This window comes from Lepidochelys kempii, chromosome 1 (genome assembly GCF_965140285.1).
Source record: "Lepidochelys kempii isolate rLepKem1 chromosome 1, rLepKem1.hap1, whole genome shotgun sequence".
Lineage (NCBI taxonomy): Eukaryota > Metazoa > Chordata > Testudines > Cheloniidae > Lepidochelys > Lepidochelys kempii.
Window position 1 is genome coordinate 210,966,560 of NC_136380.1, and position 71,361 is coordinate 211,037,920.

Genomic DNA, 71,361 nt, shown 5'->3' on the forward strand with positions numbered 1-71,361 from the left:
GGGGGGGGGGGGGCTGAAAGAGGGACCCATAGTACAGAGCAGTATCCAGCCCTGTTTGTATGGCAGGCAATTTCAGTAAAGACTATGCAAAGACTACCTCATATGTGTGACATGAGTCCTGAGCCACAGCCAGAGGTGTAGCCAGTTGTAACTAACTACATGAGGAATTAAACCTTCCTTAGCCTACAGGAGGGTGGACGTTTCCCAGTCCTGTTTAGGGGAAAAAACTTTCTCTCGGGATGTTCCTGCTCCCAGCTCACAAAGGTTAAATTTGCCTAATCCCTCAGAGGTTCCACAGTGCAGGGTTTTTGTTTTTTTTTTGGGGGGGGGGTATATTTACCAACCTAGACCATGTCAGTTTTCACAAATAGCCCACCCAGGGAGAGGTATTACCCCCCACCCCATTTCCAGGGCTGTCCCTTTACCTCAGTCTGGCGGAGGGAAGGCGGGGAGGAGAGCTGCCAGGGAAAGAGTTAAGAGAGCCAGAAAGCAGCAGCCTGAGCTGTGTGTGTTTGCTGTAGCCATGAGGGTTGCAGGACAGAAAAGAGGAATCTCTAGCCCGGAGGAGCCAGACAAGAGAAAGTCACCAAGAAAGGCAGCTGGGAGGTGAAGGAGGCCCAGACCCGCACCAGCTCTCTTTGTGTGCCACTCTTGGGAACTAGCACTGGGACTCGCCCCGGCTTCCCAAAGGGACTGGTGGCAGAAAAAGATGCCGGAGAACTGAATCACCACGTAACAGCAAATTGGTGCCACTGGGACTTCACTGCATAGAGGAGCCTATTAGTTACCAATAGGGTCTCACTCTGCTCCCCTGCTGGCTTCTGGGCAGCGTGATTTGCAGGGGAAAGAGGGCGAGAGTATAAAGCATTCATCCGAGGAGTGGACTTAAAGACTCTGCATGTGGAATTGTGGGTGCAGGGGCTGCTTGCTGTTCACGTTGGACTCCACCATGTGAGCCCCCTTTCTGGGAGAGCTGTCGTGGAGCCCCTGTCCCTGACCCTCCAGTTATGTCTCACAGTCCCTAGAGGACAGTGGTGCTGTAAATGCCCCTACAGTGCTAACCTGGGAGATTTCTTCGTCCCCCAGGGCTCCTGTGCTGACAGGCACCCTGAGACAGCTTGTGCTTGTTGTGGAGGGTGGGGGTACTTGCTCTCCACAGTGCTGGCCTGGGACTGCCCTGGGAGTGACTCTGTGGCACCAGGCGCTGGGGAGGAGGGAAAGGCGTTTGTGCAGCTAAGGCAGAGGGGCTGTGGCTAAGATCTCTCCAGGAAGAAGATGGAGATTGTCCAGCTGTATGTTGTGCTGATTTCAGTGCAGCACATCCTTGCTGTGACCTGGCTGTAAGTATGGTGTGGGCTGGAGTTTGCCTTACCTAACGGTCCCCTAGGGAGGGTGAAGGACCCTAATCCCCACAAAAGAGATGATAGGCAGATCTCACAGGAAAGGGGAGCTGTGGGAGACCTCAGCACCCCAAAGAGAGAGGCTGGGGGATCCCCTGGGGTGGATGGAAGTGTGATCACACGGGGAGAGGGAGTCTGAGAGTATCCTTATGGGCTCTTCTAAGAGTGAGGCTATGAAGGGGTATTTCTCCCTTTGAGCGATTAGTGTGTCCATAGCTCATCTCTGAGTGTGGCTAACTCCCTCTACCCCTCTCCGCAGGTACTTGGCAAAGCAGCCTTCCCTGCGAGGGACTCTGCAAGATTCCAGTGCCTGTGAGGGCTTGAAGGGCCTGGCGGAGGAGCAGGTGCGGATCTGCCAGCGGCAAGCGGAAGCCATGGACTCAGTGAAGCATGGAGCAGAGCTGGCCATAGAGGAGTGTCAGCACCAGTTTCACAACCGCCGATGGAATTGCTCCACTCTGCAGGGGCTACAGGTCTTTGGCAAGGTTGCCATACAAGGTCAGAGGTCAAGAGTTAGGCAGATCTGGGCAGTGCATGGAACATTTGCCATCAGTGCCCAACTTCTTGGCTCATGTCCAAACGCCACCCTAATGCTCACAGTAAACCTAACTTTTAAAACTTCACCCTAGCCCCAAACCAAACCCTAACCTTACCATGCTTATCTTAATTCTAAGAGTAAGTAGAACACTAAACTATATACACATGCTATAACTAACACTAGTATTCTGGCTAAACCTCTCCCTAAGTCTACCCCTAATGGTCAATCAGACACTGCTCCTAATGTTCACCTAGACTATGCATCCTAATGGTCATGCATACTATTAAACCTAATGCTCACCAAACCCAAGGGGAATGTGCTTGTGTTTGGAAAGTAGATTCAGGTCAACTGAAAGATATAGTGATTTTGTATTGATTTTGGTGAATTGTTTCAGCTGAAACAAAAAAGGAAAAGAAAATACTTCACTATTCTGGGCTAGCTTTACAAGGGGATTTAGGTACCCTTCACAAAACAGGAGGAGGAGGTGTTCCCTCTCCCCCCCAACCTTTTCACCCAGTGGTGAGGGTAGTCACCTGGAATGTAGAAGACCCAGGTTCAAAAGCCTGCTCAGGAGCAGGGACTTGACCCCAGCTGTCCTTACCACAAAAGTATCCTAATCACCAGGGTATTCTGATGTGGGGCTCGCTCAATCTTTCCTGTTGAAGGTGTTCTACTGTGGATAATTATAATAATTATTAAAATATAAATTATATAATTGCAAATAAAAAATTTATTAGCACAGGGACTGGAAGCAGATGTCCTACTTCTCAGGTTGGGGGGCCTAACCACTGGGTGAAAGAGTCATTCTCATTGTCTCTCACTGTGGCTCAATGAATATTTAAGTATTTTATACACAGTGGAACAGCTCTAGTAGGAGATCTCAGACAGCTCCACCCCAGAATAGTTTGAGCACGCACCTGGGAGCCTTCCTTTCTCCCTCCCACAGATAAGTGCCCCAACTGCTGAGCTAAAGGTTATCAGGGGGGGCACCGCCTACTCCTTGTTTGTGAACAGAGCCCTTCATTTTCTTTGCTTTTTTAAAAAGGTTTAAAATTTCCAAAAATGAAACAAAATGTTTTGTTTGACCCAAAATGATTTTTCCCTAATTTGATTCTCCAAAAATATGTTACTGTTTCAGTTTGACCCAAACCTTTTTATTTATTTTTTCTTCAGAACTGCCAGCAAACCAAAAAATTAGTTATCTGCCCTTCTTTAGTCCTGAGAAATGAGGCTTCAGGCCCTTCACTTGGAGGGATGACTCTCCAGGCTCACTGACCCCCTCAATCTCACTGCATGCTCTCTGGTTCTCCCCCCCCCAAAATTCCTTCTGAGACTTCCATCCCCTTTCCTCCCTGTTGGAGACATGAGATAGCTGCATGCATGCCATGTGGGATCTCCCTGGTGCGCTCCCAGGAGGGGCTATCCTCTCCCTGCTATGGGATCCAAGACCTCTGAGGATGTAGCAAAACTCCCCTTAATGATTTACCCAGCAGGATCTCTGTTTGAACAACTCCTTTCTGTGAGTGACACAGCATTATCACATAGCCCTTGCATGTCAGGCTGCCTCCCTGTGTCTAATGCAGATGAAACTGCAATGTTGCCTCTCTCCACAAATGAACTGAAGGAGAAATTCCTTAGACAAATCTTGAAGAAATTGTTTCTTCCAAAGGCTGCTTCTGTCTCTTCTGCAGGTACACGAGAGTCTGCTTTCATTCATGCCATCTCATCAGCGGGAGTGGCATTTGCTGTGACCCGGGCCTGCAGCCGTGGGGAGCTGGAGAAGTGTGGATGTGATCGCAAGATCCGTGGAGTCAGCCCAGAAGGTAACAGAAGGTGGTTAATGCTGGAGAAAGAAGCCCCCCATTGGCATGGGAAGAACTGGAAGGATGAACGGGAGCAGACAACAAAGCTAGCTACATATCCCTGGGTAGGGGACGGTGCAGAGGAGAACGGAGAAATAAATGGGGATGGAGAGTGCTGCCCCTGCATGCCCCTGGGATGAAAAGAGTATAGGGAGGGTGGGGCCAGGGAGAGATCAGCGGAGTGCTCTTCTTTTCTCTGCTTGGGAAGCCTGAACACCTCTGGATCTGCCCCCACACCTGCAGCAGCCTCTCTGCCTCATGGACTCTCTCTCTTCCCCAGGATTCCAGTGGTCAGGCTGCTCTGACAACCTGTCCTATGGTATTGCCTTTTCTCAAGCCTTTGTGGATAACCCTGAGCGGAGCCGTGGTATCTCCTCCAGCCGAGCACTCATGAACCTGCACAACAATGAGGCTGGTAGGAAGGTAAGGTTGGTACCATGTGCTGGGGAACATACCCAGATGTCTGGGCCCCTCATTGGGGGCCAGAGCCTGACCCATCCCCCACTCCCTTCGTGCAGATTAGAGTGGCACCCGCAAACTGATTACCTCTGAGGAGAGCCCTTCCCTTCTGATTGGATCCAATTCCCTGCCTTTCCTTCAGAGTCTATCATTGCTCGGCCTCAGAGCAGAGCCTGTTCCTTATATACCTTGGAGTAGATCCCAACTCCTCAGCTCCACTTCTCTCAGAGCAGCTTTCTTTCCCTGTTACAGTCTAGAAGTGGATTCCCCTTCCTCTGCCTCTTTCTTAAAGTGAATCCATTTCCCTCACTCTGCCTTCAGGGGATTCCCCATCCCTTCACCTCTTTTGAATGAATGGATCAGTTTCCCCAGCCACTGCCTCCTGAGTTGGTCCCTGACCCTCCCTCTGGCTCACAGTGGATCTTGTTCCTTTCCTTTGTGGTGGAGTAGATCTCTTCTCCTACTACCTCAGAGTGGATCCCTTTCTCATTTTTGAGAAGGCCTGCTCATATCCCTCTGCAAAGGGATCACTGTAGTTCTGGGCAGTTCTTTCCCCCCATAGTGGATCCCTTCAGTTGATGAGTGGATCAGTTACTTGTATTTCATATTCCAGTGAGCAGCCTTGGTTCATTCTCTGTTCCCTGTCACACACCTTAGAGAGATCCCTGTTCCCCAGACCTCCTTTTCCCTGACTCTCTGGGTCACGCTCCCCACATGCAGCACCCCTGGGTGGTAAGGAGAAGCTCCACTGCAGGCTTAGGTCTACTTCTCCCTGGCTCCCTCTGGTGGGCTGCGTGAGGCCCTCCATCTCCTGCTGACACACTTTCTGCTTGCCAGGCCATCCTGTCCCACATGACGGTAGAGTGCAAGTGTCATGGAGTGTCAGGTTCCTGCGAGGTCCGCACCTGCTGGAAGGTGATGCCCCCATTCCGCAAGGTGGGAAATGTCCTGAAAGAGAAATTTGAGGGGGCCACAGAGGTGCATCCCAAACGGGTTGGGTCCCGTAAGCTCCTGGTCCCCAAGAGCTCCCGCTTCAAACCCTACACAGCCCACGACCTGGTCTACTTAGTGGCCAGCCCAGACTTCTGTGACTGGGACCCCCACAGTGGGGTCTTTGGCACCTCTGGACGCCAGTGCAACCGGACGTCCCAGGCTGTGGATGGCTGCGAGCTGCTGTGCTGCGGGCGAGGCTTCCGCACGGCCCAGGCCGAGGTGGTGGAGAGATGCAGCTGCAAATTCCGCTGGTGCTGCTCAGTCAAGTGCAAGCAGTGCCGCCACTTTGTGGAGGTGCACACCTGCCGGTGACGGGGAGCTGAGCCGGGGGCAGGGAGCAAGTGGTGGGCACGTGTGCTAGCAGCCAGAGGCAGGGGAACCTTGGGGAAGACACGGGGAGGGGATGACTCTGAGAGAGGGACTGAGAGCTCCAGAGAGGAATATACAAAGCGTGTGTGGGGAAGGAACACCCTTTACCACCCTGATGAAGAAGGAGCTGATTGCTCCAGAGGAGGTATCTCTGGTGGGGCTGCACAGAGGTTGTTCCCCTGTTACAGAGCGGTTTGTCTGGGATGTGACTCAAGGGATTTGGGTTTACTTGCCTGTGATGGCATTCTCTGTATTTTTTGTGTGTGGGGAGAGGGGGGACATGGGGTTGAACACAGAGTCAAATAAACCCTTAAAATATTAGGAATAAAATTATTGTATTAGCAAAAGATGTGAGTGTTAGCTACTGTATGTGTGAAACCCTGGGCGCTGCACCCAGCGGCCCTTCAGGTGGGAACTTCTGTGCACTGGGGTGGGGGAGACTGCGCTCAGAGTCCATTCTGAAGGCTCCAGGCTCCAGTGCCCTTTGTATGCAGTTAAATGAGGGTCATTGGTGAATGTGTGAATGCGCAAGGGGAACCAGTGAGAGTGCAAGAGACACTGCTGACAAAGCTACTGTGGAGGAAGGAGTACTAGGGAAAGGATCCATGTGGTTCAGAAAAGAACAGCAGCTAAAAGAACAGAGAAAGTGAAGTGCGTGGGCTGAACAGGCTCTTTATAAAACAAAACATAATATATAGGAAACAACCCACTGGTGGTGCCCATGGCAGGAGGCCTGAGGGTAAAAGACATTGTGGGCTTTGGGCAAGGGCCATCAGACAGGAACCTGGAAACTGGCGGAGACTCCAAATGGATCACCCCAGGGCTGATGCTGCTTCTGTTGCTGGAGTCTCTTTTCCCAGCTGCTGAGCCTTGGAGGCACCTGGGGGACAGGTGAAACTGTACAGTGCCGGGGTTGGTGTCAAATGAAACGCCAAAGCCAGGGATTCCCCAGTGAATTCTGGGGTGCTGTCATTCACACTGCTGTATGGAGCAGAGAGGAGACTGTGGCTCTTGGATGAAAGCAGGGGTGGGCACCAGAGAGACAGACAGAGGTTGAGAAAAGTTGCTTCAGGTCCTATCAAGTTTCTCCTCATCTCTCTGCCTCCACAGGGTCCATTCAGTGCCCTATGCCCCCTTTTGCCTTCCTCCCTGGGGTCTCCCTCTGTCCTCTCTCCTCCACTCATCCCTCAGTCAAGCGGAAGAATTTCTGGCTCCAGAGCAGCACCTCCTCCTCGCCTTTCTCTTCACTCAGCACTTGATATGTCTCATTCCTGCGGCAACCGTGACGAAGCACCTGAGCAGACAGAGAGAGAGAGAGAGACAACCTTATCCCCAGAGACTGGTGCAGACCCCTCTCTCCCCCACTCTAGAGTCAAGGGACCCAAGCGCCAGCCAAAGGGAGTCCTGGGAGTGAAAGGCGCTGCCTCCCGGTAACATGAGCCCTGCAAGTATGAGAGCCTGTCCCTTGGCCAATGGAGGGCCTGGAAGAGAGGGTCCTGTCCCTAGGTCACTGCAAGGCGGAGATCCTGGTTGGGGAGAACCAGTCAAAGGTGGCCGAGGGGCGATGGAAGATGTGGCTGGGCTGCACTAGGTTGGTGACCTAGGAGTTATTTATTTTGCTCCCATTTTGTTCTCCATAATTTCAGATTTCATTAAAAATAACTTTTTGAAGGTTAAGGGCCTGAGATATACACGAGGTCAGACTAGATGGTCTAATGGTCCCTTCTGCCTTAAACTCTACAAATTTATGACAGAAGTTTCTAGTCCTGATGGTTGTGAAGAAAACCTTCAAAATATGAACTCATGACATCTGCCTGAATCTGCAGACAGCTTGAAACAAGGGCTCTGAGAGGCTTAACCTGCCATGTTTATTTCAGTGGGTGCTAACTCACATGTCCAATTATGCCGATTTAAAATGTCAGCACTGCTATCTGAGAGACAAGGTGGGTGAGGTAATATCTGTTAGCAATGTCAGTCCCAGGATATTAGTGTGACAAGGTATCTGTTTTACATCTAATTACAGCTGTGAAGAAGAAAGGAGGAGGATCAATTTATGGAATTTTGCATAATCTACTGTGCAAAATTTGACCTTTCAGTTTGTGCCCCTAGTGCACGGTGCTTGGAAGAGACCCAACTTTTCTGCCCCAAGTCTGTGAAGCCAAAGGTCTTAGAGAAGGAGTGGAGCCTGCGGGGGAGGGGCTAGTCAACTGTGGTGGTGGATATGGGGTGAGATAATAAAGTGGTGGGATAGCTCCCTTTGATGGACATCCAGCCAGCCTGTTAGCTGTAAAATCCCTCTTGGTAGCTGTTCTTTAATTGCTTTACCTATAAAGGGTTAAAAAGTCCTACAGGTAAAGAAAAAAAAAGTGGGCAAATGACCAAAAGAGCCCATGGGAAGGCTAGAACTTTTTAAAATGGGAAAAGAAACTTCCCCTTTGTCTGTTCTCTGGGCTGCAGGGACAGAGCAGCAATGCTGTGTAAATTTTTCATGCCTGGTTCAAAACTATCTTCCATACCTAGAAGGAATCATTTGGATAGGGAACGTTTAGATAAATTCGATCAGGTTTATTCTTTATTTTGGATTGTGGATCTCCTCTGTGCTAACCTCAGATGCTTTTGTTTACTCGTAACCTTTAAACTGAACCCCCAAGAAAGCTATTTTGGGTGCTTGATTTTTGGAATTGCTCTTTTAAAAGCGAGCAAAAGCCTAAGTTCCAGATGTATTTTCTTTCTTTTTGTTTTTAATAAAATTTACCTTTTTTAAGAACAGGATTGGATTTTTGGTGTCCTGAGAGGTTTGTGCACATGTTGTTTAATTAGCTGGTAACCACAGCTAATTTCCTTTGTTTTCTTTCTCAGCTCTTCCCCAGAGGGGAGTGGTAAAAGGGCTTGAGGGTACCCCACAGGGAGGAATTCCCAAATGCTCCTTCCTGGGTTCAAAGGGTTTTTTTTGCATTTGGGTGGTGGCAGCGTTTACCAAGCTAAGGTCAGAGAAAAGCTGTAACCGTGGGAGTTTAATACAAGCCTGGAGTGGCAAGTATTGATTTTTAGAATCCTTGCAGGCCCCCGCCTTCTGCACTCAGAGTGACAGAGTGGGGATTCAGCCTTGACATGGTGGTAGAGCAGTGGGATCATTCTGAACCAGAAGCACAGACCTCAGGATTTTAAAAGGACACATTTTTCCTTTTGGCTGTTTGAAAGCCAGGGAATCTCCTCCCGCCCCCTCTCCCCTCCGCTTCTTTTCTTTTCTTTGCTGCCTGAGGGGGAACAGGCACACCAAAGGAGCCAGGGAGTCCAACAAGCAGTTGTTTTTTTTCTTTTCTAGCTTTGTGGCAACAAAATAGTTAGGCTAGAGTAGGGCAGCCTGTGCATGAGGTTGAGGTCAGGCACTGAAACCCTAGAGAAACTAGTCTCCCCAAAGCGGCACGCCACGGAGAAGAAAGACCCAAATCAAGCCCAGACATCCAGCTCCATGACAGAAATGCAGGGAAAGGATGGGGGACCAGGAACTTCCCAGGAGGGAAGGGTCAGCCCTCCCCAACCCAAGATCCAGGTGCCAGGATGGAGGGATGCCTTTAACTCAGGCTGAGTTCTAACTGAGGCAGAAAGGAATTTCTTCCTAGAGATGAAGCGCTTGGAAGAGGAGGACAAGTGTTTGGAGGTGGAAGCGGAGGCAAAGTGCTTGGAAGTGGAGGAGAGGAGAGAGGAGAAGCGCTTGGAAATGAAGCACTCGGAGGCGGAAATGGAGCTGAAGCGCTGAGAGTTGGAAAAGACTAAGCTGGATCCACCAAGTAACCCTAACAGTCCTTCTCCAGGTGCTGCTCCCCATTCCAAAAAATTCCCCACACACAAGGTAGGCGATGATACAGAGGCCTTCTTAGAAAATTTCAAAAGGGCCTGCCTTGGATACAACACCCCTATAGACCAGTATATGGTGGAACTGAGGCCGCAGCTCAGTGGACCCTTAGCAGAGGTAGCAGCTAAAATGCCTAAAGAACACATGAACAAGTATGAACTTTTTAAACAAAAGGCCAGAATTAGGATGGGGCTAACACCCGAGTATGCCCATCGGCTGTTCAGAGCCCTAAGGTGGAAACCAGATGTGGCATTTTCCTGACCAAGCCAATTTTACTAAGCCAATATCAGAGAAAAGATGTAATCTTGGGAGATTAATACAAGCCTGGAGTGGCCAGTATTATTTTTTAGAATCCTTGCAGGTTCCCTCCTTCTGTACTTGGAGTGACAGAGTGGGGATTCAGTCTTGACATGGGGTCAGGTGGATTTCTCCTTGGCCTTAGTGGTTGGTGCACTTTCCTCTGCTGCTTTCTCCCCACTGGCACCATTGCATCGATTACACTCAGATTTTTCGTCAAAATCATAAAGACTAGAAAAACTTTTTGATAGACATTTAAATTTTAATTTTATCACATGAGTCCAAGGCACATGGTATGTGCCTGGTTCTAGGTATAACCAAATCCCATTGAGGAGTCAAGCCTGAAGAGTTCAGCAGAGGATGTCTGATCATGTTTTGAACATCTGCACTGTCTACTGCAAGTGGCATCTCCTTTTGGAAACCCAAGTGGGTAAAGCTTAGGAGAGTACCACCACACATACCCCCAATTCAAGTCCTGCAGGAGGGGAAAATCCTGGGGCAGGAAAGAGCCAGGAGATGGGGAAACTGGAGTTGGGAGGGCTGCCATTCTGGACAGTGAATGGTCAGTGTGGAGCGGGGCAGATCCCTGGGGAGTGGGGCTGGTCCTCACCTTCTGGCTGCTGAGGCTGCGCTGTAGGCATTGGTGGCTCTTGAATGCACAGTAATTAGGGTGCTGAACTCTGTCTGAGTCACAGATCTGGGGAGAGAGGAGTGAAACATTAGAGAGAAAATAGAGGTGAGGAGGAGGGATGAGGGGACAGTGGAGTTCAGCACTTACTTTGTTTGGGAAGTCTCCTCCTTGGAAGAAAGCATATTCCACTTGCAGCCAAAGGATCACACGGGGGTCATCACAGCCATGTGTGGCCAGGCGGCCACACCAATAATGTGCACGCAGCCCTCCGTACACCTCCATCCCATAATACCCCATTGCCTCCAGGGAACCAACCTGAAAACAGAGGGGAGGATTAGAGATAGGTGAGCTTCCCTACTGCAATGCCCCAGTTGTGCTTAATCCAAAAGCCTGCCGCAGAGCCAGGTCTGTACCTTATTGCCCACAGCTTGATACTGGGCAGAGATCTCAGGGTTGATGTAGGTAGTGAAGGTGCCAGCATCACAGTGAACACGTCTCAAATCTGACACCCCATGGCACTGCTCCCTCTTCAGTGAGCAGAAGGCACAGTCAGGGCACAGATCCATGTGGTGCCTTCCAAGACTATCACACACCTAGAGAGGAAGACAACTGCAAGGTGAAGGGGCTGTGGTGGACTGAGTGGGGCAGGGAGGGAGGGCATGGGGAGACAGAGAGCTGGTCTCAAGGGCATCCTATGCTCTTGGACCAGACTCTGTGTGTAGGTCCCAACTAATTTATAATCTAGCCACTCCAGCCCCAGCCTCTTCCACCAAGAGGGACTGTAGAGAGCAGAGCCAGAGCACTGTCTATTTGTGGAGTTCTCATATACTCCTGTACCAGATGCTACAGTCAGGAAGAACTGCCAAGAGGGATTAGGGAATGTTGCCACAGAGGCTAGATAGTGATTCTTACCGAATCCCCAAAACCAAGGGTCCTTGCCTCCATTCGCTTCCAAGCCTGGGTAATGGCTGATGATAGGCAGATGCCCTCCAGCATTGCATAGCAGAGAATCACCAGAGCCTCATCCCTTTCCAGAGCTAAGAGGCTATTGCAGAGAAAGAAACAGAGAAAGGAACAGCAAATCAATTTCTGGGATCTGTAGTTTCCTGCTGGTTCTTTAAGGGATAAGTGGAGAGTGCTGCACTGGCTCATAGTCCAGAAGTTCTGCGTGTTTGTACAAGTTGCAGGCATGTGTGCAGTGTTTGTATGTGTAATATGTATGTGGGGGTTTGTTTAGTGTATATTTATCAACATGTGAAGGGGAATTTCTACAATGAAGAGCATTATCAGGTGGCACTACTGCAGTTCTTGCTAGTTTTGTTTATTTGAAGATACAGGAATTAGATCTTGGAGAACTGCTTATTGTCAGCTGTGGTGACACACAACACAGCACACAGTCAACCTGTGGAACTCCTTGCCAGAGGATGTTGTAAAGGCCAAGACTATAACAGGGTTCAAAAAAGAACTAGATAAATTCATGGAGGATAGGTCCAGCAATGGCAATTAGCCAGGATGGGCAGGGATGGTGTCCCTAGCCTCTGTTTGCCAGAAGCTGGGAATGGGCGACAGGGGATAGATCACTTGTTGATTTTCTGTTCCATTCCCTCTCAGTCACCTGGCACTGGCCACTGTTGGAAGACAAAATACTGGGCTAGATGGACCTTTGGTCTGACCCAGGATGGCTGTTCTTATGGAAGCTAAACATACCAGTGAAAAATCTATGGCCAGTAGGATTAAAGACAATGAAGAACATATATCACGAAGAAAAGAAATCCTAGCAATGGTATAGACCTATTACTAGAAAGGGGTGGTCTAAATGGTCAATGATGCAGAAAAAGCTGAAATGTTCAATAAATACTTCTGTTTTTGGAAAGAAGCTGGATGACATTCATAGCTTGCAGTGATAACAAAATACTTTATATTCTGACAGTAAGTATGAGGAAAGCAGCAGATAAATATAAATAATTTTAACTGCAGGACTTGATAATTTTCACCCAAGAGTTTTAAAAGAATTTTGAAGTATTGAGGTGTTCATTCTGCCATTGATAATGGTATTTAACAAATCTAGAATATTAGGGAAGTGTCAGAGGACAGGAAAAATGTGAAGTATCAATAAAGGGTAAATGAGATGACTGAGGTAACAAGAGGCTGGTTAGCTTGACCTTGTGTGATGAAGTGGGAATCTTCTTAATGTTTTCTCTGAATACTCAGTTTCCCCTATGCATTTCTTAAGTATTTAGGTGGTTGGATAAGGGTGTGTGATTGTTGCAGAGCCCTAGAGGGCAGGGATGTGCAGGGGTCTGCATGGAGAATGGCCGACACCTTGTCTCCTGGCAACTGATGGTCTGGGCCCCTCCCCTGCAAGGTGCCAACTGAAGGTGTTGGAGAACAAAGACATCAGGTGGTCTCCTTGCCCGGGGCGGGGGAGAGACAAAGGCCAGAGTCAGGGCTGGAGGGGGTTGCAGTTTGGAGCTGGTTGGGGAAACGGAGGGAGGCCCAACACTGGGTTCTGGGCTCTCTACTCCCCAAGATGGATCTGACTGAGGGGTCCTGTCTTCTGTACCTATAAGCTCTGTTTTAGACTGTGTTCCTGTCGTCTAATAAACCTTCTGTTTTATTGGCTGGTTGAGAGTCACAGTGAATCGCAGGAAGTGGGGGGTGCAGGGCCCTGACTCCCCCACACTCTGTGACAACTGGTGGTAGCAGTGGGACGTACTGCACCCCGTGGATGGCGCTTCCTGCAGTAAATGACTGGGGAGCAGTAAAACGAAGGGAGATTAATGAGGAACTGGTGTGCTGAAGACTCAGAGAGGAGCGGTTTCGGGGGGTGGAGGAGCTATGCTTAACCCCTAGGAGTGTGTGACCAGTGAGAAGGACTGTTGCAGTAACAGAGTCCCCCTGGGGACTGCAGTGAGTGGTCCCAGGGGCGGAGGAGTCTGCGGCTTAACTCTGGGAGAGAAGTGGTGACTTGGAGAAGGGCTGGCACGGTAGGGGTTCTTCCTGGAAACCGTGGGGAGCTGAGAGCATGCAGGCCTGTGAGTCCACAACAAATTGGGAACAGCGAAGTGATGGCCTATCACCATCTCCTTAAGAAGGACATTGTAAACCTGTGCAAAAAGAGAGGGTTACGCTTTGGAAAGTTCACCAAAGCACAGTTAATTGTGCAGCTGGAGGACAATGACCACTCTAAGGAGCAGATTCCTAACCCAAATGGGGCTACAAGAGGATATGGGAGCAGCTGGAGTGGTAGCCAGGCATCCCAAGACTCCTGTCCCCAACCCGATGGGGATCTTCACGATGGGATTGGAGCTGAGTCTGAGAGAGCTGGAGGACAGTGAGAAGGAGCGAGAGGACCATGAGAGACAACGAGAGCCCAAGAGAGAGCTGCAAGGGAAGCAGCAGCAACATGAACTGGTGATGGTGGAGTGAAGAGACATAGGAGACTTCTTGGGGTGAGTGGGGATATACCCTGGGGTGCCAGTTCTGCAGGGAACTTTGATACTAAATTGCTGCCCCTGGTTAATAAGGTGAGGGATGTGGATGCCCACCTCACTGCCTTTGAGCAGGCTGGCGATTTGAACAAAGGGGACCCTGCAGAAAAGCCTGGTATCTAGCTCCCTTGGCTGGGTCCCAAGGCCATAAATGCCATCAGCCAGATGGGTGGGGTGGTGGACAGGCTTCCACCACCCCATCCAGCCTTATATGTCTGCATGGACTCTCCTGGGCTCAGGCCCCTCGGACCCACAGTGGGAGCGGAAGGTGATGGGCAATGGGGAGACATTCCTGGGGTGGCAAGATTCTGTGACAGAGAGAACCCTTGTCAGGCCTCAGGTGGTGCAGCCCCACCAGATGCTGCAGGGCTGTGTGACCTGGGTGAAGGTCCCAGGTATGCAGCCTTTTGCCCTGCCTATGGCCCAGATCCCTGTGCAGACACAGGAGGAGTCAGGCTGGCTGGTAGTTGGGGTTCTCCAAGATATCGGCTGTGAGGTCCTGTTAGGGAATGACTGTGTCTATTTGGGACAGGATCCAGGCCCTGCTCCTGTAATGGCCAAGGATTTGAATTTGAATCCAGGGAACCAATCAGGGGAGACTGAAATTGTCAGTGGAAATGCAAATGACCTGGCTGGCAGTGGGGAGGAGCTTCTAGGCTCAGGATACCTGCCTGCCTGTAACCAGACCCCTTGGGCTGAGTGGGAGGGAGAGATGCTCCCTGCCCCCCTGCACACCAGAGAGGGGGCTCATGCTGGCTCTGATGCTGTGACTAAAGCAGTGAGCTCGCTGCCTGCCCCCACTGGGACAGCAAGGGCAGCGCTGAGCATGGTGGGAGCTGAGACCCCAGCTGAGTGAGGGGGGACACAGGCAGGGCAGGTCAGCTGCCAACCAGGTTTGCCTTGTCCAGACGTGCTGCTGGGAAGTGATCCCACAGCAGGGAGGGAGCTACCAGGGACAGGGCTCAGCGGGGCTGTGACCCCAGGCCCAGCCAGCGAGAGGGAACAGGTCCCACTCCCTTCCCCAGAAGCTGAATTCCAGACCGAGCTGCAGAAGGATCCCTCCTTGGAGTAGCTGAGGGAACTTGCTGGTCACAGCGCTGCAGACAGCCTTGGGAAAGGCTGCAGGGAAAGATTCCTGTGGGAGAAGGGATTCCTGGACTGGGAATGGGCTCCCCAAGGGGAAGTAGAACTGTGGGGAATCAGGAGGCAGCTGGTGGTGCCCCAGAAGTATCGCCGCAGGCTGTCGTCCCTGGCCCACGATGTCCCTCTCTCGGGACACCAGGGGATCCAGCGCCCCTGGCAGCAGCTGCTGCAGAGCTTTTACTGGCCCAGAGTCTGCGACCCCTGCCAGAGGGTGGGGAAGGCCCGGGATAAGGGTGAAGCTCCCTTGAGACCCCTGCCTATCATAAAGGAAACTTTCCAGAAGGTGGCTATGGACAAGTGCCCCTCAGCAAGGCGACCCGGTCGGGGAAGAAATACATCCTGGTGGTGATGGATTTCACCACCTGCTACCCAGAGGTGGCAGCTCTGTCCTCTGCCGAGGCAGACACCATGGCAGATGCGCTGCTGACCATCTTCAGCAGAGTGGGGGTCCCCAGCAAGGTCCTTACAGACGAGGAGTCCAGTTTCATGTCAGCCCTGCTCTGGGGCTTGTGGGAGAAATGTGGGGTCTGGCCCACCTGGGCCTCTGCAGATCACCCTCAGTCCAACAGGCTGGTGGAGAGATTTTATGGGACCCTGAGGATGATGCGGAGGACTTTTATGAATCAGCATCCGCAGGACTGGGACAAGTACCTGCCCCACCTGCGGTACAGGGAAGTGCCCCAGGAATCCACAGTGTTCTTCCTTTTCAAGCTGCTGTTTGGGAAGAGAGTCCCTGGACCTGGTAAGGGATGGCTGGGAGGAGAAGGGGAAGACCCCTTGGTGGATCTCTTCCCTGAGATGGGAGCGAATCCTCCCATCAGGTGTCCCCAATCAGAGTCACTGGGAAAACTGCTCAGAATCTGGAGAAAGAGGTCAAGGACATGCTGGCTTTAGAGGTGATCCAGCCGTTCAACAGCCCATGGGCCTCACCAATAGTACAGATTTTTAAGCACCATCTACTGGCACATTTTTATTAACTATTTCCAGATATACAGACATATAGCACACTTGTAACATCTCTCTTCCCATAAAAGAAACACTCATTTAAATTAGTCTTTGAATTTATTCGGCAACTTTATTGTTCTTCCATTCTAAGTGATGATATTTTGAGTCTCTTTCCCTCTCTTTCTGTTTGCTTGCAGGAAAATTCTGTGCTGTTAGATTTTCTGGCATCACCATAATGACAAATCATGAGGGTTGCTTGTAGCTGCGTCCATGTGGACTCACTTAAGTCATTCCAAGAGATCAGCTGCTCCTTGGCTGATCTCAGGAAACAACAGCTGCAATGGTGGAATTGTTTTTATACTATCATCATGTATGATGTTTGCTACTCTTTGCATACATGTCCCAGTCCTCCACCTCTTGTCTCTCTGATTAGGAACTCATTATACTCTGACTAGCTGTTGTATATGGAGCTCAGGGAGCTCTTTGTCTTTTAGCTATAGTAGTATTTGGCTTGTTGTCACTGCTCTTTAACTTGGTCTGTCACCTTTTCCACCACTACTGGCTTCAAAAGCTTATTTGCTGTGAGCAGTGGAGTCCGGGGTCTGCAGGATATGAGATGCTATAATGGGCTGCTGTCCATGCACCCATGCTTTCTGTTGCTGTATTTCTCCAGCCCAGTAGAGTTGTCCATGGATCTTCACTATCCCAGTTTGTCTTTTCTAGTAGTTTCTTGGAAATCTTGACAGATGCTTCTGCTTTGCCATTAGACTGGCTGTCATAGGGAGAGGATGGGAAATGTTCAAATTCCCAACATGCAAACTGAGGTCCATTATCTATTACAAGAGCCCTGAAATTCCATGCCAGGCAAACTGAGCTTTGCAGCATTCAATGACAGAGGCTGCTGTTGTATATAAGGGAATTTATTTCCCAGTAATCCAAATACTCATCAACCGTCAAAAGGTAGGCTTGATTTCCCACTATACAAATGCTCCAGGCTGATCATCTTATCATAAAATTGCTTCCAATGCTCACTCGCTAGCATCACATAGAATAGTTACAAGTTCCTTCACAATTTTACATAATATTTTAGGTAAACTGGGTGCCCTTTCAAACAAAACAGTGTGTTCAGACACGTAGGAATAATGAATGCAGGCCATACCTACGGAATGAGGGACTGTAGCCTGGACAGTAGCAACAAAGAACTCAGACAAGCTCCCATTGTGATGCTGTGGTAGAAAAGGCTAATGCAATCCTTGGACGTATATGATTTGACCTCCATATACAGCATTGGTGAGACCGATTCTGGAACAGTGCATCCAGTTCTGATGCCAAAATTTTAAAAAGGTTGTTGAAAAACTGGAGGGTGTGCAGAGAAGAGCCACAAAACTGACTCAAGGGCTTAAGAAAATGCCTTAGAGTGAGAAATTTAAAGAGCTTAATCTGTTTAGTTGAGCCAAAAGAAGATTAAGAGAGGACTTGATTACAGTGTATAAGTCCAGTACCTTTATGGGAAGAAAATACCTGGTACTGTAGAGCTCTTAAATCTAGCAGAGAAAAGCAGGACAAGAACCAATGGCTGGCAATTGAAGCCACAATTTCAAATGAGAAATAAGGCACCGTTTTTTAACAGTGAGGTTGATTAACCACTGGAACAAACTATCAAGAGCAATGGTGGATTCTCCATCTCTTATTGTTTTCAGATCAGGGCTGGATGCTTTTCTGGAAGATAGACTTTAATCAAATACAAGTTATAGGGCTCAATAAAGGGGTTACTGGGTGAAATTTTCTGACCTGTGACACATTAACACCTGTCAGGAGTGATCTAGGTGTACCTAATCCTGCTTTGGTTGGGGGAGGGGAGAATTGGAGGGACTAGATGGTCTCTTTGGGGCCCTTCCAATCCCGCATTTCTATGACTTTTGTGACAGAATGTCAGACTGGATGAACTAATGGTCCCTTTTGACCTTAAACTCTCTATGCATTTATGAATTAACAAATCCTACAAATTGCTGTATGTCTTGCACATTTGTGGAGAAGGAATGCCCCACATGGCTTGGACCTTCTCAGGGCTTGAGCTTAATCCCTGTGCTGTTAGAAGGTGTCTGATATACAACATAGCTGACAGGTATGATCTTATTTTTTTCCTCACTCAGTCTGAGATTCACTGACATATGTGGCAGAGCTCTGTCCTTGTCCCCGTGGGTCCCGTGCTTCTAGGCAGTTTATGCTAGCCTCAGAGGCTCACTGTGACCCTCCACGTAGCCCTTCTCTCTCTAGGGCCAGGATTACAGTCTACTGAGCACTTTTCATCATAAGCCAGCGAGGAGGTTGGTGAGAGAATTCCCACAGTCTCTGTTGTCCCTATGGGCTTATTCCCGAACAGTTTAGCCTCCAGTCACGCAGGGGCCTGTCTTCCCCTCCCAGGAGGTGTCCCTGTTGGGGGGAACCCAGGCCCGCCCTCTACTCCGGGTTCCGGCCCAGGGACCCTAATAAGGGCTCCCTTACAATGACTTGAGGGTGTCTTCATTAACCAGCCCTTCAGCCGCACTTCCTCTCCTCTGGCTCCCGAGCTCTCTTCTGCCTGACTGGAGTGAGCCCTTTTATAGAATCATAGAATCATAGAATATCAGGGTTGGAAGGGACCCCAGAAGGTCATCTAGTCCAACCCCCTGCTCGAAGCAGGACCAATTCCCAGTTAAATCATCCCAGCCAGGGCTTTGTCAAGCCTGACCTTAAAAACCTCTAAGGAAGGAGATTCTACCACCTCCCTAGGTAACGCATTCCAGTGTTTCACCACCCTCTTAGTGAAAAAGTTTTTCCTAATATCCAGTCTAAACCTCCCCCACTGCAACTTGAGACCATTACTCCTCGTTCTGTCATCTGCTACCATTGAGAACAGTCTAGAGCCATCCTCTTTGGAACCCCCTTTCAGGTAGTTGAAAGCAGCCATCAAATCCCCCCTCATTCTTCTCTTCTGCAGGCTAAACAATCCCAGCTCCCTCAGCCTCTCCTCATAACTCATGTGTTCCAGTCCCCTAATCATTTTTGTTGCCCTTCGCTGGACTCTCTCCAATTTATCCACATCCTTCTTGAAGTGTGGGGCCCAAAACTGGACACAGTACTCCAGATGAGGCCTCACCAATGTCGAATAGAGGGGAACGATCACGTCCCTCGATCTGCTCGCTATGCCCCTACTTATACATCCCAAAATGCCATTGGCCTTTTTGGCAACAAGGGCACACTGCTGACTTATATCCAGCTTCTCGTCCACTGTCACCCCTAGGTCCTTTTCCGCAGAACTGCTGCCTAGCCATTCGGTCCCTAGTCTGTAGCTGTGCATTGGGTTCTTCCGTCCTAAGTGCAGGACCCTGCACTTATCCTTATTGAACCTCATCAGATTTCTTTTGGCCCAATCCTCCAATTTGTCTAGGTCCTTCTGTATCCTATCCCTCCCCTCCAGCATATCTACCACTCCTCCCAGTTTAGTATCATCCGCAAATTTGCTGAGAGTGCAATCCACACCATCCTCCAGATCATTTATGAAGATATTGAACAAAACCGGCCCCAGGACCGACCCTTGGGGCACTCCACTTGATACCGGCTGCCAACTAGACATGGAGCCATTGATCACTACCCGTTGAGCCCGACAATCTAGCCAGCTTTCTACCCACCTTATAGTGCATTCATCCAGCCCATACTTCCTTAACTTGCTGACAAGAATACTGTGGGAGACTGTGTCAAAAGCTTTGCTAAAGTCAAGAAACAATACATCCACTTCTTTCCCTTCATCCACAGAACCAGTAATCTCATCATAAAAGGCGATTAGATTAGTCAGGCATGACCTACCCTTGGTGAATCCATGCTGGCTGTTCCTGATCACTTTCCTCTCATGCAAGTGCTTCAGGATTGATTCTTTGAGGACCTGCTCCATGATTTTTCCAGGGACTGAGGTGAGGCTGACTGGCCTGTAGTTCCCAGGATCCTCCTTCTTCCCTTTTTTAAAGATAGGCACTACATTAGCCTTTTTCCAGTCATCCGGGACTTCCCCCGTTCGCCACGAGTTTTCAAAGATAATGGCCAATGGCTCTGCAATCACAGCCGCCAATTCCTTCAGCACTCTCGGATGCAACTCGTCCGGCCCCATGGACTTGTGCACGTCCAGCTTTTCTAAATAGTCCCTAACCACCTCTATCTCCACAGAGGGCTGGCCCTCTCTTCCCCATTTATAGTATCAGAGGGGCCTTAATTAAAGTCAGGTGGTCACATTAGCTTAATGGCCTCACCTGACTCTTTGCAGATTAATTGGAGTCAGGTGTTCTCATTAGCGTGGAGCAGCCCCTGCTCTGGTCAGTCAGGGGACAGAAAACTGTTAATCCAGTGGCCAATATATCTGCCTTCTGCTGCGCCAGGCTGCAGCCCTTATTCTGGCTCCTCACGAATATTTTGTTAAGATTTTGGTTGCACTTTTCCCCTCACTTCCTTATCTATGCACTCCCTGTCCATGGCCCCACTAAGTCGCAGGACCTCCTGGTCAACCTCCTCCTGGCCCTGGCTAAAGTGGCCATCTATAAAACCAGGGTGAGGAGGTTGGCTGATGGAGTCTCCTGTGACTGTGGGGCCTATTTCTGATCCTCCATCCGTTCACGCCTCCGGGCAGAGTTCCTCTGGGCGGCGTCCACTGACTCCCTTGACGCCTTTGAGGAGCGGTGGGCGCTGTCTGGGGTCCTCTGCTCGGTGTCCCTGTCCGGTTCCCTTCGTTTGACCATTTGACCACATTCCTGTCCCTGTTGTTCATTAGTTGTCCCCCCGTAATTATTTGGTTTTCCAGGTCCTGTGACACCCCCCCACCCTTAGGCTGGGGGGGATCCTTTAGCAGTGGGCGGGTGAATCCACTTCCTGGATCCCAATAAGGCTACTCTGCTGTACCCAACTGGCCTGGGTCTATCACACATACTATAAAGCAGTACATGATCATCATTAATCTCTTCAAGGGAGTCTCCACAACCAAACACTAAGGTGTCATCTGCAATTACATGAACCCCCTCGAGTCTCTCTAGCACTTTATGTAGACGTCTCTGGTATGCTTCTAGCACCAGAGAAAAGTCACATGGCATTCACAGCCATCTAGATCTGACCAGAAGGGTCCAGAAAGACATCAAATGGGGGCTTTCTTCATCAGGTGTTAGCACCAGAAACCATCTTTGGCAAAGAAAAAACCTTTGCCTTTGGCAGGATCCCTTCAATTGTTGATAAATGATAACAGGAGCAGAGTTTGCTTGTTTTTTATAGAGGTACCATATCTGTTAGATACATCACTCTTTTTCAGACTCCCATCTCCATGAGATTGTCAGTCTGTTTTTTAAAGTATCTTCTTCAATGGAACTGCTGTTCTGTGTCATGCTCATTGTTGCAGTTTCCCCCCTGGGTTGATTTCCAAGGGCCATTCTCCAGGAAGGCATCCAAGGTCTGTAAAATCATCCCAATGATAGGGACTCTTTAATGCAATGCTTATCTGTCATTGGCAAAAAACAGCTGGTTCTGCTGAGGCACCTGTGGAATTTCAATTACAACAGAACCCCATTTATCGCATCTATTTGGGACCGGAGCCAGATCGGAAATCAAAAATTATTTGGGATAATCTGAAGAATGGGAAAGTGAGAGTCTGCAGCACCATCTAGTGGCTACAGGAGAGATCACCTGCTTCTGCACCAGTGTCAGCTGGTGGTTTGGTTAATATCGAGAGCCAGATAATGGAGATTTCAGAGTAGCAGCCGTGTTAGTCTGTATCCGCAAAAAGAACAGGAGTACTTGTGCACCTTAGAGACTAACCAATTTATTAGCGCATAAGCTTTTGTGGGCTACAGCTCACTTCATCAGATGCATAGAATGGAACATATAGTAAGATATATATATATATACATACAGATAAATTGGAAGTTACCATACAAACTGTGAGAGGCTAATTAGTTAAGATGAGCTATTATCAGCAGGAGAAAAAAACTTTTGTAGTGATAATCAAGATGGCCCATTTAGACAGTTGATAAGAAGGTGTGAGGATACTTAACTTCAGGAAATAGATTCAATATGTGTAATGATAATGGAGAGTCAGATAACGGGGTTCTGCTGTATTTCAAATATGAATAATCTCAGGTGTTAAAATTAATGTGCCATTGGAGAGATTTAGCCTGGAGTTGTTCGTTTTCCAGTAATGTGAGTGATTTATCTTGTGAAATGTTACAGTAATCTTTGCCTTGCCATGGGAATGTCAGAGCTGGGCCATTCCTGAAGTTTTAGTTTTGCAAACCACAGTTTTCCTTCATAGTTCATGGCCTCCGTGCAGTGGGTGGTGGTGAAGCAAGAGCTGTACTTTAGACTCCTTTTCGACTCTCTTGAATTCAACCTTCAGATGGCAGGCCTGCCTTCCTTCACCTCTCTCTGTGGAAACTGGCAGTTCAACCACTCTGGGGTGCAGCCCCCTGTTTATTACTTGTGTTAATACAACAGGCCCAACCTGCTTTGGCACCCCTCAGTCCTTTTTCTCCGGGCACCTGTGAGAACAGGTAATTAAAGTAGCATTTAACTACCAAAGGGAATACAGCATTTAGGAGAATGGGCTAACAGCAAAGACTCCTATGCACATATTTCTTTACCTAGGCATAACCATTGCTCAGATAGGTCCAGCTTATTCCCCTCTCTGGGCTGGGAGAGTCAGCCTGCTTGCTGCAGTGCCTGTATCTTTCTATTAGTCTGGGTGCCAGCCTCAGTCTGCTGACAACTCACTCAGTCCCCTCCTTACCAAAGCCAGCAGGTTTAAGGTTTAGGATCCCTTCTGATCCTAGGCTGTCTGCCTTGGGAAGAATAAACCATGCCTGCCTAAATGGTATCAGGTAGGTACCTACTTCCCAATCCATGGACCAGCCATTGAACTCCTTTGAAGTTGTTTCCTCTAGGTGTCTTATCTTTGCCATTGTTTCATTTCCTGTTGGTTTCTCTCTTAACAGACTGTTTTGCTTTAACTCTGTGCAGTCAGGCAGGACAACAATGCAGACAAGGCAGAAGTGTTCAATAAATATTTTTGTTCTGCATTTGGGAGACAGATGATTTCCATTGCACTAGTATCTCCTGAGGATGTTAAATAGCAGGCACTAAAGTTAGACGTTTTTAAATCAGCAAGTCTGGATAACTTGCATCCAGAATTTTAAAAGAGCTGGCTGCAGAGGCTTGCTGGACCACTAATGTTGATTTTCAGTAAGTCTTGGAACACTGAGAAAGTACCAGAATACTGGAAGAAAGCTAATGGGTAGGTGAGGTTCTCAAGAAGTCAGACTAGATGATCATGATGATCCCTTCTGACCTTAAAGTCTATGAGTAAAATGGTGCCAATATTTAAAAAGGATAAACGAGATGACCCAGGTAATTATAGACCTGTCAGTCTGACATTGATCCCCAGCAAGATAATGGAACAGCTGATATGGGACTCAATTAATACAGAATTAAAGGAGGATAATCTAATTAATGCAAATCAACATGCGTTTATGGAAAATAGATCCTGTCAGACTAACTTGATATCTTTGTTTGAGATTAGAAGTTAGGTTGATAAAGGTAACAAGGTTCATAGAATCATAGAATATCATGTTTGGAAGGGACCTCAGGAGGTCATCTAGTCCAACCCCCTGCTCAAAGCAGGACCAATCCCCACTAAATCATCCCAGCCAGGGCTTTGTCAAGCCTGACCTTAAAAACTTCAAAGGAAGAAGATTCCACCACCTCCCTAGGTAACCCATTCCAGTGCTTCGCCACCCTCCAAGTGAAAAAGCTTTTCCTAATATCCAACCTAAACCTCCCCCACTGCAACTTGAGACCATTGCTCCTTGTTCTGTCATCTGCTACTACTGAGAACAGTCTAGATCCATCCTCTTTGGAACCCCCTTCAGGTAGTTGAAAGCAGCTATCCAATCCCCCCTCATTCTTCTCTTCTGCAGACTAAACAATCCCAGTTCCCTCAGCCTCTCCTCATAAATCATGTGTTCCAGTCCCCTAATCATTTTTGTTGCCCTCTGCTGGACGCTTTCCAATTTTTCCACATCCTTCTTGTAGTGTGGGGCCCAAAACTGGACACAGTACTCCAGATGAGGCCTCACCAATGTCAAATAGAGGTATCACGACCCTCGATCTGCTGGCATGCCCCTACTTATACAGCCCAAAATTTCATTAGCCTTCTTGGCAACACTGTTGACTCATATCCAGCTTCTCATCCACTGTAACCCCTAGGTCCTTTTCTGCAGAACTGCTGCCTAGCCATTCAGTCCCTAGTCTGTAGCTGTGCATGGGATTCTTCCGTCCTAAGTGCAGGACTCTGCACTTGTCCTTGTTGAACTTCATCAGATTTCTTTTGGCCCAATCCTCCAATTTGTCTAGGTCCCTCTGTATCCTATCCCTACCCTCCAGCATATCTACCACTCCTCCCAGTTTAGTGTCATCTGCAAACTTGCTGAGGGTGCAGTCCACACCATCCTCCAGATCATTAATGAAGATATTGAACAAAACCGGCCCCAGGACTGACCCTTGGGGCACTCTGCTTGATACCGACTGCCAACTAGACATGGAGCCATTGATCACTACCCGTTGAGCCTGATGATCTAGCCAGCTTCTATCCACCTTATAGTCCATTCATCCAGCCCATACTTCTTTAACTTGCTGGCACGAATACTGTGGGAGACCGTATCAAAAGCTTTGCTAAAGTCAAGGAATAACATGTCCACTGCTTTCCCCTCATCTACAGAGCCAGTTATCTCATCATAGAAGGCAATTAGACTAGTCAGGCATGACTTGCCCTTGGTGAATCCATGCTGACTGTTCCTGATCACTTTCCTCTCCTCTAAGTACTTCAGAATTGATTCCTTGAGGATCTGCTCCATGATTTTTCCAGGGACTGAGGTGAGGCTGACTGGCCTGTAGCTCCCCGGATCCTCCTCCTTCCCTTTTTTAAAGATGGGCACTACATTAGCCTTTTTCCAGTTGTCTGGGACCTCCCCCAATCGCCCTGAATTTTCAAAGATAACTGCCAATGGCTCTGCAATCACATCCGCCAACTCCTTTAGCATCCTCGGATGCAGTGCATCTGGCCCCATGGACTTGTGCTTGTCCAGCTTTTCTAAATAGTCCAGAACTACTACTTTCTCCACAGAGGGCTGCTCACCTCCTCTGCATACTGTGCTGCCCAGTCCAGCAGTCTGGGAGCTGACCTTGTTCGTGAAGACAGAGGCAAAAAAAGCATTGAGTACCAGTACATTAGCTTTTTCCACATCCTCTGTCACTAGGTTGCCTCCCTCATTCAGTAAGGGGCCCACACTTTCCTTGACTTTCTTCTTGTTGCTAACATACCTGAAGAAACCCTTCTTGTTACTCTTAACATCTCTTGCTAGCTGCAACTCCAGGTGTGATTTGGCCTTCCTGATTTCACTCCTGCATGCCTAAGCAATATTTTTATACTCCTCCCTGGTTATTTGTCCAATCTTCCACTTCTTGTAAACTTCTTTTTTGTGCTTTAGATCAGCAAGGATTTCACTGTTAAGCCAAGCTGGTCGCCTGCCATATTTACTATTCTTTCTACACATCGGGATGGTTTGTTCCTGTAACCTCAATAAGGATTCTTTAAATATGGACTCTACACAACATTTTAATTAAAAAACTAGAATGATATAAAGCCAAAATGACATACGTTAAATGGAGTAAAATCTGGCTTACTGATAGATCTCAACACATAATTGTAAATGGGGATCATCATCGATCACGTGTTTCTAGTGGTGTCCCACAGGGCTCGGTTGTTGGCCCTGTGCTATGTAACCTTTTTATCAATGAGCTGGAAGAAAACATAAAATCATCACTGACAAAGTTTGCAGATGACAAAAATTGGGGGAGTGGTAAATACTGAAGAGAACAGATCACTGATACAGAGTGATCTGGATCACTTGGTAAGCTGAGTGCAAGCAAACAATACGTGTTTTAATATGGCTAAATGTAAATATATCTGTGACGCATAGCTAGAAAGGATTAAACATCCTGCAAAATAAATACCCCTCAAAAGACATGTGGGGAAATAATTTTTGTGTATTTACATGTGTATGAGTAGGGTCCATTATGTAATCAACAGTCCCTGTCTGTGCTGTATTCTGATAATTCAGAGGTCAAAAAAAGATCCTAGCATTTAAATGAATTGTGAACACGGGATATCTCAGTATTCATCTCTCTTTGAAATGTACTGTGAATGGTGGAGGAGCAAGCAAATGGTCTTATGTTAATTCGTATAGCTAAGTACCAGTGATGGATCTCCTTCAAAGTCATCCTAATTACCTTTTGTTCCCTGAGGAACTCCAACTTATCAAAAGACATAAAATTGTATAAAAGATCCTTGGATCCTGATTCTTCATCTCAGATCTGCTTAGGCTTCATCGGGGAAGTATGAGTCGCAAGACAGGTCCCACTTATGCTGGTACGCCCAGAATGAGATATTTTGACACTGGACTATGACCTATGAACTATTTCTGAAAGAACTCTTTGCAGCTACAAAGCTCACCATCTCTGCTGTGAATCTCAACCTCAGTGAACTGAACTCATGTCTGTATGTATATTGATCTTTTAACCATACTCTCTCTCTCTCTTGTTTTTTAATAAATTTTAGTTTAGTTAATAAGAATTGGCTGTAGCATGCATTTGGTTAAGATCTGAAATGTTCATTAACCTGGGAGGTCATGTGTCCGATCCTTTGGGATTGGGAGAACCTTTTCTTTTATACCATGAAATAAGATTTTCAGAAATCATCATATTTAATGTGGGAACCTGGATGGAGGCTTGAGGCTGGATCACTTTAAGGGAACTGTGTTTGGACTTCTGAGTAACCAGTAAGGTAATAAAGAAGCTGTTTTATGCTGTCTTGGTAAATCTAAGTATTGGAATATCCACCAGCTTTTTGGGGTTTGGCTGCCCCATTCTTTGCAGTTCACCCTAATTGAGTGACCACAGCTGGCTCCCGACTAGGATCCTGGTCACAGTATCCATCTAGGAACAAAAAGTGTAGGCCGTGCTTATGGGAAGCAGTGATTCTGAACAAGATTTGGAGGTTGTGGTGGAAAATCAGATGAACATGAGCTCCCAGTGTGACACTGTGGCAAAAAGGGTCATTGCAATCCTTGGATGCATAAACAGGTGAATCTTGAGTAGGAGTATAGAAGCTATTTTACCTCTGTTTTTGGCACTGGTGCAACCGATGCTGGAATAGTGTGTCCAGTTCTGGTGTTCATAGTTCAAGAAGGATGTTGATAAATTGGAGATGGTTCAGAAAAGAGCCACAAGAATAAGTAAAGAATTAAAAAACATGTCTTATGCACTGAAAGAGCTCACTGTATTTATATTAACAAAGAGAAGAATAAGGGGTTATTTAATCACAGTCTATAAGTACATACATGGGGGAAGAAATATTTAATAATGGGCTCTTCATATGTTCCATACCTAGCAGAGAAAAGTATAATATGATCCAACAGTTAAAGGAAGGTAATAAAGTTGAAGCTAGACAAATTCAGACTGGAAATAAGGTGTATATTTTTAACAGTGAGAGTAATCAATCACTGGAACAATTTACCAAGGCTCCTGGTGGATTCTCCATCACAGATAAAGCTAAGATTTTGTCTCGCATATTTTTAGTAAAAGTCACAGACAGGTCATGGGCAATAGAGAAAAATTTATGGAAGCCCAAGACCTGTCCCTGACTTTTACTAAAAATATGCATGACAAAATGGGCAGTTGCAGGGTCCTCACACTGGCCCCGGGGAGTCCTGGCTCAGAGCTGAGGGGTTCCCCCACTCCTGGTGGCTTGGATTTTGGGGTCCCCTGCTGACCCCCGGCTTGGAGCAGCCAGGAACTGCAGCGGGCCCCCGCCGCCACACTAGCTGGGAACTTCATGGCACCCCTGCCACCCGCAGTGGCTTGGAGCTCTGGGGCACCCCCACTGCCCACAGTGGCTCAGAGCTCTGGGGCACCCCCACTACTCATGTCAGCCAGGAGCTCCAGGGTACCCCCACTGCCCATGGTGGCTTGGAGCTTGGGGACAGTGGCGTTACCCCACAGTTCCCAGCCACCACAGGTGGCGGTGGGGACCCTGCAGCTCCTGGCTACCACAGGCTGAAGTCACAGAGGTCTCTGGAAGTCACAGATTTTGTGAATTCCGCGACCTCCTTGAGAAAATTGTAGCCTTAATCACAGACAGTTTTAAAATCCAGATTGGACAATTTTCTAAAATATGTGTTCTGGGAATTATTTAGGGGTAGTTCTCTGGCCTGTTTCAGAGTAACAGCCGTGTTAGTCTGTATTTACAAAAAGAAAAGGAGTACTTGTGGCACCTTAGAGACTAACCAATTTATTTGAGCATAAGCTTTCGTGAGCTACAGCTCACTTCATCGGATGCATACTGTGGAAACTGCAGAAGACATTATATACAAAGAGACCATGAAACAATACCTCCTCCCACCCCACTCTCCTGCTGGTAATAGCTGGAAATGGCCCACCTTCATTATCATACACATTGTAAGGAGAGTGGTCAGTTTGGATGAGCTATTACCAGCAGGAGAGTGAGTTTGTGGGGGGGGGGGGGTGAGAAGACCTGGATTGTGCTGGAAATGGCCCACCTTGATTATCATACACATTGTTAGGAGAGTGATCACTTTAGATAAGCTATTGCCAGCAGGAGAGTGGGGTGTGGGGAGGTATTTTTTCATGCTTTGTGTGTATAAAAGATCTTCTACACTTTCCACAGTATGCATCCGATGAAGTGAGCTGTAGCTCACGAAAGCTTATGCTCAAATAAATAGGTTAGTCTCTAAGGTGCCACAAGTACTCCTTTTCTTTTTGCGAATACAGACTAACACAGCTGTTACTCTGAAACCTGTCATTATGCAAGGCACTGCATTTAGCCGTATGGAGTGGAAATCTATCAACTGCATGAAAAAACTTGTACAGATACAGACAGACATCATCTTCCTTTCCAAATGCAAACAGATGGACATCGTACCAAAAGGACTGAAGGTAAAAAATCCATTACAATCTACATACCAGACAGACTATGCTGACAGCTTGTGCCACACACTCTCAAAGAAACTGCGGAATCACCTGATCAACATCCTCTACAGCAAACAGGGAAAGATTAAGAATGAGCTCTCAAAAATGGATACTCTCATAAAAAACCAACCTTCCACACAAACTTCCTCATGGCTGGAATTTACTAAAACTAGACAAGTAATTTACAACGCACACTTTGCTTCTCTACAAAAGAAAAAGGACACTAAACTATCTAAACTACTACATGCTACAAGGGGCCACAGCAATGGTTCCCTCAACCCACCCAGCAATATTGTTAACCTATCCAACTATACTCTCAGCCCAGCAGAAGCAGCTGTCCTATCTCGGGGCCTCTCCTTCTGCCCCTCCACCCCCACGAACATGATACAGATCTGTGGTGACCTAGAATCCTATTTTCGACATCTCCGACTCAAGGAATATTTCCAAAATACCTCTGAACAACATACTAATCCACAGAGGCCTCCCTACCAACATTACAAAAAGAAGGATTCTAGGTGGACTCCTGAAGGTCGAAACAGCAGACTGGACTTCTACATAGAGTGCTTCCGCCGACGTGCACAGGCTGAAATTGTGAAAAAGCAGCATCACTTGCCCCATAACCTCAGCCGTGCAGAACACAATGCCATCTACAGCCTCAGAAACAACTCTGACATCATAATCAAAAAGGCTGACAAAGGAGGTGCTGTTGTCATCATGAATAGGTCGGAATATGAACAAGAGGCTGCTCGGCAGCTCTCCAACACCACTTTCTACAAGCCATTACCCTATGATCCCACTGAGAGTTACCAAAAGCAACTACAGCATTTGCTCAAGAAACTTCCTGAAAAAGCACAAGATCAAATCCGCACAGACACACCCCTGGAACCCCGACCTGGGATATTCTATCTACTATCCAAGATCCATAAACCTGGAAATCCTGGGCACCCCATCATCTCAGGCATTGGCACCCTGACAGCAGGATTGTCTGGCTATGTAGACTCCCTCCTCAGGCCCTATGCTACCAGCACTCCCAGCTACCTTCGAGACACCACTGACTTCCTGAGGAAACTAAAATCCATCGGTGATCTTCCTGATAACACCATCCTGGCCACTATGGATGTAGAAGCCCTCTACACCAACATTCCACACAAAGATGGACTACAAGCCATCAAGAACACTATCCCCGATAATGTCACGGCTAACCTGGTGGCTGAACTTTGTGACTTTGTCCTTACCCATAACTATTTCACATTTGGGGACAATGTATACCTTCAGATCAGCGGCACTGCTATGGGTACCCGCATGGCCCCACAGTATGCCAACATTTTTATGGCTGATTTAGAACAACGCTTCCTCAGCTCTCGTCCCCTAACGCCCCTACTCTACTTGCGCTATATTGATGACATCTTCATCATCTGGACCCATGGAAAAGAAGCCCTTGAGAAATTCCACCATGATTTCAACAATTTCCATCCCACCATCAACCTCAGCCTGGTCCAGTCCACACAAGAGATCCACTTCCTGGACACTACAGTGCTAATAAACAATGGTCACATAAACAACACCCTATACCGGAAACCTACTGACTGCTATTCCTACCTACATGCCTCCAGCTTTCACCCTGACCACACCACACGATCCATCGTCTACAGCCAAGCTCTGCGATACAACTGCATTTGCTCCAATCCCTCAGACAGAGACAAACACCTACAAGATCTCTATCAAGCATTCTTACAACTACAATACCCACCTGTGGAAGTGAAGAAACAGATTGATAGAGCCAGAAGAGTTCCCAGAAGTCACCTACTACAGGACAGGCCCAACAAAGATAATAACAGAACACCACTAGCCATCACCTTCAGCCCCCAGCTAAAACCTCTCCAACGCATCATCAAGGATCTACAACCTATCCTGAAGGACGACCCATCACTCTCACAGATCTTGGGAGACAGGCCAGTCTTTGCTTATAGACAGCCCCCCAACCTGAAGCAAATACTCACCAGCAACCACTAACCCAGGAACCTATCCTTGCAACAAAGCCCGTTGCCAACTATGCCCACATATCTATTCAGGGGACACCATCACAGGGCCTAATAACATCAGCCACACTATCAGAGGCTCGTTCACCTGCACATCCACCAATGTGATATATGCCATCATGTGCCAGCAATGCCCCTCTGCCATGTACATTGGTCAAACTGGACAGTCTCTATGTAAAAGAATAAATGGACACAAATCAGATGTCAAGAATTATAACATTCATAAACCAGTCGGAGAACACTTCAATCTCTCTGGTCATGCAATAACAGACATGAAGGTCGCTATCCTACAACAAAAAAACTTCAAATCCAGACTCCAGCGAGAAACTGCTGAATTGGAATTCATTTGCAAATTGGATACTTTTAATTTAGGTTTAAATAGAGACTGGGAGGAGCCTCTTTCCCCTTGTTTTTTCCTACCCCGCCCCCCCCCAGACGTTCTGGTTAAACTTGGATTTATGCTGGAAATGGCCCACCTTGATTATCATACATATTGTAAGGAGAGTGGTCGCTTTGGATGGGCTGTTACCAGCAGGAGAGTGAGTTTGTGTGTATATGGGGGTGGGGAGGTGAGAAAACCTGGATTTGTGCTGGAAATGGCCCACCTTGATTATCATGCACATTGTAGGGAGAGTGGTCACTTTGGATAAGCTATTACCAGCAGGAGAGTGAGTTTGTGTGTGTGTGTTTTGGGGGAGCGGGGGGTGAGAAAACCTGGATTTGTGCTGGAAATGGCTCACCTTGATTTTCATACACATTGTAAGGAGAGTGATCACTTTAGATAAGCTATTACCAGCAGGAGAGTGGGGTGGGAGGAGGTATTGTTTCATGGTCTCTGTGTATATAATGTCTTCTGCAGTTTCCACAGTATGCATCCGATGAAGTGAGCTGTAGCTCATGAAAGCTTATGCTCAAATAAATTGGTTAGTCTCTAAGGTGCCACAAGTACTCCTTTTCTTTCTCTGGCCTGTGTTATACATGAGGCCATACCAGATAATCACAATGGTCCCTTCTGGCCTTGGAATCTATAAAATATACCTCTCATATACAATATTGCCAACCCCAAGCATTTAAAAGTAATGAGTATTTAGGCTTCTAATTTAGAAGATTCTAATTTAGAAGCTTAAATACCTTTGAGGATCTGGACCTCATTGCCTCAGATCAGTCCCCAACAAAGAATTAAAGTAGTGAAAATATTTTACTTCTGACACCATGTGAAAAGCTGCTGTAATGAGCGGCACAGATGAAGCCATTTGCAATGCATAGCAAGAAGTCTTATTGGTCCTACAAGCTACAGGAGCAAATGCTGCATATTCTTGAGCACCATCTACTGGCTCCTTAACTATTTACCTATACACAGCCATGGAGCACTCTCGTAATCCTGGTCATATAAGATGATCTCTTAAGAAACTTATACCTCCCATAAACCTACTGCAATACATGGGCCCCCCAGGTCAACTCATGATATTTCACTCAGAACAATTCGTGATATTTCAGATACAGTCCCAAAACATCTAAAACAAAGTAATATTTTATTACAGAAACATGATCACTGGACAGACCCTAAGTCACACATATCTTAGTCTTGTAATAAATGCATTAGGAAACTTCTAATTGGCTAGAAAGGCTTTCTATGACATGAAGAAACTGCTAGGTAGATATAACACACCAATAAAATCACTGCTGTAATGTTCGATGGTATAATCCAACCCATTCTGCTATTTGGGAATGAAATCTGGGGCCCAACTTTAATAGCTGACTACAGTGACTGAAATAAAACTGCAGTAGAAACCTTACATGTGCAGCTCAGCAAACAAATCCTGCATGTGCATGGGAACTCCAGCAACAGCAGCCGCAGAGTAGAACTGATCTGACCTCCCTACTAACCAACACACAGAGATGGTTATTGACCTCAGCCAAAGCAGCAAAACTTCCCTCAGCCACAAAATATTAGGGGATCCAAAATTAAATCCAAATGAAAACAAAATCCACTTGTGTGTGTCATCACCCACCTTGCTCAGCAACCCCAGCTTCCTGAGCAATGGGGCAAACAGGTCTAGTCAAAACTGAAAAGTACTCAAGATACAATGTAGGCCAAAAGAAATTGTCTTGAGTAAATTGAACTCCATTCTGCTTATTTTACTTTTATACTCCATTTTGCTAGCCTTGAATTAGTAAGAAGAAATTGTTCTGAGTTTATTCTTTGCTGATTGTATTAATGATTGTTCTTAGAAGGATAGAAATTTTATGCCTGTAATTATTGCCTTATTTACTGTTTGGTGTGTGAGTGAAGAATGTATGGTATACTAATTAACTGAGAGGAGACAGCTGGGCCAGATGGTCAAGAGGGGAGTAGAGGAGTCTGAGAGGCACCAACTTTATTATCAGAATCACCCGGATGGCAGATTGACAACCCTAAAGCAAAGGCATACACCCCAAGGACAAGATAAGGAGTTGAGCCAGAGGGATGAGATAAGAAACAGCTGTGGATCCTCCTGGTAACAACTCAAAATAATGCTAATTAAGAGCAACCTTGAATACCTCATTATTGACAGCTCCGGTGTGACACAGCAAGGTCCATAGACTTATATGGGAACTTATTACTATAAAAGAAGGATGTATTGCCATGGGACTTTGGGTTTGTTCTTCATCAACATCGGAGCTTCCAACGCGTTTGACAGAGACCCAGCTCCCCCTCCCTTGTGTGCAGTTTCAGCTGGCTGCTGGAACTGACAGAGCAACGCTAAGAATTGGTAACTATAAGATCCAGCCACAGAACCTGTGTGTGTGTGTGTGTATATATGTATGGAAGCATATCCTGATTTTAATGCTTACGTTGTACTCTCAATAAATGCGGCGTATTGCCTTATTCCTTTTTCAAAGATTCTGTGTGCTTATTATAAGCATAACAACTAAACCAGCACCTAAAATACCAACATATGAGTCACTAGGAAGAGCAAATAGGAACAAGCTGGACTGCTACAGGTCCCTGTAGAGAAATATCATATGATCCAACTACCTCACCCCTGTGAAATGTGGCAAACAAATACAGACTCTCACCAAACACAGAATAAGTGACCGCAAGGCAGCTATGGAAATGGGGAGGTGCAACGCAGAGTCTAAACCCAGAAAGGAAGTGACAGAGCACCTAATGGGAGAGGAGCCATTGAGACAGAGAGGCTCCTGTCACTCCAATGCCCCAAATAGAGGAAATGCAAGAAAGATATTTCCACAAATTGTTAAGAATCAGAACAGACTTCTTGTCAAAAAGTGATAAGGAAAAATTGGGCCTGACCCAGGGAGAAAAGGGGAGAAATGGAAAAGATAGCAGCACACAATGTAGCAACCTGTCACTAGATCAGGAATGAACAGGAATAACAAACGCACACAGAAGCAAGCCTCAGACACAGCATGTAGCCCCATTCTGAGTACATCTTACCTCCCTCAGGCAGATATCTGTGGAGACTCTCTTTTTTTACACTTTGATCACACTTGTATAGCTTGTTCTGCCAATCAAGTCTCATTGAATTGAACTTAATAACTGATCTGTGTGTGTGAGGAAGCTCACCGTACACATGCATGACAGTGGGGCGAGGGGGAGCCTGGGGAGCTCACCATGCACATGCCCGATGGGGGGGTGTTGCACAGGAAGGGGTTGTAGGGAGCTCACTCTGGGTGTGGGTGGGTGTTTGTGGGGATCCCACCATGCACGTGCATGACTGGGGGGGGCATGTTTGTGGGGAGCTCATTGTGCACATCCATGACTGTGTGTATGAGGCTGTTCGTGGGGAGCTCACTGTGCACGTACATGACTGTGGGGGCTGAGGGGAGCTCTTTGTGCATGTGTCTGTGTGGTGCTCGCCGAGTGTGTCTACTCTGGAACTAGAAGGTGTAATTCCTAGTTCGAGGGACATACCCATGTTAGCTCTGATCAAGCTAGCATGCTAACAATAGGGTGAAGCTGTGGCAGAGCAAGTGTAGCTGTCTGTGATGCTAGGCACCTACTCAGGTAGCGAGCCCCTGCCACGACTCATGGCATCTACATTGCTACTGTTGGCATGAACTCAATCAGAGCTAGTGTGGGTCTGTCTACCTGTGCTGGAAATTACACCTACTAGCTCCAGTGTAGAAATGCCCACTGTGTGTGCGTGCAGGGGGTGCATGTTCGGGGTCAGCTGAGCTGCCACACCTGCCCTGACCCACTTGTGAGCTGTTTTTTTACCTTACCTGCCACTGCTGCTTGCATCTGAGATCCCTTCCTGGGCACTGCTGAATGAGCCCTTCCAATCTGGTGCAGTGCCTAGGGGCACCTGAGTGGTCTCCATCTCCGGAGAGCCCTCCAAGGAGAGAGCTGAGTTGATCAGCTGCTGGATGCTCTTCTGCATGTGCTGCTCTGCGGCCCTTCCAGTCTTGTTACTGGGTCTTATGACTGACGGGGAAGTTTCAGGGGTGGCTGTGACTGGCTGGACTTGCAGGGGGCCTGCCAGCTCTGGGCCCACTCCAGGCTCGAGACTTCTCTGGGCTGGCACGCCTGGGATGTGCCTCCTGATCACTGGTTCCTGGCCTGAGACAGCATAGGCATATTTCAGAATGGTGTTCACATTGGAGTGGAGACGGATGTCCGGATGCAGCCGGGTAGCCTGACTCATGGATCTGGGGTCTGCCTGACCCTGTGCTGGGGGAAGAGCATACAGAAAGCAAGTGAAGAAGGGATTGAACCTCACCCTAACTTCTTGGAAGTGTATCCCGATGCATAAACACACACACAGCCCGTACACATGCTCACACACCCTGTCCAGCTGGGCGTCTTTCAGATTCATGTTCCCTTAGCTTTGCACAGACTCTCACATCCCCACTGGCTGCTGAACTGCACACACTTCCTTGTGATATGTGCAAGCCCACCCATGTGTCCATACACTGTGCACACACACAACCCTTGCCCCACACTGCCAGGGATGTGCACGCCTACACCCACCTTGTAACACGCTGGCCTGCTCCACTATGCACACCTGCATGGCCCACTGCATTCACACATGTTCCCTTCCCTCCCATCGGGCCCAAACCCTGCAGAGAGCTTCTCAAAGAATCAGGACGCAGGGGAGGGCCATGGGGAAGAGAGGGGATGAGAAGGGCACGTGGAGAAAGAACCAGAAGTGGATACAGAATTCACCCAGCACCATGGTACCTGTTTTGCTAGTGGACCCAGCATGGGAAGACCAGTTGCTTTTTGCCCAAGAGCCCATAGTATCAAACACCTCTCCTTGGGCACGAGGTTCTTTGTGGGGAGCCATTTCAGGACACAGGATCCGCTGAATAGGGGGCAAGGAAGTTGAATCTAGAGACCCCACTGCAACCATCCCCCCTGAAGCCCAAACCTCCACTGCTTTACACCCAAATGAGACCCTCTTCCCCCTACTGCAGTAATCCCCATTTGAGATTATCCCAACAAATGCTCTCACCTCTGCTGCAATAATCCCTCTACATGTCTCCTCTCCACTGTGATAATCCACTCAATACAACTACCTCTGGAAACTCCTCCCCCGCACTGTAACATCCCTCTCTGAAATCCCTCCCCTCTAGTGCAACAATGCCCCTGAACACCCTCCCTTCCACTACATTAATCACCACCACACCCCGGCCACGCCACTGCAATTATTTTCCCTTCACTCTTATAATCTGCCCAAACCCCTCCCATACATTGCAATACCCTCCCAGCCTCTTCCCTCCACTGTTATAACCCCCTGCAAAACCCTCCCCTGCACTGTGGTTCTCTCACTGAAATCCCACCACTGCAATAATCCCTCCCCCCCCTATGAAAATCCCCCAAAACACCCTCCCCTCCACTGCAATAATCTCCCCCAAAACGTCAACCGTCCAGTTTATAATCCACCCAAATCCCTACCATCCACTATGAAAAATCGCCCCAGAACCCCCTCCCCTACATCGCAATAATTCCCTTGAAACCCCTCCTTTCCAATTCATTAATCCTTCCCAAACCTCTCCCTTGCCATAACCTCTCAAACCGCTCCCCTCCACTGCAATAATCCTCCAAGAAATGCCTCCCTTCCACTGTGACAATCCCCCTGAATCCTCTTCCCTCCACTGACACTCTCCCTCAAGTCCCAACCCTCCACTATTCACACCCTACACACTATAGTAATAACCTTTGAACAAACTATGCCTTGTAAGGAAGCATTTGAAAAAACTCATTATTTGTTGGTCAGTATTGTCCTGGTAAAATATGTGTGGCAATACTTTGTGTGAAGTCATAAGATTTCCCTGTATGATATTATTAACCCATTTTCCAAATCCCACAGCCCTGTCCAGGCAGAAGTCAGGTCTGCCCAAAGCAAAAGGAGGAATGTGTGCTTGCCTTAATGTGCATTTAAGCAGTAAGCAGAGTTACCATGCAGAGAGGGGAAACAAAAGAAGTTTAAACAGGGGGGAAAAACCAGCAGGAAATATCCTCCCACACAGTCTTTTTGGCTCCTGGATCTCTGCTGGAAATGTTTTTCAAGAGGGGGACCGAAACAATAAAAAGGAGAGACAAACATCCCAATGCACCCCCACTCTCTCCCTGCGTATTGCATTCAGTGCACCTGAAGAGACAAAGGAAGCAGCCATTGGACTCAGGGGTGGGGGTGGAAGTCCTGACCTAAAGAGATTGTCAGTAAGACTGCTGAAAGCAAGTTGTGAGAAAACGTTGCTTTGAATCTAATATAGTTTATTAAGCTAGACACTAGAAAGTGTTTTATCTTCATTTTTCTTGAACTTGTAACCAGTTCTGACTTTTATTCCTCCTTCCTTGTACTCACTTAAAATCTCTCTCTTTGTAGTTAATAAACTTGTTTTAGTGTTTTATCTAATCCAGTGTGCTCAAGATGAAGTGTCTGGGTAACTCCATTTGGGGGTAACAAGTTATGTGCATATTATTCCCTTAAAGAAATAGCAGACTTAATATATTTGTACTGTCCAGGAGAGGACTGGGCAGTACAGAGCATACATCTCTGGTGGGAAATCTAAGACTAGGGCTGTGTTTGGGTCACCCTGCAGTATAACCGAGGCTGGTAAAAGCCAAGGTCTGGCAGGCTGGCTGCAGCACACACACAGACATGGCTGGGAGTGACTTACATGCTGGAGACTGTTTGTGAGCAGTCCAGGTTGGAGGCTGCAGCAGCAAGGCATTGTAAAGGGCACCCCAGGTTATGGGACAGGGATGACAAAGCCGCCCAGTAGTGTGAATTGTACCCCTGGTATGTCACACTTTCCCTTCTGATGCAATAACCACCACCACACCATTTCTCCTCCATTGCAATAATCCCTTTGAAACCCCATCCCTCCACTGAGATAATCCATCCCTGAACCATTGTAAACCCACCTCCACTGCAATAATCCCCCTGAAACCCTACACCTCCACTGTGATAATTCCCTTGAAACCCCTCTCCTCCACTGCAATAATCCACGTTAAGACCCTCTTGTGACACTCTGTGCCTCAAAGCAACATCCTGGCACCCCCATAGTTACTATGGTGATTTGATTATTATATGTTTTGTACAGAGTATGCCTTGTGAGGTATCATTTTGAAAGTCTTGATCTGTTGAACATTAATATCCTGTTGGATTGTATGTACTAGCATTGTATGTGGAATTATAAAGTTTTGCTATGTGTGTGTTACTGAAATATGTTATGAAGTTGGAAACACCCACAACCAGCCTTTCAGGTATAACAATAGGGCAGCCAGAAACTGATGATGGACCATAAGGGGAATACACACTCACAAGGACTATCCCAGGTACTGTATACAATGGAGACTTCTCAAAAATAGCATGTAGGCATTGGAGACTGTTTGATTCACATCATAGCAAAGGATCTTTCCAGCAAGCTGGAAGAAGCTATAAAAGGGGAAGTGACTTGGCCTCTCTCCCCCCACAACTCAACAACTGGAAACAGGTCTGTATAGCAAAGACTGAACTGGGGAGGTGGTCCCAGGCTGGAAAAGAGAATCCCAGCCTGTGCCTTAAAGAATAATACCATTAGAGTGAGACATTGCTTGATTCAACTCCTGTCCAGTTTATAGAACTCAAATTACAGTTTTACTTTTATTTCTTAGCTTTGATCTCTATACATGCCACTTATAATCACTTAAAATCTATCTTTCTAAAGTTAAAGTTAATACATCTGTTTTATATTTTACCAAAAACAGTGCATTGTTTGAAGTGGTTGGGGAATCTGCTCAGGAACAAGAGCTGGTGCACGTCCAGTTTCCTTTGCAGAAGGGGCAGACTGGTTAATCAATTTATACTGGTCAGGCTCTTGACCAGGGCAAGATGGTACAGTTCTGGGGACCTAGGCTTGGGAGCTGGGGGAACTGGATGGAGCCTCTCTATTGTTAGTTCATGAGTGGGGCTAGGAGAAATATTCATGTAACTCAGCTGGGTGTCCCTGCCTGTGGATGGCTGTGTTCCTAAAGTGCAGTACCTGGAGAGGATTGCAGCTTGTCACAGCATCACAGTGTGAGAGGGAGCCCAGGTTGGTGAGACAAAGGGCTCAGCGGTATGCCCGTTCCAGGTTGCACCCCGGGGAACCTGTCACACTTCCCTTCCACTATGACAATCCCATTGAAACCCCTGCCTTCTACTAAAATAATTCCCCTGAAGACCCTCCCCTCCATTGCGATAATCTCCCCTGAAACCACAACCTTCCCCTCCTCTACAATAATCTGTCCCAAACTTCTGCCCACATTGCAATAATCCCCTTGAAAACCCTTCTTTCCTGTGAGATAATTCTTCCAAAACCCATTCACTGTCATAACCCCTGGAATCCCCTCCCCTCCACTGCATTAATCCTCCCCCAAACCCCTCCCCTCCTCTGTAATAATCCTTTTGAAACCCCAAACCTTCACTTCTATAATCTCCACAACCCCTACCCCTCCACTATGAAAATCCCCCCAAATCCCTCATCTCCACTGTGATAATCACCTTGAAAACCCTCCTTTCCAATGCAATAATAATGCCCTTGAAACTCCTCCCCTTAAGTGCACTATTCCCCTTTGAACACCCTCCCATTCACTGTGATAAATGAAGGGTGGGCCCGGGGGCAGGAAAAGTAGCTCCCTTTTATGGACACCCAGCCAGCCAATAGCTATAAAATCCTTCTCAGTAGCTGTTTTCTAATTGCTCTACCTGTAAAGGGTTAAAAAGTCTCACTGCTATCCATAGGTAAAAAGAAGTGAGTGGGCACCTGGCCAAAAGAGCCAATGGGAAGGCTAGAACTTTTTAAAATGGAAACAAGACTCTCCTTTTGTCTGTCTGTTGTTGTTCTGGGGGAGACAGGGAGCAGTTATGCTGTGAGAAGTTTAGGCCAGCTATGAAAAATTATCAGTATCATACCTAGAAACTACTCATCTAAAACTCCAAATATGTAAGTAGATCAGGAAATGTTTAGGAAGACGTGATTAGGTTTATTCCTTTTATTTCTTTATGATTTGTGGATTCTGTTGGTCCTGCTTTGAGTAGGGGGGTGGACTAGATGACTTCCTGAGGTCTCTTCCAACCCTAATCTTCTATAATTCTATGATTCCTCTGTGCTAATTCCTCTGTTTTGCTTGTAACCTTTAAAATGGACATCAAGAGAGCTATTCTTGATGCTTAATCCTTGTAATTGTTTTTTTTAATCTAGAAAAAGCCTAAATCCCAGGTGTATTTTCTTCTCTTTTTTTAAAATTAATAAAATTTACCTTTTTTAAGAACAGAATTGGATTTTGTATCCTAAGAGGTTTGTGCACATGTTGTTTAATTAGCTGGTGGCAACAGCTAATTTCCTTTGTTTTTCTTCTTAACTCTTCCCCAGAGGGGGGCGTGAAAGGGCTGGAGGGTATCCCACAAAAAGGAATTCCCAAGCGCGCCTTCCTGGGTTCTGAAAGGAGTTTTGCACATGGGTGGTGGCAGCATCTACCAATCCAAGGTCAGAGAAAAGCTGTAACCTTTGGAGTTTAATACAAGCCTGGAGTGGCCAGTATTAATTTTTAGAATCCTTGCAGGCCACCACCTTCTGCACTCCAAGTGCCAGAGTGGGGAATCAGCCTGGACATGGTGGTAGTCGTGGGATCATTTTGAAACAGAAGCACGGATCTCAGGATTTTAAAAGGACACATTTTCCTTTTGGCAGCCAGCAAAGTCAGGGAGGTTTTTTTTCTTACTTTTCTTTTCTTTGCTGCCTGAGGGGGAACAGGCCGGCAAAGGGTTCCGCCTGCCAAGCCAGGGAGTCCAACAAGCAGGGTTTTTTTTCTAGCTTTGTGGTAATGAAATAGCTAGGCTAGAGTAGGGCAGCCCTGTGCATGAGGTTGCAGTCAGGTACCGAAACCCTAGAGCAACCAGTCTTCCCAGAGCAGCACACCATGGAGAAGACAGACCCAGATCAAACCCAGACATTCAGTTCCATGACAGAAATGCAGGGAGGGGATGAGGGACCAGGGATTTCCCAGGAGGGAAGGGTCAGCCCTCCCCAATCCAAGATCCCAGTGCCAGGATGGAGGGATGCCTTTGACCCAGACCGAATCCTAACTGCAGAAGACAGGATTTTCTTCCTACAGATGTCAAGTATCAGAGGGGGTAGCCATGTTAGTCTAGATCTGTAAAAGCGGCAAAGAGTCCTGTGGCACCTTATAGACTAACAGACGTATTGGAGCATAAGCTTTCATGGGTGAATACCCACTTCGTTGGATGCATGTAGTGGAAATTTCCAGAGGCAGGTATAAATATGCAAGCAAGAATCAGGCTATGGATAATGAAGTTAGTTCAGTCAGGGAGGATGAGGCCCTCTTCTAGCAGCTGAGGTGTGAACACCAAGGGAGGAGAAACTGCTTTTGTCGTTGGCCGGCCATTCACAGTCTTTGTTTAGTCCTGAGCTGATAGTGTCAAATTTGCAAATGAAGCTCAGCAGTTTCTCTTTGAAGTCTGGTCCTGAAGTTTTTTTGCTGCAGGATGGCTACCTTTAAATCTGCTAATATGTGTCCAGCGAGGTTGAAGTGTTCTCCTACAGGCTTTTGTATATTGCCATTCCTAATATCTGATTTGTGTCCATTTATCCTTTTATGTAGGGACTGTCCAGTTTGGCTGATGTACATAGCAGAGGGGCATTGCTGGCACATGATGGCGTACATTACATTGGTGGATGTGCAGGTGAATGAACCGGTGATGGTGTGGCTGAAGTGCTTGGAGGCAGAAGAGAGGAGAGAGGCGAAGCGCTTGAAGGCAGAAGTGGAGCTAAAGCACTTGGAGCTGGAAAAGGCTAAGCTGGGTCAATCAGGTCGCCCTAACAGTCCTCCTCCAGGTACCGCTCCCCATTCCAAAAAATTCCCCACACACAAGGTAGGCGATGATACAGAGGCCTTCTTAGAAAATTTTGAAAGGGCCTGCCTTGGATACAACATCCCTCCAAACCAGTATATGGTGGAGCTGAGGCCACAACTCAGTGGACCCTTAGCAGAGGTGGCAGCTGAAATGCCTAAACAACACATGAATGAGTACGAACTTTTTAAACGAAAGGCTAGAATTAGCATGGGATTAACACCCGAGCATGCCCGTCAGCGGTTCAGAGCCCTAAAGTGGAAACCAGACGTGGCATTTTCCCGACACGCCAACCACATTGCAATAAATTGGGACGCCTGAATATCAGGAGCAAGCGTTGAATCTCTGGAAGATCTGTCTCTCCGAATGCAAATAGAGCAGTTCTTAGAGGGTGTTCCTGAGGAAATAGAAAGGTACATGCTAGATGGGAAGCCCAAAACTGTAACTGAGGCAGGGGAGATTGGAACCAAATGGGTAGAAGTGGTGGAGCAGAAGAAAGCGAGTAGCAGTTGGTGGGGATACCAGAAAGGGCAACCTGAGATGACACTCCACCTTTGGAGTTAGCCCAAGGCCCCACCTCACAAGCAGGAGCCCTCCACACATCCAGGGAAACCTCAGATGCCCTCTCGTCCTACCATCCTAGTCTCCAAACACCCAATTCACCCCAACCCACAGTCAGCTGGGCGATGCTTCAAATGTAATGAGCTGGGGCATGTGAAGGCCAACTGCCCCAAGAGCACCAGCCGACTGCAACTCATCACCCCAAGGTCCCACCAAGAACCTTCAGGCCCAGATGCCTTGCAAATACCCCCAGAGTAAATGGAAACTGTGAGTATGGGTGGGAGGAAGAGACATGGAGAGACACGGAAGAGGCATGGAAGAGGCATGGAGAGACACTGAAGCACAGGTGTCAGCTATTCACCAACCCCTGGTGAACCCCAAATTCATCGACCCAGAGGCCCAAGTGATGGAGAAACCCTTTAAGGCCAACTCTTTTAACTTGCCCCTACAGCCGAATTTCCTGTCCAGTACAAGGGCTGGTCAGGAATATGGACTTTTATGACTATTATCTATGACAATTATCCCATTCCCATGCTGCTGGGAGAAGACTTTGCCAACCATGTGAGGCTAACAAAAAGAGCAGTGATGGTCACCTGCAGCCAGGCTAAACAGGCCTCCACACCTAACCCCATTCCTGAGCCTTCTGCAAGAACCCGGTCTGTGTCCCCTGATACCACAGGCCAGGGAACCCAGCCAGAGGTGGTGGAACCAAACCCCAGACCAGAGTCCATGGCAGAGATTGTAGATCCAGTTCCTGGGACCCAGCCAGAACCAGCCCAAGGACTGGAACTGGTGGAGAAGTCAGCACCAGAGCCCATGCTTGCAACCCCACCAGAGTCAGGGGAGCCAGTACCAAAGGGCGCCACAGAGCCTGCACCTGCAGCTAAACCGGTGCAAGAAGCTCAAGCGGAGCCTGAAACACAACCTACTGCACCAGTGGAGAGTGGTTCACAGTCGACGGAGACATCCCCATCACCTGCATCGCTTCCGTGGACCAAGTCCAAGTCCACAACATGCGAAGAACTAATGTCTTCAGCATCAAGGAAGCCATTCCAGGCAGAGCAGGAAGCAGATGAAAGTCTCAAGGGAGCTTGGATGGTGGCATGGAATGACCCACCACCTCTCAGCTCTTCTAATATGTCCAGGTTTGTTGTAGAAGGAGGACTCCTATACAAGGAAACCCTTTCTGGTAGATGCAAGCAGAACTGGCATCCTCAGAGACAGCTGGTAGTTCCAACTAAGTACTGGGAAAAGCTCTTGAGCTGAGCCCACGATCACCCTAGTGGCCATGCTGGGGTGAACAGGACCAAAGACCATTTGGGGAAGTCATTCCACTGGGAGGGAATGGGCAAGGACATTTCTACTTATGTCTGGCCTTGTGAGGTGTGCCAGAGGGTGGGAAAGCTCCAAGACCAGGTCAAGGCCCCTCTCCAGCCACTCTTCATAATTGAGGTTCCGATTCAGCGAGTAGCTGTGGATATTCTGGGTCCTTTTCCTAAGAAGACACTCAGAGGAAAGCAGTACATACTGACTTTCATGGATTTTGCCACCTGATGGCCGGAAGCAGCAGCTCTAAGCAACACCAGGGCTAAAAGCGTGAGCCAGGCATTGGCAGACATTTTTGCCAGGGTAGGTTGGCCCTCGAACATCCTTATGGATTTGGGAACTAACTTCCTGGCAGGGACCATGAAACGTCTTTGAGAAGCTTATGGGGTAAACCACTTGGTTGCCATCCCTTACCACCATCAAACATATGGCCTAGTGGAGAAGTTTAATGGGACTTTGGGGGCCATAATACATAAATTCGTAAATGAGCACTCCAGTGATTGGAACCTAGTGTTGCAGCAATTGCTCTTTGCCTAGAGGGCTGTACCACATCCCAGTTTGGGGTTTTCACCCTTTGAACTCGTTTATGGCCATGAAGTTAAGGGGCCATTACAGTTGGTGAAGCAGCGATGGGAGGGGATTACATCTTCTCCAGGAACTAACATTTTGGACTTTGTAACCAACCTGCAAAACACCCTCAAAGACTCTCTAGCCCTTGCTTGAGAAAACCTACAGGATGTTCAACAAGAGCAAAAGGCCTGGTATGATAAACATGCCAGAGAGCATTCCTTCAGAGTAGGTGACCAAATCATGGTCCTGAAAGTGCTCCAGGACAATACAATGGAAGCATCGTTGGAGGGGCCGTTTATGGTCCAAGAGTGCCTGGGAGCTGTTAATTACCTCATAGCATTCCCAGACCCTACCCTAAAACCTAAATTCTACCATGTTAATTCTCTAAAGCCCTTTTATTCCCGAGGAATCACATTTCTCCAGTTTACAGCCCAGGAGAGAGATGACGCTGAGTGGCCTGAAGGAGTCTACTGTGAAGGAAAAAGCAATGGTGGCATAGAAGAGATGAGCCTTTCTATGACTCTTGGGCATAAGCAGTGACAGCAAATCCAGGAACCGTGCATCACCTTCATGCCAATGTTTTCAGCCACCCCAGGACAAGCAGAATGGATGAACCACTCCACTGACACAGGTGATGCTCATGCAATTAGAGCCCAACCCTATCGGATGGCTCCTCAAGCCAAAACCACAATAAAAAGGGAGATCAAGGACATGTTACAGATGGGTGTCATCCACCCCTCTGAGAGTGCATGGACCTCTCCAGTGGTTCTGGTTTCCAAACCAGATGGAGAAATCTGCTTTTTCATGGACTACCATAAGCTAAATGCTGTAACTCATCCAGAGAACTATTCAATGCCGTGCACAGATGAGCTATTGGAAAAACTGGGACGTACCCAGTTCATCTCCACCTTGGATTTAACTAAGGGGTACTGGCAAGTGCTGCTAGATGACTCCGCAAAGGAAAGGTCAGCCTTCATCACCCATGTAGGACTGTATGAATTTAATGTACTCCCTTTTGTACTGCGAAATGCAGCCACCACCTTCCAGAGACTGGTAGATAACCTTCTGGCTGGATTTGGGGAATTTTCAGTTGCCTACCTTGACGATGTAGCCATATTCTCAGATTCATAGGCAGAAAACCTGGAACACTGCCAAGCTGTCTTCCAGTGCATAAGGGAGGCAGGATTGACTGTTAAGGTCAAAAAGTGTCAAATAGGCCTAAACAGGGTAACATACCTTGGACACCAGGTGGGTCAAGGAACTATCAACCTCCTACAGGCTAAAGTAAATGCTATCCAAAATTGGCCTGTCCCTAAATCAAAGAAGCAGGTCCAATCCTTCTTGGGCTTGGCCGAGTATTACATTTTACCTTTAAACTGGACCTCGAGAGAGCTATTCTTGATGCTTAATCCTTGTAATTGTTTTTTTTTAAATCTAACAAAAGCCTAAGTCCCAGATGTATTTTCTTCTCTTTTTTTTTTAAATTAATAAAATTTACCTTTTTTAAGAACAGAATTGGATTTTTGTCCCCTAAGAAGTTTGTGCATATACTGTTTAATTAGCTGGTGGTAACAGCTGATTTCCTTTTTTTTCTTCTTAGCTCTTCCCCGGAGGGGGGGTGAAAGGGCTTGAGGGTACCCCACAGGAAGGAATTCCCAAGTGCACCTTCCTGGGTTCTCAAAGAGGTTTTGCACGTGGGTGGTGGCAGCATCTACCAATCCAAGGTCAGAGAAAAGCTGTAACCTTGGGAGTCTAATACAAGCCTGGAGTGGCCAGTATTCATTTTTAGAGTCCTTGCAGGCCACCACCTTCTGCACTCCAAGTGCCAGAGTGGGGAATCAGACTTGACACCTCCACTGCAATAATCTTCCCAAATCCCCACCTCTCCATTGCAATAATCCCCCCAAATTCCCATATCCTCTACTGCAATAATCCCCCGTGACACATGGCTAGAAAGGGTTAAATATCCTGCAAAATAAATAACCCACAGAGGACATGTGCGGAGATAATGTTTGTGTTTTTGTGTATTTACATATGTATGAGTAGGGTCCACTATGTAATCAACAGTCCCTGTCTATGCTGTATTCTGATAATTCAGAGGTCAAAAGAACATCCTATCATTTAAATTAATTGTAAACATGGGATATTCATCTCTCTTTGAAATGTACTGTGAATGGTGGAGGAACAAGCCTTATGTTAATTCATATAGCTAAGTATCGGTGATGGACTTCCTTCAAAGTCATCCTAGTTACCTTTTGTTCCCCTAGGAAATCCCAACTTGTCAAAGAGGACGTGAAATTGTATAAAAGATCCTTGGGTCCTGATTCTGTCATCTCAGATCTGCTTAGACTTCATCAGGGGAAGTTTGAGTCACAAGACAAGTCCCAGTTATGCTGGTATGCCCTGAATATGAGATTTAGACATTGGACTATGACTTATGAACTGAATTCTAAAGGAACTCTTTGCAACTACAAAGCTCACCATCTCTGCTGTGAATCTGAACCTCAATAAATTGAACTCATGTCTGTATGTATATTGATCTTTTAACCCAGGGTGGCCAACCTCAGCCTGAGAAGGAGCCAGAATTTACCAACGTACATGCCAAAGAGCCACGGGAATACGTCAGCAGCCCCGCAGCAGCTCCCCACCCGGCCGCTCCCAGGGCCTCCTGCCCACCGGCAGCCCCATCAGCTCCCCACCTCCTCCCTCCCAATCAGCTGTTTCGAGGCGGGGGGGGGGAGTTAGGAGTGAGGGCACGGCAGGCTCAGGGGAGGGGGCAGGAAGGGGTGGAGTGGGGGCAGGGCCTGTGGCAGAGCCAGGGGCTGAGCACTGAGCACCCCCCTGGCACACTGGAAAGTCGGCGCCTGTAGCTCCAGCCCTGGAGTCGGTGCCTGTACAGGGAGCCGCGTGTGGAACTTCTGAAGAGCCACATGTGGCTCCGGAGCCACAGGTTGGCCACCCCTGTTTTAACCATACTCTCTCTCTTTTGTTTTTTAATAAATTTTAGTTTAGTTAATAAGAATTGGCTGTAGCGTGCATTTGGGTAAGATCTAAAACATTCATTAACCTGGGAGGTCATGTGTCCAATCCTTTGGGATTGGGAGAACCTTTTCTTTTATATGATGAAATAAGATTTATAGAAATTTTCATCATATTTGACGTGGGTACCTGGATGGAGGCCTGAGGCTGGATCACTTTAAGGGAACTGTGTTGTTTGGACTGCTGAGTAACCAGTAAAGTAATAAAAAAGCTGTTTCATGCTGTCTTGGTAAATCCAAGTATTGGAATATCCACCATTTTTGGGGTTTGGTTGCCCATTTTTTGCAGTGTGTCCTAACTGAGTGACCACAGCTGATCCCCACTAGGACCCTGGTCATAGTCCCAAATCCCTGCCTCTCCCCTGCAATAATCCCCCCAAGCCCCATACCCTTCACTGCAATAATCCCCCCAAAACCCTCTGCTCCACTGTGATAATCCCCCCAAAAAAGCCATCGTTGCCACTGTTCTAATCCCCACCTCTCCCTCTCACCTTGGTGTAGAACTTGCGGTTGGAGCAGCGATACTGTGCAAACTGGCAAAAGGTTTGAAACCACAAGGCATCTGGGAGGTCAGAACAGACAGGGCCTAGAAACATGGTGAGAAGGGGTGTCAATATTAACAGGGAACTCACTCCCCTGCCCACAGGTGAATGAACCCGATTAAGGCAAGGGCACCTGTTTGTTCGATGTAGAAGAAAATGCTGAACGTGCATGGTGACCCAAAGCACCCCTTAGAGCTAAGCTACAGAGCTCTGTGCAGTTAATGCTCAGGCAGCTCCTGGCTGCTATGTACGCTCCCTCTGTCAATCTGAGGGAGTGCCTCATCTTATGGCCTACTTTGACCACCTGCTTTGGACCTCTGTGACATCACCCCCATCACCTCCAGGGCCCACTGCTTCCCCCTCAGTGATTAATTTGTATTGGAAGAGGTGCCAGGGCTCAGCCCCAGCACAAATTAAGCACTGGCTGGGTGGGTGGTGCTGGCCGGACATCCAGCTCTGAATTTTGATGCGGGGTGGAAGAGAGAGAGAGAGAGAGTGGGGGGGGGGCAGTGTGTTTGTTGGGAGGAATATGAGCATGAGAGGGGGAGTGTGTGTGTGCCTGAGTGACTGGGTCAGTGCACTGTCTCTTTAAGTAGACCATTCAGAAGCCTGAACAGCAGCACTGGCAGCTCCCACTCTGGACCCAGAGGCACCAGCCCAGACATGCTCCCCCGACCCCCACCCCAGCTCAGCAGAGTCTGGGTACACAGGTGGGGGGAGGGGGATACCCCAACATAACTCCTAAAGGCTCCAGGTCTGAGCTTGGCCAGGGGCAGCTCCATGGAGGGGAGGAGGTGGCGGGGACAGGAGCAGCGATGGCTGCAGATGGCAGTGGAGCAGGGGCATCCCTGCTTCAGAGGAGGGTTGGTTTTTTTTATTTGACAGTGTTGTTTATTAAACTGTGCAATCTTCATCTAATATGTTACAAATCTGCAGAGTTAAGATCAGACATGTTGGCCCACAAGGAGAAATTACCCCCTATGGTATAAATGCAATCCCTTGGGGTTTCAGCTGAAACATTCCAAACTAGTTTTGACTTGTTCCATCTCATGCAGAAAACTGTAGAACTGCGGCAATGTTAACTCTACATACACATGATCCACTTGGCTTCCCTTTTTAATCACCAATTTCAACTGTAAGAAGATACTTCCCACTTTTTCCAGTTCACTGCTCTCTGCAGTCACTCCAAATTTCCACTCCGTATCTATAAGCTGGTTAATCATCAGCGTCTGTCCAACAGTCAGGCATGGCAGGGTGGGGGAATTCAGCTTCCACTGCTCTGCAAAGTAACTGGCTTTCTCTTCACTGAGTCCCAGAGCAAAAAAATCTGCTCTGACTTGTTCAGATTAGTTACCTGGCTGGTCCATCTGCCCCCCTGCAGGTCGGTCTGCCTGGCTGCCTCTAAGCCTTGCTGGCTGTCAGCAAGTCAGGTGGGTGGGAGGCACCAGCATAGTACCTTCTTGAATACCGAACTCTGGGCAGTGGCCCAGCTTGCCCATCCCTAAAGCAGGTCCTGAATAAGTCCCTATGTCTACTGGAAATGTCTCGCCTAATACACCCTAGGATCACATTTGCCTTTTTCACAGCCACATCACACTGGTGACTCAGTCATCCTGTGATCGACCCACATAACCGAGTCTGTCTCCTCTTCTGTGGCTTCCAACTGATGAGTCCCCAGCTTGTAGCAGAAATTCTTCTTATTAGACCCTAAGTGCATGACCTTGCACTTTGTACTATTGAATTTCATATCCCATTTCTGTCACTCTAGTCTTCAAGGTCATCCAGATCTTTCTGTATAATATTCTGAACCTCCTCTGTATTGACAAGGCCTCACAACTTTTTATCATCAGCAAATTTCATTAGCATTCTCCTGTGTTTCAGGCCAAACTCATTAATAACATTATTGAAGAAGATTGGTCTCAAGACCAATCTTTGAAGAACTCCACCAGTAACCTCCCTCCAGTCCAATAGTTCCCCTTTCAGCACAACTTGTTGCCTTCTCCCCTTTAGCCAATTCCTTATCCACCTTACAATGCTTGGACTGATCCCCATCTTCCCTAATTTAACTAACAATGTCCCACATGGTACCTTGTCAAATGCTTTATTGAAGCCCAGGTATATTAGATCTATTGCACTTTCCTTATCTAAAAACAATCAGTTATCTTCTCAAACAAGGACATCAGGTTAGTCTGACATGATCTGCCATTGCTACACCCCTGTTGTATTAAAGCCCTTTGACCATTTACTTCCATTAATTTACTTATTTTTTCCTTCACAATTTGTTCTAAATCCCTGCGTGCTACTGAGGTCTGTAGTTGCCTGGATGACTTTTTTTCTCTTTCTTAGATACATTAGCTACTCTCCAGTCATACGCTACTATCCTGAACAGATAGATTAATTAAAAATCCTTGCTACTAGAGACTCACAGTCTTGTGAGTTAGTTCTTTCAGTATTTTGGGATGGAAATTATCCAGCCCCCTGATTTGAGAGCATGCAGAATAGAGAAGGAGTTTCATGAGGAACCTGAACACATCACCCAAGCCAAATTCCTTCATGTGGCAGATAAGTGGTTTCTGCAGACACAGTGCTTCAAACACTCATAGAATCATGGACATGCAGGGCTGGAAGGGACCTCGGCTGGTCATCAAGTCCAGCCCCCTGCTGTAAGGCAGGATCACGTAAATTAGAACATCTGTCAAGGTTCCTCCCCCACTCTGAGCTCTAGGGTACAGATGTGGGGACCTGCATGAAAACCTCCTAAGCTTACTTTCACCAGCTTAGGTTAAAACTTCCCCAAGGTACAAATTAATTTTATCCTTTGTCCCTGGATCTCCACTGCCACCACCAAACTCTAACTGGGTTTACTGGGAAACGTAGTTTAGACACGTCTTTCCCCCCAAAATCCTCCCAACCCTTGCACCCCACTTCCTGGGAAAGGTTTGGTAAAAATCCTCACCAATTTGCATAGGTGACCACAGACCCAAACCCTTGGATCTGAGAACAATGAAAAAACATTCAGTTTTCTTACAAGAAGACTTTTAATAGAAGTAAAGAAATCCCCTCTGTAAAATCAGGATGGTAGATATCTTACAGGGTAATTAGATTCAAAACATAGAGAATCCTTCTAGGCAAAATCTTAAGTTACAAAAAAGACACACAGACAGGAATAGTCATTCTATTCAGCACAGTTCTTTTCTCAGCCATTTAAAGAAATCATAATCTAACACATACCTAGCTAGATTACTTACTAAAGTTCTAAGACTCTATTCCTGTTCTATCCCCGGCAAAAGCAGCATACAGACAGACCCAGACCCTTTGTTTTTCTCCCTCCTCCCAGCTTTTGAAAGTATCTTGTCTCCTCATTGGTCATTTTGGTCAGGTGCCAGTGAGGTTACCTTTAGCTTCTTAACAGGTGAGAGGATTTTTCCTCTGGCCAGGAGGGATTTTAAAGAGGTTTACCCTTTCCTTTATATTTATGACAACATCCTAGTCAGGTGTTTGTCCAACCTCTTCTTAAAAACCTCCAGTGATGGGGATTCCACAACCTCTCTTGGAAATCTGTTCCAGAGCTTAACTACGCTTATGGATAGAAAGTTTTTCCTAATATCTAACCTAAATCTCCCCTGCTGCAGATTAACCCCATTACTTCTTGTCCTACCTTCAATGGACATGGAGAACAATTGATCACTGTCCTCTGTATAACAGCCCTTAACATATTTGAAGACTGTTATCAGGTCCTCTCTGAGTCTTCTTTTCTCAAGACTCAAATGCCCAGTTGTTTAACCTTTCCTCATAGGTCAGGTTTTCTAAACCTTGGATCATTTTTGTTGCTTTCCTCTGTACTCTCCAATTTGTCCACATCTTTCCTAAAGTGTGGCACCCAGAATAGGAAACAGTACTCCAGCTGAGGTCTCACCAGCAGAGCAGAATAGAGCAGGACAATTACCTCCCATGTCTTACATTCTACTCTCCTGTTAATACTCCCAGCATGATATTAGCTTTTTTTACAACTGCATCACATTGACTCATCTCCAATTTGTGATCCACTATAACTACCAGGTCCTTTTCAGCAGTACTACCAATGAGCCAGTGCAACGTACTACACTAAGGAAGAAAGAATCAAATGCACAACTACAAAAGGGGAAATATCTGGCTCAGTGGCAGTACTGCTGAAAAGGACCTGGTAGTTATAGTGGATCACAAATTGGAGATGAGTCAATGTGATGCAGTTGTAAAAAAGGCTAATATCATGCTGGGAGTATTAACAGGAGAGTTGTATGTAAGACATGGGAGGTAATTGTCCTGCTCTATTCTGCTCTGCTGGTGAGACCTCAGCTGGAGTACTGTTTCCTGTTCTTTACACTGAATTTCATCTTGCTGAATTCAGACCAATTCTCCAATTTGTCAAGGTCATTTTGAATTCTAATCCTGTCCTCCAAAGTGCTTGCAACCCCTTCTAGCTTGGCGTCATCTACAATTTTTATATGCATATTCTCTATAGGCGCCGACTTCCCCTTGGGTGTTCAACCCCCTTCTGCCCTTGTCCCTGCCCCCACTTCACCCCTTCCATAAGGCCCCACCCCTGCCCCACCTCTTCCCACCCCTGCCCCGTCGCCATTCCAACCCCTTCCCCAAAATCCGCACCCCCATTCCAACCCCTCCCTGCCCCTATTCCAACTTCTTCCCCAAATCCCTGCCTCAGCCCTGCCTCCTTCCCTGAGCACGCCATGTTCCCGCTCCTCCTGCTCCCTCCCGGTGCATGCTAACACTGCCAAACAGCTGTTTGGCAGCAGCTGGGCGGGCAGCACTGGGAGGTAGGTGGAGGAGAGGGGATGTGGCATGCTCAGGGGAAGAGGAGGTGGGGAGGGGGTGAGGGGAGCTTGGCTGCCGGTGGGTGCAGAGCACCCACTAATTTTTCCCCATGGGTGCTCTAGCCGGGGTGCTCCAGCCCCGGAGCACCCACGGAGTCGGCGCCTATGATACTCTCCACTCCGTTATCCAAGTCCGTAATGAAAATATTGACTAGTACTGTACCCAGGAATGACCCTGTGGGACTACACTAGATACATCCGCCCAGTTTGACAGCAAACCATTGATATGCAATCTTTGAGCAGTCTTTCAACCAGTTATGCACCCACCTGTTGAAGGCTTGTGGCCTGTTTTTCACACTTCTCCTACAGCAGAACAGTCATTATATCAGGCTGGCCAGACAGGAAGGAAGAACTCCAGAGGTATAACTAGGAGACATGTGGGGAGTGTTACAGGCCCCCAATCAGATGTTTGCTGAAACATCAATGACTCTGTTGACAGAGAATCTCTCCAATCACAGAAGAAAACAAAACTAAAAAGTAAACACCACTGCATGTTTCAGAATTTTGTTTAGCTCTCTGCTACAATCACACTCCGGCAAACAAGAACCAGGGCTTATTTGTTTGTTGGTGCCTTGTTCCAGTCCAAATAGTGGGGCTGTGCTGGCAGATATGGTTACTAACCTGTTCTATAACTGTTGTTCCTCAAGATGTGTCGTACATGGCCACTCCACTTCAGGTATGTGCACGTCTAGTGCCACAGTTGTCAGAAATTTTTCCCTCAGCAGCACTTGTTGGGGTGGCACTTGAGCCCTGTGCTGTTTTGTGCTGCTGTGCAGTGGCATAAAGGGCAGAACTGCCCCCAGCCCCCCTTAGTTCCTTTCTTACTGGACAGACTCTGACACAGAGGGGAAGGAGGGTGGGTCGTGCAATGGACACATGCAACACATCTCAAAGAACAACAGTTACAGAACACGTTAATAACTGGTTCTTCTTCTTTGAATGACTGCACATGTCCATTCCACTTCAGGTGAATCACGAGTAGTTCCATTTGGAGGTAGGATCTGAGTCTACTTGAGTAAAGACTGAAGGACCATATGTCCAAACTTGGCATTATCTCCAGACTGCTGAGAGATGGCATAATGTGAGGCAAAGGAAGGCACTGAAGACCAAGTTGCTATTTTGCAAATGTCCAGAATAGGCACTTGGGCCAAAAAGGCTGCAGAGGCTGCATGTGCCTTTGTTGAATGTGCTAATACTCTGTTTGGAGGGGTTACATTGGCCAAGTTGTAGCATAAACATATGTCAGAGGAGATTCTATGAGAGGAGACCGGACAGTCCTTCATCCAGTCTGAAATTGCCATAAACAACTGTGAAAATGATTGGAATGGTTTATTCCTGTCCATGTAAAACACCAATGCTCTCCTGACAGCTAGTGTGTGAAGTCTCTCCTCATCCCTGTGAACATGAGGCTGAGGGAAGAAACTTGCCTGACCCTGATTAATAAGGAAGAGAGACACCACTTTGTATGAGGGCATAGGCATATCTTGTTCTTGTAGAAGACTGTAGACAGAGGTTCGGACTCTAGAGCTTGTAATTCACCCACTGTCCAGATTGATGCAAATGGTCCAAACTTTTTAGAAATCTGGCTGTCGTACGATTGGAGAAAAGCGAGTGGCTATCAACTGGAACGTGGAAAGCTGTGATAGCTGCCAGGTGGATCTTGATGTAGCTAATGGCAAGACCTTCCTGGTTCAGGAATTACAAATAGTCCAACACATGATGGATCAGTGCCAGGACAGGAGAAACACCTTTTTTCTGGGACCAGATGTAGAATCTCTTCCACTTCATCAGGTAAGTATACCTAGTAGAAGGTTTCCTACTATTTAAAAAAAAATCTTGAACTCCCTTTGAACAAACATCCTCCTGAGGTGTTAGCCACAGAGCATGCAGGCTATCTGGTGGAGGCCCTGCAAGTTAGGGTGGAGGAGGCTACCGTGGTCCTGAAAGATCAGGTCTGGGTCCAATGATAATGTCAATTGAGCTCTATCTGAGCAGGTCAGCAGAATGAAAAGTCAGTCTTGTTGAGGCCGTGCTGGAGCTATGAGTCTCACTCGAGCATGTTCTTGCTTGATTTTCAATAAAATTCTGGGCAGGAGTGGAACTGGAGGAAATGAGTATAGGAGCTCATTTGTCCAGGGCAACAGGAAAGCATTCATGAGAGACCCTGGGCTGTGACCTGCTTGAGAGAAAAACTGATGACACTTCCTTTTGACTTTTGTTGCAAACAGGTCTATTTGGGGAGAGCCCCACCACTGGAAAATGAACCTGAAAACATCTGGGTGGAGGGACCATTTGTGGTGAGAAAGATCTGCTTAAATTGGTCTGCCAGATTATTCGGAACACCGAGAGGCTTTGAGTGAATTGAGCTGGCAATGCAAAAAGTCTCACAGTCTCACTGACTCTTGGCAATGCTCCTACTACTGCAGCCCAATATGCCGTTAGCCTTCTTGGCAACAAGGGCACACTGCTGACTCATATCCAGCTTCTCAAGCACTGTAATCCCCAGGTCCTTTTCTGCAGAATTGCCACTTAGCCAGTTGGTCCCCAGCCTGTAGCAGTGGAAGGGATTCTTCCATCCTAAGTGCAGGACTCTGCACTTGTCCTTGTTGGACTTCATCAGATTTCTTTTGGCCCAATCCTCCAATTTGCATAGGTCACTCTGGACCCTATCCCTACCCTCCAGTGTATCTACCTCTCCCCCAAGTTTAGTGTCATCCACAAACTTACTGAGGGTGTTATCCATCCCATCATCTAGATCATTAATGAAGATGTTGAACAAAACCAGGCCCAGGACCGACCCTCGGGGCACTCCACTTGATACCGGCTGCCAACTAGACATTGAGCCGTTGATCACTACCCATTGAACCCGACAATCTAGCCAGCTTTCTATCCACCTTATAGTCCATTCAGCCAATCCATACTTTTTTAACTTGCTAGCAAGAATACTGTGAGAGACTGTATCAAAAGCTTTGCTAAAGTCAAAGTATATCACGTCCACCACTTTCCCCATATACACAGAGCCAGTTAGAGCTCATCATAGAAGGCAATCAGGTTGGTCAGGCATGACTTTCCCTTGATGAATCCATGTTGACTGTTCCTGATCACCCTCCTCTCCTCCAAGTGCTTCAAAATGGATTACTTGAGGACCTGCTCCATGATTTTTCTGGGGACAGAGATGAGGCTGACCGGTCTGTAGTTCCCCAGCTTATCCTTTTTCCCTTTTTTAAAGAGTCTTGCACCTGGGCACTATATTTGCCTTTTTCCAATTGTCTGGGACCTCCCCGATCGCCATGACTTTTCAAAGATAATGGCCAATGGCTCTGCAATCACATCATCCAAGTCCCTCAGCACCCTCGGATGCATTGCATCCGCCCCCATGCACTTGTACATGTCCAGCTTTTCTAAATAGTCCTTAACCTGTTCTTTCATCACTGTGGGCTACGCACTTCCTCCCCGTATCATGCTGCCCAGTGCAGCAGTCTGGGAACTGACCTTGTCTGTGAAGACTGAGGCAAAAAAAGCTTTGAGTACTTCAGCTTTTTCCACATCATCTGTCACTATGTTGCCTCCTAAATTCCCTGTAACCCGTGCAGCCACCTATTTAGTGCTGCGCATATGCTCAGGGAACCCACCCGGGGACCTGCCATGGCTGGGGTGCCCCTCCCTCAGCTTCCACCGAGCCCAGCCCCCCAACTCCTCTGGTCCCAACTGTGCTGTGGCGCAGTCTGGGGCAGCCCATCCCCAGGTGCCACCAGGGCACCCAGACCAGAGCGGCCCGGCCCCAGGCACGGCCAGGGCGGCCTGGACCCAGCTGCGACTGGGGAGGCCCAGCCTGGACCCAGGCACGGGTGGAGCGACCCTCTCCTGGCCTGGACCTGCTGGGGTCGGGGTGGGTGGGGGGAAGGGGGTGCCTATCCTGCAGCCCCAGCGCTGCCACAGCAGAGAGAAGCACCTCTCCCCCTCAGCCCAGGTATTATTGCTGTGGAGTCCTCTGAGCACCCTCCTGCACCCCCAATCCTGCACCCCCACCCAGAGCCCTCACCCCCTGCACCCAACCCTCTGCCCCAGCCCTGAGCCCCTTATCCCCAGCCCCAGCCCAGAGCCCACACCCCCAGCCAGAGCCCTCACACCCCTGCACTCCTCCCACACTCCGAACCCCTCGGCCCCACCCTCACCACATGCATTTTGTTATGTGCACCAAGATGAAGGTGCTGTGTGACATATCACTTCCATATTGGTGCACATAAAATTCATTCTGCACATGGGTGGGAAAAATTAGAGGGAACATGGTTGCCTTTTCAGTAAGGGTCCCACACTTTCCCTGACCTTCTTGTTGCAAAGGTATTTGTCATAGAATCATAGAATCATAGAATATCAGGGTTGGAAGGGACCCCAGAAGGTCATCTAGTCCAACCCCCTGCTCAAAGCAGGACCAATTCCCAGTTAAATAATCCCAGCCAGGGCTTTGTCAAGCCTGACCTTAAAAACCTCTAAGGAAGGAGATTCTACCACCTCCCTAGGTAACGCATTCCAGTGTTTCACCACCCTCTTAGTGAAAAAGTTTTTCCTAATATCCAATCTAAACCTCCCCCACTGCAACTTGAGACCATTACTCCTCGTTCTGTCATCTGCTACCATTGAGAACAGTCTAGAGCCATCCTCTTTGGAACCCCCTTTCAGGTAGCTGAAAGCAGCTATCAAATCCCCCCTCATTCTTCTCTTCTGCAGGCTAAACAATCCCAGCTCCCTCAGCCTCTCCTCATAACTCATGTGTTCCAGTCCCCTAATCATTTTTGTTGCCCTTCGCTGGACTCTCTCCAATTTATCCACATCCTTCTTGAAGTGTGGGGCCCAAAACTGGACACAGTACTCCAGATGAGGCCTCACCAATGTCGAATAGAGGGGAACGATCACGTCCCTCGATCTGCTCGCTATGCCCCTACTTATACATCCCAAAATGCCATTGGCCTTCTTGGCAACAAGGGCACACTGCTGACTCATATCCAGCTTCTCGTCCACTGTCACCCCTAGGTCCTTTTCCGCAGAACTGCTGCCTAGCCATTCGGTCCCTAGTCTGTAGCTGTGCATTGGGTTCTTCCGTCCTAAGTGCAGGACCCTGCACTTATCCTTATTGAACCTCATCAGATTCCTTTTGGCCCAATCTTCCAATTGGTCTAGGTCCTTCTGTATCCTATCCCTCCCCTCCAGCGTATCTACCACTCCTCCCAGTTTAGTATCATCCGCAAATTTGCTGAGAGTGCAATCCACACCATCCTCCAGATCATTTATGAAGATATTGAATAAAACCGGCCCCAGGACCGACCCTTGGGGCACTCCACTTGATACCGGCTGCCAACTAGACATGGAGCCATTGATCACTACCCGTTGAGCCCGACAATCTAGCCAGCTTTCTACCCACCTTATAGTGCATTCATCCAGCCCATACTTCCTTAACTTGCTGACAAGAATACTATGGGAGACCGTGTCAAAAGCTTTGCTAAAGTCAAGAAACAATACATCCACTGCTTTCCCTTCATCCACAGAACCAGTAATCTCATCATAAAAGGCGATTAGATTAGTCAGGCATGACCTTCCCTTGGTGAATCCATGCTTGCTGTTCCTGATCACTTTCCTCTCATGCAAGTGCATCAGGATTGATTCTTTGAGGACCTGCTCCATGATTTTTCCAGGGACTGAGGTGAGGCTGACTGGCCTGTAGTTCCCAGGATCTTCCTTCTTCCCTTTTTTAAAGATTGGCACTACATTAGCCTTTTTCCAGTCATCCGGGACTTCCCCAGTTCGCCACGAGTTTTCAAAGATAATGGCCAGTGGCTCTGCAATCACAGCCGCCAATTCCTTCAGCACTCTCGGATGCAACTCGTCCGGCCCCATGGACTTGTGCACGTCCAGCTTTTCTAAATAGGTCATGGTAGGATGGGCCTTCAGGTCTAAAGCAGTGGTCAGCATCGTCTGCAATCATAACTGGGGAAGAAAGGTCTTGGCTTTCGTAGAGTCCAAGACTGCTTCTATAAACTCTGTCTCTTGTATAAGAGACAGGATTGACTTCTCTGTGTTGATGAACAACCCTAATACATTGAAGGTGAATTGGACAACAGTCATGTTGGACCATCCAAGCAGGGAAACACTTGAATTCCCAATTTTCTGAAGAACACTGGCACCACTGCCCTCTACTTTGTGAATACACATGGGGCGGCAGACAGGCTAAATGGTAAGACTGTAAACTGATAGTGGCATAGGTTGACCAAAAATCTGAGGAATTTCTTGTGGCTTTGATGTTTTGCTACATGCAAATATGCATCTTTTAAGTCGAGGGTGGCATACCAGTCTCCAGGATCCAGGGAGGGATTAACAGAAGCCAGAGGCACCATACAAAACTTTATTTTCTTTAGCTATCTGTTGCAATCTTGCAGGCCTAAAATGAGCCTTTTGCTTTTAGAATTAGGAAGTATTGAGAATAAAATTCCTTTCTGCTGTGAAATGGAGGACCTTCCACTATGACTCCCAACTGGAGGAGAGATTGCAGCTCCTGAAGGAGAACTTCCTCTTGAGTGTGGCCCCTGAAAAGGGATGAGGAAAGGAGGTGAAAAGGGAGGACAGAAATAAATTGAAGGATATCTCCCAATTCCACTATACTTAAGACCCACTGGTCTTCAGGAATGCTGGACCAAGCATTTAAGTAGGGGGATAACCAGTTGGCAAAAAAGGGGTAGAAGAGGCTTGCACTCTGGAAGATGGTAGGCTGTCCTTGCCAAACACATCAAAATATTTGCTTAGAACTGTCATTCTGTCGGTAAGAACTAGGAGCTGCTGCAGAAAACAAAAGGGTTGGTCTTCTATAACCTCCAATCTTTTTTCTCACTAGGTCCTGGTTGTGAGACATGAAAGAAGGATAGTATGGCTGTGGAGGCGAGATCTGCTTTTAATTTGGGGAAGGGGAGTCTATGCAGCTTGTCATCAGTCTGCTTAGAGAAGAGCAATGACCCCTCAAAGGGCTGTAATACTTTGGTCTCATTTTGGTTGTTGGGTTTAGCGAACAGATACTGGGTGGTGCAGGTGGCCTGTGATATACAGAGCTCAGACTAGATGATCTGGTAGGCCCTTTTGGCCTTAAACTCTATTTATCTAAAAGGTCATAGGAACAGTGGGTGCTGGAGGAGCCAGGAATTCACATAGAACTCTGTCTGGATGTGTGAATTGACAAAGGCATGGAAAATGGTCCCACAGTCAGAGAGCCTTCCTTTTAAGCTTCCTGTTCCTGGACTGGTCCGCAGCCATCCTAGTCAATGCCAGGAGGAGGTCCCAGGACTATGTGGGACCTTAGATCAAGTGGGCAAAAATAAACAGGTGAAAGGAAAATTGCAGCCCCAGCCTCTCACCACAAAGGGTTGGTTGGATGTTGGAGGAAACCATGAAATGCAGCAGCAATGTGCCTATGCTCACAACTCCATGGAGGATCTGCCAGCTTACATCACTGGTGGATGGTGGAACCAGGATGGAATATATGCTCTCCCACCAGGGGCCTTCCATCCAAGCATGAGTGTCCCACCACTTGGGTCCCTGGGGGAGGGAGTGCAAAAGAGCAAGGAAATGGATGATATGGAGTGCTCAATATATGAAGATGTCCCCTGGGCATGACTGTGAGGCGGGCTTAGGTTGTTGCGTGGAGAGCAGCTGCGGGGATTTGTCATGGGGCCAAGGCCTGACAGACTCCAGCAGCTAGGAGAGAAGGGTGGTTTGGATAAGTCTTCTCAGGGGACCCATTTGGGGAACATGAGAGAGGTAGGGGACAGGGCAGCTTTCACTGCCTAGAGCATACAACAGGAAGTTTGAGTGAGGTGGGCAGCCCCACGCATGGTGAAAGCATGGTGGGGACCACTCAGTCCTGCCGGCTATAACTTATGAAAGGGAATATATGACAGGGTTGCCTGCAAAAGCAGAGGATTGGACTCAGTGATCCAGGAGATCCCTTCTAGTCCAGTGTCCTTCTATAGTCCAGAAGTTCTTGATTCTGAGGACCAACCTCTGGTCAACTGAAGAGAACACTACCAGCACATGAAGCTGGAAATTGGGCAGGAGGGGCTCTAGGAGAAAGTCCTCAACTCTCAGTGGCTACAGAGGACCTGGTTGTGGAGACCAGCTGGTAGAAGGCTGGCAACTGTTAGAGGTCTAATGGGAGACACCTTGGGTTGAAGTCAAAGAACTGCTGGTCCTATCAGAGCCCTCAGAAACAGTGGAGAAAAGCAAGCTCCATGCAGGACAGGAAGCATCCTACAGGATCTCTGCAGGACCTGTGTAAAGTACACTCTGGCCTGTCACAGCTGGACTTTGAGGTCTACCCACTTGGGACAGTAGTCACGAAGCAGGAGTTGGAGGAATTGCAAGTGCCAGGTCCTGGCAGCAAGAGTCTGGGTCAGAGTCAGAGACTGGAGATCAGAGGTAGTTACCAGGCTGGAATCAGGAGGCATGCATCAGGATCAGAGTCAAGCTGGAGTAGGAGACAGGCAATCAAGCAAAGTCTAGCACTGCAGCAGGCCAAAGTCTGTACAGCTGCCCAGGCAACTTGTTGGGGCAACCTCTGGGGTTAAATAGGGTGCTTGGCCAATCAGAGGGCTGCAGGGCACCATCACTCTGGGTCTCTTGGGAGATATCTTGCAGTGCCTACTCTCCACAGTGCTCCCTGGCTGTCTTTCTACATGGCCTCCTGGTGGCACTGTAGGAACATCAACTGTTCTAGGTTCTGCAGACCTGGGTTCTAGTCCCTGGTTCTTTACAGCCTGAAAGAATCAGGTTCTGTAGGCTGGGAATATCAGGCCAGGTCAACAACTGAATTGTCAGTAAGAGCGGCCCAGCAGCCTAAAAAGGTGTGCTAGAACAGGATAGGTTATGTGTTGACTCAAACTGGGCAGAAGTTGTCTCTCTTTCTGGGCCATACGGGTAGGAACCACACTGCCCAGATCCAGATTGAGTCAGTAGAGGTAATGCTAAGCTTGTTTCTGCATGGCACTGACAACACACAAATGTTACAACCCTAATACGCCCACACGCTCTGTACCCTCTGGGATCCAGCCGTGGTTCTCAAACTGGTCCAGCCGGATGACTTTAGGGTCGTGGCACCCTTGAGTACGTCGGATCTGGCAGGCTACACCTGCCTTCCAGGAGGGCATCAGAGCAGAAAAGAAGACCTGGTACTCGCTGTCAGACAGTGGGCTGCCTGGAACCGGGGATGACATGCTGCAGACAGGCTGCACCATGGGGAGCAGAAGTCCTGTGGAGAAAGCAGGACAGGGATGAGTACAGCCATCAGTGACTCAAGGACATAAAGAAACACTTCATAGACCTGTCAGTCCCCATGTTTCCACTTGCTTCCCCAACCTCTAGATCAGCCCAACAAGCCCATCCAGCCTGAGGTTCCCCCCTGTTCCCCATGTTGGCTGGACCACAATGGTGCCTTAGAAATTAAACACAAACACCTCAAGCCAGCCTGTTTCCCCCAGATCTGGGTGAGTCTGGTCTGGAGCTAGTTCCTTTGAAGTAAAAGGCTTCATATCCCATTCCATAACCACCCAGTCCTCCAGAACTGGGGCTGCACTGAAACCAGTGCCCTACAGGTGAAAGGCTGTTTTATCCCATTCCTTAATCTCCCTGAGTCAGCCAGTTCTTTTAACCCATTTTGCACCAGCTGTGCCCTACCCCCCTGCAACCTGCTTAATAATACAGGCTCTGATCCTGTAGAATTTGCACCCCATTCCCTAACCATGTGTCCCATCCTAGGAGTTTTGAGACTTCATAACAGTAAGAAAACAAAGGGCAAAGTACATGTGCAGCAATGAGGCCATCTTGTGCCCAGTGTTGGCTAGTGCCATTCAAGAGCAAAGATCTTGAAGATCCATTCCCATGGGGATGAGGGAAGGATACCAGGAGTATATTCCCAGTGGGGAGAGATGGCAGAGGTACTTTCTCTTCAGGGATACTCAGGAACAACAATAGAATTTCCTGGGCTCAGGGATTTTGTGTGACACCTTACAGGGAAGAGGCAGCCAAGACATCAGAGGGGAGGGGTTCTTGTGAGGTGCAGACACAGGTCACTTACCCACCAGGAGGGCCCAAGGCAGAGACTGGAACCTCAGCATTTTATTCTCTTTAACTCCAGCACTTGCAACTCCCAACCAACTCCTCCCATTTCAAAGGCCAACATGGAGGCTGTCGGAATGAGAATGTGGCGACCTCATAGTCAGAACTCTAGAGGAGCCACAGTGAGGGTGGAGGGCAAAGGGATCAAGAGCAATGTAGGAATGATCAGAAAAGGGGGTCAAGGGGCAGGCAGGGAAGGGCACAGATGAAAAGAGGAAATCCGGAAGGGGAAAGGATTTGGGGAACATGGAAGATGAGAGGAAAAAGGAGAGGATTTGTGATGGGCAGCAAGGTTGGAACTACTATGGGGGATGAGAGGCTTGGGGAAGTCATGGGCAGAGTGGGAACTGGAAGGGAAACAAACTAGGGATATGGGGAAAGTGAGGGATACAGGCAGGTGAAATGAGGAATCCAGGATAGGATGAAGGCATGGGAGATGAGAAGGATGGAGGCAGGGAGAGCTGGAGAGAACAGCAAGGAAAGGGCATGTGAACAGAGGTGGTTGGCTAGAGAGTAAATCAGGAGGCAGCAGACAGGCAGACACACTCTAGAGTTACCCCTTCCTCCCACACACACACCCTAGTGATCAGCCTATGATAAACTACAAATGTTTGTAGCCAGGAACAATATTTGTTGAGTGTCCTGACTAGCAGCCCACACAAAAGTGTTAATTACCCCAGGTTAACTGATAATCAATTAACTCCAAGTAAAAAACCCTAGAAAAAACAAGCCCTGCAGGTACCTCCTTTGGTATCTAAGTTTCCACAGATAAAGTTCCCTAGATGCCTAAATGTCTCCTGGTAGGCATATGCGATCCCACCTAAGTCCTCACACCACTGAGCAGAGTCGGTGCCTAACTCGCACCTAAGCCCCAGTGAGATCCTTGAACTGGGTTGTCTCTGGCCTAGCTCACCTATGGGGGCCCAATCCAGTAGGCATGCTCAGAGGCCACCTCGTGCATCAGGCCCATACAACACAGAGAGGAGGTAGTGTTACTCTTTCCCCACCCCCTTCTATACCCACCAGTCCAGTGTTTAGAACACTCACACTGGATGTGGAGCCCTGGGTTCAAATCCCCACTCTGCCTGATTCAGAGCCTGGGTCTCTCAGGTGAGTGGCTAACCACTAATCTAGAGTCATTTTCACTCTCTCTCTCGCCCACTGAATATTTAAGCATATCATACAAAGTGGAACAGCTTCAATAATATAGACTGAAAGAGTCCCTTTTGTAAAGCTAGCCCTGAGAAAAAGATTATAGGGGGAATTAGTAGTGGCCCCCATATTAAAGCTAAAACTTTCTAGTATAGAACTCACTTTCAACTTGTTTAGAAGTTCTCACACGCGCACTGTTTGCAGAATGTCTTTAACAAAGCTTTGAAGCCAAAGAAGGATCTGTTCTTTGTCCCATGACATTCTGTTCAGGTCTTGTTGAGATATAAACATTTGAAAATCACCAGTTCCCTGCTGTCACTTCTCAGTGTGCTAAAATAACTGAATATGAACATTCTCAGAGGCTGGTCCTACACCACTGCACAGACTGCACTGGGAATTCCAAGAACAGACAGTCTCTCGAGGAAGAAGGGAGAAAAAGCTGGATGAGTTTCCCCCAACTAGCACCCTAGACCTAGCGCATAGTCCCAGTGGCTGTCCCTTCCTACATAGGGGAGTCGCTCCCCTCAACTCTTGCAGGGCAGGGAAGAAAGAGAGCACCGTGCCAGGCTCCACTTGACAATCCTGATGAACCTGGGATATGTTCCTAGCACTGTGGCCAGGGGAACTTGGGAGATGTGGGTCCTGAAATAGCTCTTGCATCAATTTTCTAATAGCTGACCAGTAGTTATTCAATATTTTAAAGCCAAAAAAGAAGATAATGTTTGTATTGTCAAAATATGTATGCTTACTGATTTGTCTGAAGTTAAATAAAGACAGGTATGCGCTTAGAATTTTTGTGATTCCACCCAATAAATGTATTTTATCACTTGAGTTGCAAAAATATTTACTCTCTAAAGAACCAGACTTGAGGAAATATAGGCCCAATTAGATTAACTGCTTTTTAAAAGTTGACAGAACTGTTACAAAATCAATATGAATACCTACTGGAATGCATAACCTATGTGACAAAGCTCTGTCCTTGTCTCCATGGGTCCAACATTTCCTGGAGGATTTCGCTAGCCTCAGAGGCTCACTGTGACCCTCCATGTAACCCTTCTCTCTCTAGAGACAAGGGTCACAGTCTACTGAGCCATTTTCATCATAAGCCAGTGAGGGAGGTGAGGAGAAGTTATCCTTCCTTGCACAGTGTCTGTTGTCTCCCAGTCTCAGTGATTAATCAGGGGCCAAAGGTGGGGGGAGCCCAGGCCCACCCTCTTCTCCGGGCTCCAGCCCAGGGACCCTAATAGTATCAGCTATGGTAACTGACCTTTTAGAAACATGACATGTACAATTCCCTGGGCTACTTCCCCCACAGCAGCCCTCACTTCCTTAAGCTCCACTTCACCCTTACCTCAGGGCCTCCTTCCGTGTGCTTGATATGGTGTGTACTACTCAGTATCTCCAACAGCACAACTTCCTCCCACAGCTCCTGACATGCACACCCACCTGACTGACTGGGAGGCTTTTAACTAGTTTCAGCCAGCCCCTGATTGGCTTCAGGTGTCCCAATCAACCTAACATTCTCCCTGCCTTCTGGAAAGTTCTTAATTGGCCACAGGTGTCTTAATTGACCTGGAGCAGCTGTCATTTAACTTATCCTGGTACCAGGGATTTGTTTAGCCTGGAGCTAATATATCTATCTCCCACTACTTTTCTATAGCCAGCTGGCCTTGCCCCTTCACACCTATTATATCTCAGCACTGCTCTCTTTCCTTCCCTTTTGTATTTGGTCCCTCTCTTTTAATACTTATGTAAGGTTATTAACAATTCCATCAATCTCTAAATAAAAAAATATAATATTTGCTTAATAACAAATATGTGATAAATATGTGTGTGTATAAAACTGATATCACTGATGATTTATTTGTATTTCTGTAACACCTAGGAGCCTTAATCATGGCCCAGGACCCCACTATGCTAAGCTCTGTACTAATACCAAAAAAACCCCCAAAACCAGTCCTCACTCCAAAGCCGTTACAATCTAAGTTTAAGACAAGAGACAGCAGATGGATACAGACAGGCAGATGGGGAAGTGCAAGGAAACAATGAGACAGTATTGGTCAGCAAGATAGGCAGTGGTCTTAGCACACCAGCAGCCTAACTGTCAAGTTTTTTGTAGGGATCATGACAAAGGAGAACTTTAAAGGAGGATAATGAGATAGTTTTGGGGATGTTCAGGGGAAGCTTCTCCCAAGCACGAGGGACAGTCTGGAAGAAAGCACAAAGGTGCTTGTTTGAAAAATGTAACAAGTGGGCAATGGAGGCTGGCATCATTGGCTAACCAGAGTCAGGAGTTGACCTTTCAATATTGAATGAGAGACAGTAGGTAGGACAGGGATAAGTCATTAGGGGCCTGGAAATTGAAAGCTTATGGTTGATGCACAAGAGAAGGTGGAGCCAGTGGAGGGATGAAAAGAGAGGGGTGACACAGTCAATGTGACAAGGTAGGAAATGATCTTTGCTGTAGCATTTTGAATGGATATGAGCAGGGCAAGACTGCATTTGTCAAAACCAAAGAAAAGGATGGTGCAATAATTCAGGCGCAATATGAGGAGTGCTTGGATGAGAGTTTTAGCTATGTGGATGGATAGGAAAGGCCGTATCTTACAGATGTTGTGTGGAAAGAATTGATAAGATTTAGATATAACTTGGATGTGAGGACCTAGAGGGTGGCACGAGGCAAAGATGACACCAGGTTAAAGTGCTGGAGAAAAAAGGTAGTGGGGAGGGCTTAGGGGAATGATTAAGAGCTCAATTTTAACCACAGAATCAAAGAACCATAGAAATTAAGACCTCAAGAAGTCATCTGGTCCATCACCTCATGCTGAGATAGGACCAAGTATACCTAGACTCTTCCTGTCAGATGTTTATGTGACCTGTTCTTAAAAACCTCCAGTGACAGGAATTCCACAATCTATTCCACACTCCCTAATCTATTCCAGTGCTCAACTACCCTTAGAAAGAAAAGGAGTACTTGTGGCACTTTAGAGACTAACACATTTATTTGAGCATAAGCTTTCATGAGCTACAGCTCACTTCATCGGATATAGCTCATGAAAACTTATGCTCAAATAAATTTGTTAGTCTCTAAGGTGCCACAAGTACTCCTTTTCTTTTTGCGGATACAGACTAACACGGTTGCTATTCTGAAACCTACCCTTAGAAAGCTTTTCTTAATATCTCTCCTAAATCTCCCTTGCAGCAGACTAAACCAATTATGGTGGACATGGAGAACAACTGAGCATTGTCTTCTTTATAACAGTCTTCAAATATGTGAAAGGTTGTTATGTTCTACCTCAGTCTCCTTTGCTCAAGGCTACATATGCCCAGTTGTTTCAACCTTTCCACATAGATCATATTTTGTTGCTCTCCTTTGGACACTCCAGTTTGTCCACATCTTTCTTAAAGTGTGGCACCCAAAATAGTAAACAATACTTTAGTGGAGGCCTCACCATGAAGAGCAGGACAATTACCTCCCATGTCTTACACACAACACTCCTATTAATACAGCCCTAAATGATATTTGCTTTCTTTTATTTTTTAATTTTTTTGGAAACAGCATCACATTGTTAACTCATACTCAATCTGTGATCCACTAAAACCACCAGATCCCGTTTCAGCAGTTCTTCTGTCTTGCTAGTTACTCCCCTTTTTGAATCTGAGTTTCAGCTTATGCTCAAATAAATTGGTTAGTCTCTAAGGTGCCACAAGTACTCCTTTTCTTTAAGGAAATAGAGAGACAGGCTGAGATTTTTTTGGACAGAACATAGAAGGAGACAGGTCTGGAGCAGAGAGGTAAATTTAAGAGTTGTCAACATAGATATGGTAGTTGAACTTGTGTTTGTGGATCAGATTAGCCAAAGATAAGGTCCAGAGGGAGAAGAGAAGGGGACCAAAGGCAGAGTTCTATGGGGTGGATGAGGAGGATGCTGAAGGAGCAATTAGAGAAATAGAAGGACAACTAGGAGAGAACAGTTACAAAGGCCAAGAGTGGACAAAATTTCAAGAAGAGCATAGTGAATGATGTCAAAGGTGACTGACCAGCAAAGGACAATGATGATGGAGTATACTGGTTCTCAGCTTTGGCAAGAGAGAGGTCTTTCGAGATGTTGGTGAGAGCAGTTTCAGTGGAATACAAAGGGGGGAGGCAGACTGAAGAGGGTCTAGGGTGTAACTGGCAGAAAGGAACTCCAGAAAGCAATTGTAGATAGTGCATTCAATGAGCATAGAGATGGGGCAGTAGTTGGAAAGGCAAGTGGGGTCAAGGGTAGCTATAAAATGGGAGAGACTAAAGCATGTTTGTATTGTGAGGCGAAAGAGCCAGAGTAGAGTAAGGGAAAACGGAAGGGAGGAGATGAGAAAGGGCATGAAGTAGATCAAGAGATGGGATGGGATTGGGTTTCTAGGGCAAGCGGAGGGGTTAGAGGAGGATAGCAAAAGAGAAACTTCTGCATCTGTGATGGGGAGGAGGAGAAAGTTGTAAGAAGGGAAGGGGGAAAGGAAGGTGAGTGAAGGGGAGAGGGAAGGTCACCAAGGATCGTCAAATCGTGGAAGTGAATGAATGGCTACGCAGGTGGTGTCAGAGAGAAGGCTTTGGATTCTTCGACCATGGGATGATGTTCCAAGAAGGAGGAGTGCTAGGCAGAGACGGGCTCCACTTAACGAAGAGAGGGAAAAGCATCTTCGCGAGCAGGCTGGCTAACCTAGTGAAGAGGGCTTTAAACTAGGTTCACGAAGGGAAGGAGACCAAAGCCCTGAGGTAAGTGGGGAAGCGGGATACCGGGAGGAAGCACAGGCAGGAATGTCTGTGAGGGGAGGGCTCCTGCCTCATACTGAGAACGAGGGGCGATCAGCGGGTTATTTCACGTGCCTATATACAACTGCACAAAGCCTGGGAAACAAGCAGGGAGAACTGGAGGTCCTGGCAAAGTCAGGGAATTATGATGTGATTGAAATAACAGAGACTTGGTGGGGTAACTCGCATGACTGGAGTACTGTCATGGATGGGTATAAACTGTTCAGGAAGCACAGGGAGGCCAGAAAAGGTGGGGGAGTTGCACTGTATGTAAGGGAGCAGTATGACTGCTCAGAGCGCAAGTATGAAACTGCAGAAAAACCTGAGAGTCTCTGGATTAAGTTTAGAAGCGTGAGCAACAAGGGTGATGTCGTGATGGGAGTCTGCTATAGACCACTGGACCAGGGGGATGAGGTAGACAAGGCTTTCTTCAGGCAACTCACAGAAGCTACTAGATCTCACGCCCTGGTTCTCATGGGCGACTTCAATCATCCTGATATCTGCTGGGAGAGCAATACAGCGGTGCACAGACAATCCACAAAATTTTTGGAAAGCGTAGGGGACAATTTCCTGGTGCAAGTCCTGGAGGAACCAACTAGGGACGGAGCTCTTCTTGACCTGCTGCTCACAAACTAGGAAGGATTAGTAGGGGAAGCAAAGGTGGATGGGAACCTGGGAGGCAGTGACCATGAGATGGTCGAGTTCAGGATCCTGACACAAGGAAGAAAGGAAAGCAGCAGAATACGGACCCTGGACTTCAGAAAAGCAGACTTTGACTCCCTCAGGGAACTGATGGGCAAGATCCCCTGGGAGAATAACATGAGGGGGAAAGGAGTCCAGGAGAGCTGGCTGTATTTTAAAGAATCCTTATTGAGGTTACAGGGACAAACCATCCCGATGTGTAGAAAGAATAGTAAATATGGCAGGCGACCAGCTTGGCTTTACAGTGAAATCCTTGCTGATCTTAAACACAAAAAAGAGGCTTACAAGAAGTGGAAGATTAGACAAATGACCAGGGAGGAGTATATAAATATTGCTCGGGCAAGTAGGAATGAAATCAGGAAGGCTAAATCACACCTGAAGTTGCAGTTAGCGAGGGATGTTAAGAGTAACAAGAAGGGTTTCTTCAGGTATGTTGCCAATAAGAAAAAAGCCAAGGAAAGTGTGGGCCCCTTACTGAATGAGGGAGGCAACCTAGTGACAGAGGATGTGGAAAAAGCTAACGTACTCAATGATTTTTTGCCTCTGTCTTCACGAACAAGGTCAGCTCCCAGACTACTGCACTGGGAAGCACAGCATGGGGAGGAGGTGGCCAGCCCTCTGTGAAGGAAGAAGTGGTTCGGGACTATTTAGAAAAGCTGGACGTGCACAAGTCCATGTGGCCAGATGTGTTGCATCCAAGAGTGCTAAAGGAATTGGCAGATGTGATTGCAGGACCATTGGCCATTATCTTTGAAAACTCATGGCGATCAGAGGAAGTCCCGGAAGACTGGAAAAAGGCTAATGTAGTGCCCATCTTTAAAAAAGGGAAGGAGGAGGATCCTGGCAACTACACACCGGTCAGTCTCACCTCAGTCCCCAGAAAAATCATGGAGCATGTCCTCAAGGAATCAATTCTGAAGCACTTAGACGAGAGGAAAGTGATCAGGAACAGTCAGCATGGATTCACCAAGGGAAAGTCATGCCTGACTAATCTAATTGCCTTCTATGATGAGATAACTGGTTCTGTGGATGAAGGGAAAGCAGTGGATGTGTTATTCCTCGACTTTAGCAAAGCTTTTGACACCGTCTCCCACCAACCTGATTGCCTTCTATGATGAGCTCTAACTGGCTCTGTGTATATGGGGAAAGTGGTGGACGTGATATACTTTGA

At 47.4% G+C, this 71,361-nt stretch overlaps 2 protein-coding genes across 2 annotated transcripts; one reads left to right on the forward strand and one right to left on the reverse strand.

The window, feature by feature from the left end:
• The first annotated feature begins 1,275 nt into the window (after window positions 1-1,275).
• Window positions 1,276-5,564, forward strand: LOC140897986 (protein Wnt-4). Its single transcript, XM_073311344.1, has 5 exons — window positions 1,276-1,340; window positions 1,660-1,898; window positions 3,630-3,761; window positions 4,081-4,223; window positions 5,097-5,564. The coding sequence occupies exons 1-5, from the start codon at window positions 1,276-1,278 to the stop codon at window positions 5,562-5,564; spliced, it is 1,047 nt and encodes a 348-aa protein (XP_073167445.1).
• Window positions 5,565-6,801: 1,237 nt separating this feature from the next.
• ACRBP (acrosin binding protein) lies at window positions 6,802-12,006 on the reverse strand. Its single transcript, XM_078851535.1, has 6 exons — window positions 11,987-12,006; window positions 11,318-11,450; window positions 10,819-10,998; window positions 10,553-10,720; window positions 10,385-10,471; window positions 6,802-6,915 (listed from the first exon to the last, which is right to left on the reverse strand). Exons 1-6 carry the CDS (start codon window positions 12,004-12,006, stop codon window positions 6,802-6,804), a joined length of 702 nt encoding a protein of 233 aa, XP_078707661.1.
• Between the last annotated feature and the right edge of the window lie 59,355 nt (window positions 12,007-71,361).

What these genes read in the sequence shown, in the direction of transcription:
- LOC140897986 (XM_073311344.1), top strand. Translation starts at nt 1,276, where the DNA reads ATGGAGATTGTCCAGCTGTATGTTGTGCTGATTTCAGTGCAGCACATC. An exon ending in CCGTGGAGTCAGCCCAGAAG is followed by an intron (nt 3,762 to 4,080) that starts GTAACAGAAGGT and finishes TCTCTTCCCCAG; the next exon opens with GATTCCAGTGGTCAGGCTGC. An exon ending in ACAATGAGGCTGGTAGGAAG is followed by an intron (nt 4,224 to 5,096) that starts GTAAGGTTGGTA and finishes TCTGCTTGCCAG; the next exon opens with GCCATCCTGTCCCACATGAC.
- ACRBP (XM_078851535.1), bottom strand. Translation starts at nt 12,006, where the DNA reads ATGGAACAGAAAATCAACAA. An exon ending in ATGGAACAGAAAATCAACAA is followed by an intron (nt 11,451 to 11,986) that starts GTGATCTATCCC and finishes TCTCTGCAATAG; the next exon opens with CCTCTTAGCTCTGGAAAGGG. An exon ending in GCAGCCTCAGCAGCCAGAAG is followed by an intron (nt 6,916 to 10,384) that starts GTGAGGACCAGC and finishes CTGTCTGCTCAG; the next exon opens with GTGCTTCGTCACGGTTGCCG.